The following is a 72,089-nucleotide window of genomic DNA, read 5'->3' on the forward strand; positions in this document are numbered from 1 at the left end:
CAGCACACTACCCCCAATCCCATGTGCTTTAACTTTGCACATTAATCTCCTGTGTGGGACCTTGTCGAAAGCCTTCTGAAAGTCCAAATATACCACATCAACTGGTTCTCCTTTGTCCACTTTACTGGAAACATCCTCAAAAAATTCCAGAAGATTTGTCAAGCATGATCTCCCTTTCACAAATCCATACTGACTTGGACCTATCATGTCACCATTTTCCAAATGCGCTGCTATGACATCCTTAATAATAGATTCCATCATTTTACCCACTACTGAGGTCAGGCTGACCGGTCTATAATTCCCTGCTTTCTTTCTCCCTCCTTTTTTAAAAAGTGGGGTTACATTGGCTACCCTCCACTCGATAGGAACTGATCCAGAGTCAATGGAATGTTGGAAAATGACTGTCAATGCATCCGCTATTTCCAAGGCCACCTCCTTAAGTACCCTGGGATGCAGTCCATCAGGCCCTGGGGAATTATCGGCCTTCAATCCCATCAATTTCCCCAACACAATTTCCCGACTAATAAAGATTTCCCTCAGTTCCTCCTCCTTACTAGACCCTCTGACTCCTTTTATAACCGGAAGGTTGTTTGTGTCCTCCTTAGTGAATACTGAACCAAAGTACTTGTTCAATTGGTCTGCCATTTCTTTGTTCCCTGTTATGACTTCCCCTGATTCTGACTGCAGGGGACCTACGTTTGTCTTTACTAACCTTTTTCTCTTTACATACCGATAGAAACTTTTGCAATCCGCCTTAATGTTCCCTGCAAGCTTCTTCTCGTACTCCATTTTCCCTGCCCTAATCAAACCCTTTGTCCTCCTCTGCTGAGTTCTAAATTTCTCCCAGTCCCCAGGTTCGCTGCTATTTCTGGCCAATTTGTATGCCACTTCCTTGGCTTTAATACTATCCATGATTTCCCTAGATAGCCACGGTTGAGCCATGAAATTTCTTCTTATGCCATATGTTAGAATTTTCCTAGCATGTCTCTTGAGGCACCTTATCAAATGCCTTCTGATCATTCATATACACTACATATACTGCAAAGTGGGTGTGAATATAAGCACAAAGAACACCATGTTATATTCCTGAGTAATCTTTTTAACTAAAATTAGTAAATGAAGGAAAATCTATCCTTAAAACTTCTGTGAAATTTCTCAACGGATTGGTGCTTCAGATCAGACTCCAGTATTGGAAGTATTTTTTATATATGGCCTCGAGTCATCCATAGCATTTTTTTTACTCGGCACAGTGTTATGATCTGGAATGCACTGCCTGAAAGGGTGGTGCAAGTATATTCAATAGTAACTTTCAAAGAGGAATTGGATAAATACTTGAAAAGGAAACATTTGCAGGGCTATGGGGAAAGAGTAGGGGAGTGGGACTAATTGGATAGCTCTTTCAAAGAACTGGCAAAGGCACGATGGGCCAAATGGTCTCCTTCTGTGCTGTAAGATTCTATGATTCTGTATTTAATACACCAGATATTTCCTTCACTGAGTTATCACCTCAAAAAATCGCTGCAGATGTTTGAGAAACCTGGTGCCCCTGAAACTATGCTGACTTCCACTTCCCCTTATGCCTTTCTTCTCTTTAGATAAACATTGATTCCATTCCTTGAAATGCTGTTAAGCATCCTATGAGTTGCTTGAATGACATTCCCATGGCCTTGTCAATCAAATTTAGTGAACTATGTACCATTAATGGAGGGACAATAATCCTGAATCTCCACTTATCTGTTCTTCTTTCCACTTTATAGATACTCCCACCCGCCTCTCCTTTCCCCTGCACACCAATTTACCGAGTACATGATCAAAATGTCCAAGTCTTTTTAGAACAACCATGATTCTGGATGTTGAACCCAACTGTACCCATTCTCGCAGAAAAAGGCTATTTAGCATTTCTATGCTCTAGGCTTTCCTTATCAACATCACACGGAAGTTGACAGTGACCAGCTCGTATAGGTCCTGGACAATGTAAATGACTAGGTATTTATTTTGTGGAACATTTTGGTAGGAAGAATGAGAAGAGACAGTATGAAACATAGAAACATAGAAAATAGGTGCAGGAGTAGGCCATTTGGCCCTTCGAGCCTGCACCGCCATTCAATGCGTTCATGGCTGAACATGCAACTTCAGTACCCCATTCCTGCTTTCTCGCCATACCCCTTGATCCCCCTAGTAGTAAGGACTATATCTAACTCCTTTTTGAATATATTTAGTGAATTGGCCTCAATAACTTCCTGTGGTAGAGAATTCCACAGGTTCACTACTCTCTGGGTGAAGAAGTTTCTCCTCATCTCGGTCCGAAATGGCTTACCCCTTATCCTTAGGCTGTGACCCCTGGTTCTGGACTTCCCCAACATTGGGAACATTCTTCCTGCATCTAACCTGTCTAAACCCGTCAGAATTTTAAACGTTTCTATGAGATCCCCTCTCATTCTTCTGCCTCCAGTGAATACAAGCCCAGGTAATCCAGTCTTTCTTGATATGTCAGTCCCGCCATCCCGGGAATCAGTCTGGTGAACCTTCGCTGCACTCCCTCAATAGCAAGAATGTCCTTCCTCAAGTTAGGAGACCAAAACTGTACACAATACTCCAGGTGTGGCCTCACCAAGGCCCTGTACAACTGTAGTAACACCTCCCTGCCCCTGTACTCAAATCCCCTCGCTATGAAGGCCAACATGCCATTTGCTTTCTTAACCGCCTGCTGTACCTGCATGCCAACCTTCAATGGTATAATCTTAAAGGGGGTGCAGGAACAGAGAAACCTGGGGGTATATGTACACAAATCTTTGAAGATGGCAGGAAAAGTTGAGAAAGCGGTTCGAAAAACCTATGTAATTCTTAGCTTTATTAATAGAGAAATAGGATATAAATATAAGGAAGTTATGCTAAACCTTTATAAAATACTGGTTAGACCTCAGTTGGAGTATTGTGTACAATTCTGGGCACCACACTTTAGGAAGGATGTCAAGGTCTTGGAGAGGGTGCAGAAGATATTTACTGCCAAGTGGTACCAGGGATGAAGGACTTCAGTTAAGTGGAGAGACTGGAGGAGCTGGGGTTGTTCTCCTTAGAGCAGAAAAGTTTAGAAGGAGATTTGATAGAGGTGCTCAAAATCATGAACGGTTTTGATAGAGTAAATAAGGAGAAACTGTTTCCAGTGGCAGAAGGGTCGGTAATCAAAGATCACAGATTTAAGGTGATTGGCAAAACCAGAGGCGAGATAAAGAAACATTTATTTGCACAGCGAGTTATTGTGATTTGGAATGCAGTGCCTGAAAGGGTGGATGAAAGCAGGTTCAATAGTAACATTCTAAAGAGAATTGGATAAATACTTGGAGAGAAAAAATTTACTGGGCTACGGGGAAAGAGCAGGGGAGGGGAATAATTGGATAGCTCTACCAAAGAGCCAGCACAGGCACGATGGGCCAATGACCTCTTTCTGTGCTGTATCATTCTATTATTCTGTGATTATCTTCTTGAGGGATGTGGTGAGGGGAGCTCAAAATATTTTGATGTATTAACATACATGGCTAACTTGATGTAGTAATCTCTTATGTTCACTCCCAGGAGCGAATGTGGGACTTATTTTCTCATCCATTTTCTCTCTTCCCTTACCGTGGTTTACCCACTAACTGGCCATTATTCATGTGTGATTATCAACAGACCTTTGGTTATAGACGGATTCACAGACCAGCTCAATCCTGACATTACTAATCTTGCACATATGTCCAGTGGGACAATATTGTTCCTTCCCTAACCTAAAGGTACTGAGGCCAATTATAGAGCCCTGGCTGAAATCAGCTACCTTAGCACAGCTTCAGGATTGATCTAAAGACTTTTCCAGCATTCACTAAATTAACTTGCTGAGCCCTCCAGGGGAGCTTTGGATGAAAATTTAATGATAGTTATCAGAAGTTTCAGGCAAGTATAAATTTTCATTAAAATGACTGTATCACTGCTGTTTCCAATTGTCTGAAGATGCCGGCACCCATGATCTGGTTTTTGAGCCTCTTCATTAGTGAGATGTGACTTTTAAAGATGTGCAATGTCACATTTCAACCAAGGATTGGAAACAGGATTGTTGGCTTAGTATTTGGCTCTCCTTTCTTTAACATTAAATCAAAGATATACAATTAAAACAAACCATATACCACAAACTGGGCTCAAAATTGGCCCCTGTAGATTTTTGGTGCACTCACTGGAGTTGCGCCGCTTTTGTAGGATGAAAAGGGCACCGGAAAAAATGTCCTCCGATTCTGGCCATTGTGTTGGCTCTCCCAGGGCTTGGCGCAGTGTGGGCAGTCGATTCGGGGGCAGAGCTAGGGCCCCGCTCCAGAAACAGTGCCGGCAGCTCTCCACATGCACATTGGGGTGTGCTCCTCACCCCCCAGCGTCTCTGTGTGTGTCCCGCCCCTATCCCAGGCCGAGTGGCCTCTCTGTGTGCATCACGCCCCTATCCCAGGTCGAGACTGGGACGAGACGTTCCGAGTGACTCCAGGATCTCCAAAGGGAACAAATCTCGGTTTGATTGTTGGAATTGTGATTGCTGCCGTCGCCCTGATTGCTCTGGTCATCGATGGCATTATGTGGAAGAAGAGAGGAGGAGAGAAGACATCTGGTTACAGACCAGCAAACCCAACTGAAAAAGGAGAATCATCCTTGAACTCATCAGCCCAGGCCTGAGGCTGATCCCGAAGTGAAGATCCCTGGGACTGGAATCTGGACTTGCTGCATCGTTGGGAGGATTCATTCAGAAGCAATCCCCATTCTGGATCTTCATTTGGTTTGATTGATTGTCACTGGCTGCTGTCAGTGTTTATAGTAATCTGTAATATTCCTGGGCTGAAGATGAGCCTGTCCGTGAGGTTGATTCCTGCAGCCAGCCAGCCAGCCTGTGTGTGTTTCGCTGTAAGTGGGCAGTTCCCTGTGCTCTTCCGGTTGTCCCGCACCTATCCCCGACCGAGTGGCCTTCCGCACCGGCTGGCCCGCTGACTTCCCAGGCCGAGTTTTGTTATGAAGGTAGGACTTAGTTTTATTTTTTATTTCTTCTTGAATGTTTTTATGTCTTCTTGACTGCTTACTACTTGTGCTTTGTTTAGTATTTTGCAAGGTCCTCTCCGCTTTCCTTCCTGCCCCTATCTCTGGCCGAATGATCTCCGATGTATCTACCTGCGCTGATTTCCTAACTCTCCGCAAGGGTTTTCACAAGAGGCCACAAGTGGCCACATATACTGGCCTAAGTTAGTTTGGAGTAACTATTAGCTGTCCAAAGTGCCTAAATGGCCAAAACGGGCATAGATGGCTGGTAACGCCCCTTTTAAAAAAAAAACTAAACTAAAAAAATCCTAACTAACTCACTTACACTGGCGCAAATTAAATGTGCAAAATGGGGATTTTTAAGATATTCCAGAAAAATCAAGTTGCTCCAAAAAAAATGGAACAACTCCTGGCCAATTTTGAGCCCACTGTGAGGCCAAAATTGCCCCTCCTGATAAGGCCTCTGGCTGCCTGAAAGCGGCAGCCATGGGTGCGGCGCAGAATGGCCGCCGACTTGCGGCGGACTGGCCGACGTTCGCGGAATTGCCCTCTTTGCTGCAGTATGAAGATCTGTCCCGCTCCCTCCACTTCTGCCCCGCTCATGTAGATGCATCCTTAATGACGTCATTCGAGCGCGCACCACCAGCAGACTTTAAAGGCATATTGCGTGTAGCACCATTCTTTTTGCTGAGAATTTTTCGGACTTTTCACAAGTTGCCCTTTTCAGAGCAGGATTGAGTGCTAATGGGCTAGGGTCCTCAATCTGTACAACACAGAGGCATCATTGTGGGGGTTCTGCTTGCGGAGGCAATGGGCTTAGTGCTGGCAACGGATCACCTCCTGCACATTATGCGTGGCAGGGAAGCACACAGGAGAAGGCGGCGCCATCTCCAACGGCTCCAGAGGCAGCGGGCAAGGGATGCAGCAGACATGGATGCCCAACATGCAGAAAGCCATGGAGATGGCGACAGACCTCAACCCAGAGAGGTGGCCCAGGAAGGATTTGCCGTCAGGAGGAGTGTCAGATACGCTGACCCCCCGCACTAGATAGTGGGCAAAATCGAGAGAAGGCAGGATGCACAGGAGGCAGATGCTTGCCAGCAGCAGAATGCAGAGGGCAAGGAGCAGCATGAGCATGAGGGAAAAGGCAATGAGGCAGCTGCCGTAGGAAAACCCGACCATATCGTGCAAAGGTCTCCGGCCAGCAGTTTTCGTACATGGATCTTACAATGTCTCCGTAGACTTCGATTCCGGAAGGACATCATCCGGGAGCTGTACAATCTACTGCAGCCAGACCTCCAGCCTCAGACAAAACTGAGGACAGCTCTGACTGTTGCAACCAAAGTGACCATAGCACTCAATTTCTATGCCACTGGATCTTACCAAGCTGCTACAACGGAGATATTGACAATTTTGCAGTTTGCCGCGCATAGCTCCATCCGTCAAGTGATAGATGCTCTCTATCAAAGAAGAAAGCCTCCTTGATAAAGTGCAACATCCCCGCCGACTTCTGAGAGTCCCTGGCCCACGACTGCCCAAAGTGGAGGAAGAGCATCCGAGAGGGGCACTGAGCACCTTGAGTCCCATCGCTGAGAACAAGCAGAAACCAAACGTAGACAGCGGAAGGAGCATGCGCCAACCCAGGCTCCCCGCCCACCCTTTCCTTCAACTACTGTCTGCTCCATCTGTGACAGAGACTGTAGGTCCCACATTGGACTCCTCAGTCACCTAAGAACTCACTTTTACAGTGGAAGCAAATCATCCTTGCCTCCGAAGAACTGCCTATGATGATGATGAAAAGAAGGAGGGACTACATTTTTTTCCTGATGAGCAGGGAGAAGCGGTTTGAGCGGCAGACCAATTTCGTGCCAATTGCAGGCTTCCCCAGGGTTCAGGGTATCATAGACTGCACCCACATCACATTGAGGGCGCCACAGAACAATCCCGAGATACCGCAAGAGATTCCAGTCCCTCAACGTGCAGCTAGTGGGTGACCACCACCACAAAATCATGATAGTTGATGCCCAGTATCCTGGCAGCAGCCACGATGCTTTCATCCTGCACCAGACTGGTGTGTCCAGTGTGCTTGCTGGCCCAAACCAAGATTGTGGCTGGCTCCTTGGAGACAAGGGCTACCCAATGTGCTCTTGGCTGCTGACTCCCCTTCGCAACCCCAAGACTGCTGCGCTGCAAGGACACTGATGCTCATTCAGCCACCAGTTGCTTAATTGAATAGTGCATCGAGATCCTTAAGCAGAGGTTCCGTTGCCTGGTGGAATGTTGCAGTACTCGCCTGAGCAGGTCTCCCTATTCATGGTCATCTGCTGCATGCTTCACAACCTGGCAATCATGCGGGCACAACCATTGGAGGACGAGCCACCAGTATCACTTGAGGAGGAGGACCAGGAGATTCAGGAGCATGATGCGCAGGAGGAGGATGAGGAGGGGCGGAGGCGGACCTGGATGTTGGTCACCAGCCACGCAGGAGGCGGCTTCGCCATCTAAACTCTGCAGGGGAAGTGTAGAACCGTCTCATTGCTGCTCATTTCAGATGAGTTATTGCCCACTTCACACTTCATCTTTGCATCTCCATGGCCATCCAATGAGCCCTTTCACACATCATTGCCCACAGTGAAATGAGAGACAGATATTGGAACACAAAATAAAGATTTATTGCACAAGAAATAAAGGTGCAAAAAACATACACATAATCATTTCTCATCCTTCTGCATCTCCTTATATCCACATTTCACCAGAGTGATACAGCGATCCAGAGCAATCCAGCAAGCCTATTATGGAACTACGCCACAGTATCTCTCCTGTGGCTTCATCATGAGTCTGGGAAGGCTGCTGTATTTCAGGTGTTGAAACGACAGATGTCCTTCAATGACGCCCTCGACCAGCTCTGGCCCTGGAAGGGCCGGCTGCAAAGTGTGCAGCACCCTCCTCGGTGCGTTCAGTCGGACTTGGCTGGGGTGAGTTCATGCTTGTCGGCAATGGCAGAGTGACAGGTCTGTGATCCTGAGAGAGCACATCATCATCCTGGTCCGAGGAGCCTGTGCCACTCCCCCGGGGCAGCATCTCACCATCGCCACTACTCTGCTGGAGCACAAGTCGGTGGTGTGGCGCGACACTGGAAGATTCCCCGTGGACCATAATGGACTCAGCCACGATGGCAACAGTCAGATCTCGCATGGCATCCAGCTGAGACTGCATGAGAGCAGACACAGTCTCGATGCCACCATAGATGATAACAGTAAGGCGCTCTGTGGCCTGTTGCCCAGAGAGCATAAGAGCATTCTAAGCGTCCAGGACAGCGGCCATCCTCTCCAAAGCAGCACTGAGAAAGAAACATAGAAACATAGAAAATAGGTGCAGGAGTAGGCCATTCAACCCTTCAAGCCTGCACAACCATTCAATAAAATCATGGCTGAACATTCACCTCAGTACCCCTTTCCTGCTTTCCTGCGTTCTCTCCATACCCCTTGATCCCTTTAGCCGTAAGGACTATATTTAACTCCCTCTTGAATATGTCCAATGAACTGGCATCAACAACTCTCTGTGGTAGGGAATTCGGGATGCTCATTCCCTTGTGCCTGTGCTGTGATGGCAGCTGCCACATTGCCAACGAGATGCAGCATCACAGCTGGATTCGCACGGTCACTCTGGGAGGCCACCATCGTTTGCACACTGGCAATGATGGGCTCCATGCTATGCGCAGAGCTGTCCACAATGCGGGAGGTGGACTCCACCACTCTCCTAACCACTTGTGACAGGCTTTCCGGCACCCTTGCCACCGCACCCAACATCTGCGAATGCTTTTTCATAAGCCCCAACATCGATGGGCTTGTCTGAGCCCTCTTCAATAGAACTCGCATGCGTCCTCACCACCCCCCCCACCCCCCCGGAGAGATGGCATCCGAGGTTGACTTGACCCTTCATCATGTTGCAGCCTGCTAGGCTCTGGTGCATCACCCAGTGCAGACCTCTCTGCTGTCTAATATTCCGGACTGTGCATTCCCAGTATCTGAGCTGGTGCGTGCGAGTATAGGAAACAGTGACCCACTTGTGCCAGCAGTGTCCCCTCTTCCTCGGCCTCATCGGACATGGCGCCAATAGATGGAGTGGCCTCTAGGGTGTTGACATGACTTTGGCTCCCAATGGCATCTCGGGTGTTGTTCTGGCTATGGCTGCCAGTGCCCTCAATGCTGCCATCTTGGCTTTGGCTCACTCTTGGGGTCTCATCTGATATCATAAATAGCACCAGGACTGCCGTGAGGGTGAGGTAGGGCATTGCACCATGCAGCCTGTAACTTTCACACAATCATAAGCAAACGTGTGGTAGGCACTGGCACTTTCAGGGAGAGATGGCATTAAAAGAAGGCCTTCATTTACCCATGCTGCCCCCAGCGGGATTCACACAACCGGCGGCCACAGGGAAGGCAACATTTGGGCCCACTAGCCTCTGCGCCCTTTTTTCCAGATGAGCGAACCTGGGGACTGGGAGAAATTTAGAACTCAGCAGAGGAGGACAAAGGGTTTGATTAGGGCAGGGAAAATGGAGTATGAGAAGAAGCTTGCAGGGAACATTAAGACGGATTGCAAAAGTTTCTATAGATATGTAAAGAGAAAAAGGTTAGTAAAGACAAACGTAGGTCCCCTGCAGTCAGAATCAGGGGAAGTCATAACGGGGAACAAAGAAATGGCGGACCAATTGAACAAGTACTTTGGTTCGGTATTCACGAAGGAGGACACGAACAACCTTCCGGTTATAAAAGGGGTCGGGGGGTCTAGTAAGTAGAGGAACTGAGGGAAATCCTTATTAGCCGGGAAATTGTGTTGGGGAAATTGATGGGATTGAAGGCCGATAAATCCCCAGGGCCTGATGGACTGCATCCCAGAGTACTTAAGGAAGTGGCCTTGGAAATAGTGGATGCGTTGACAGTCATTTTCCAACATTCCATTGACTCTGGATCAGTTCCTATGGAGTGGAGGGTAGCCAATGTAACCCCACTTTTTAAAAAAGGAGGGAGAGAGAAAACAGGGAATTATAGACCGGTCAGCCTGACATCGGTAGTGGGTAAAATGATGGAATCAATTATTAAGGATGTCATAGCAGTGCATTTGGAAAGAGGTGACATGATAGGTCCAAGTCAGCATGGATTTGTGAAAGGGAAATCATGCTTGACAAATCTTCTGGAATTTTTTGAGGATGTTTCCAGTAGAGTGGATAAGGGAGAACCAGTTGATGTGGTATATTTGGACTTTCAGAAGGCATTCGACAAGGTCCCACACAAGAGATTGATGTGCAAAGTTAGAGCACATGGGATTGGGGGTAGTGTACTGACATGAATTGAGAACTGGTTGTCAGACAGGAAGCAAAGAGTAGGAGTAAATGGGTACTTTTCAGAATGGCAGGCAGTGACTAGTGGGGTACCGCAAGGTTCTGTGCTGGGGCCCCAGCTGTTTACACTGTACATTAATGATTTAGATGAGGGGATTAAATGTAGTATCTCCAAATTTGCGGATGACACTAAGTTGGGTGGCAGTGTGAGCTGCGAGGAGGATGCTGTGAGGCTGCAGAGCGACTTGGATAGGTTAGGTGAGTGGGCAAATGCATGGCAGATGAAGTATAATGTGGATAAATGTGAGGTTATCCACTTTGGTGGTAAAAACAGAGAGACAGACTATTATCTGAATGGTGACAGATTAGGAAAAGGGGAGGTGCAAAGAGACCTGGGTGTCATGGTACATCAGTCATTGAAGGTTGGCATGCAGGTGCAGCAGGCGGTTAAGAAAGCAAATGGAATGTTGGCCTTCATAGCAAGAGGATTTGAGTACAGGGGCAGGGAGGTGTTGCTACAGTTGTACAGGGCATTGGTGAGGCCACACCTGGAGTATTGTGTACAGTTTTGGTCTCCTAACCTGAGGAAGGACATTCTTGCTATTGAGGGAGTGCAGCGAAGGTTCACCAGACTGATTCCCGGGATGGCGGGACTGACCTATCAAGAAAGACTGGATCAACTGGGCTTGTATTCACTGGAGTTCAGAAGAATGAGAGGGGACCTCATAGAAACGTTTAAAATTCTGACGGGGTTAGACAGGTTAGATGCAGGAAGAATGTTCCCAATGTTGGGGAAGTCCAGAACCAGAGGTCACAGTCGAAGGATAAGGGGTAAGCCATTTAGGACCGAGATGCGGAGGAACTTCTTCACCCAGAGAGTGGTGAACCTGTGGAATTCTCTACCACAGAAAGTTGTTGAGGCCAATTCACTAAATATATTCAAAAAGGAGTTAGATGAGGTCCTTACTACTAGGGGGATCAAGGGGTATGGCGAGAAAGCAGGAATGGGGTACTGAAGTTGAATGTTCAGCCATGAACTCATTGAATGGCGGTGCAGGCTAGAAGGGCCGAATGGCCTACTCCTGCACCTATTTTCTATGTTTCTATGTTTCTATGATATCTGGCTTGCCACCACCAATCCACTGTTACTCGATAGGGTTGTGAGAAACCTTCGCCTGAAAAGCAAATAAGGCTGACTGAGTAGCAGTGTCATGAGGCCTTGGCAATGAGTGCAAGTGTGGGTCCATTACGTACAGGTGTGACTCCGACATGAAAGGGAGCCTCCATTGCAAGAACGCATACATATATATACAGGCCTCAGCAATCAAATGTTGCTTCAGTGACTGTTAGAAATAAGAGAAGTTGAAGGAGAGGCTCACAGATGGAAGGTGAGGAGTTGGGGGAACATGTTCTCACTTTCATCAGGCAAATTATGTCATTGAGCCTTTTGCAGTCATGAATGGAGGTCCCCGAGACCTGCACAGCGCTCTCGCTCCAGGTATTAACAAACACAGCGCGAGTTGGTCAGCCTGTGTCAGGGTAAAGAACACGCCTCCTTCCTTCCACAGGCTCGATGAGGGTCTCAAGTTCCCCATCCGAAAATCTACTGGCCCTCCTTGCTCCTGCTGGATTCGCCAATGCCTTCGAATCGAACTGATTCCCTTCTCAGGGCCGAGCTGGAAACTCTGGCCTTTCAGAAGGTCAGGGAGCAGCTGGCTCGTTATCAGCAAATCGGCACCAGCTGAATTTTGTGGCCCAATTGGCCACTCCATACCCACACCGCTGCCAACAGCCCATTCCCTCCACCAATATCGCTCCGCTCCTTTTTTCAGCAAAAATGCTGAATTTCCATCTTATGGAGGTAATCAACGGCACAAAGTGGTAGGTGCACCCCATTTCGGGTGAATGTGAATTTCTACCCCTATAAGTTCGAAAGTAATACTTACACCGATTGTGGCAGGCAATTACATTATTTTGATCAACAAAAGCAAAATTTCTACAGATCTTGTGCCTGTTGTATTAAAGTATAAATTCATAGCTCATCATTTATAACAGAGTCCTAAAGCCAACAGAGTTAAGAGAGAGTGATGGTACAGTTTAGGATTATGTGATCCTGTGTTCAATCAGTATATACTAGATATCCTCTATGTATGTAACTAAGTCATGTTCCATCAGGCAAAAACAGCTTTTAAAAAGACTATAGTCAACAAAGTTAGCTCTGAAGCACTCTTCTCACACTGGTAATTATTGCTTTGTGGCTAAAAATGTAAAATGAATAAATGTGCACTTGAGTTGATGTAAACCACGGAGGGTTAGACTGGATGGGTGGCAGAGACTCTATTTCTGATTTTTGTCATTTACATTGTAATGTATGGGCCCCAGAAATGCTGGGGTTTTAATTCAGTTTGTATGTCAATGCTAAAAGCCGAGTGCAACCAATTTTCTCTTTTTGATTAGAATCTTTTTCCTGGCAAGATCGAAGATTTGTTAGCTAATTTCCTCAAACCCAGGAGATAACCCTTTTAATTTTGGTCTGCTACTTGAGCCTTCATTTTCTCAAGTGAATTGAAACAATTGTTACAATATACATTGATGAACAATAAAAGATAATATATTTAAAGTGGAGGGGAAAGGTATCCAATAAATTAATTTAACTTAAATTGGACAATAACATTGCTTTCAGAATAATTTAAAAACATAATGGATATTTTTTTTAAACAGCTTGCTCTTCAAATAATATGTGTAACAAAATGAATGCATCTATAAATGGAAGAAGTTAGCAAACATATCACAGCAACTTATTTAGCTAGCATTGCAGTAAAGGCCAGTTGATCTACTGCAAGCATGCTCGGTTTTTAAAAATCATTCATGGGATGTGTGCATCGCTGGCAAGGCCAGCATCCCTAATTGCCCTTGAGAAAGTGATGGTGAGTTGCTTTCTTGCATGCAACTGAGTGGCTTGCCTGGCCATTTCAGAGAGCAGTTAAGAGTCAACCACATTGCTGTGGGTCTGGAGTCACATATAGGCCAGACCACTAAGGATGACAGATTTCCTTCCCTAAAGAGCATTAGTGAACCAGATTGGGTTTTACAACAAACTGGTAGTTTCATGGGCACCATTAGTGATAGCTTTTTATTTCAGATTTGTTTAATTAATTGAATTTAAATTCCTTCAGCTGTTGTGATGGGATTTGAACTCATGTCTCTGGATCATTAGTCCAGGCTTCTGGATTACTAGCCCAGTGTGCTACTGTACCCCTCAACTTGCCTTTCCCTGACTATTTTCAAAATACAGCTGTGCTTTACCACCTTTACATACACTCCCTAGAGATATTTCCATGCATTTATATTACAGAACTATTTCAGGTCATAATAATGCAATACAGCCTCTTATATTTATCATTACAGAAACTTCCCCATTTATAGAAACTGCAGTAGTTTCTAGAGCACCGCCTCAACTTTAAGTAGCTACACAATGAGCAGTTGTTTTCAAGTTGATGTTCATGGGCTAGAATTTGCACTGTATCACTGTAAAGTCCTGTCCCCTCAGTACAGATTCACACGAGGCATGTAGTGAAGTCAAGGTCACTCTGGACCTGCACCTTTATTTCACAGCTCTGGAATGCTGCACTTGCCTGAGACCTGTGCTTATATACCTGTCTCTTGCAAGTGCACCCCTGGTGGTAAGGTATGCTGGTGGCGACAGGTCATATCTTATTACAGTCATGTATAGCATGTTGGGATACAGTTATATATAATAATGTAAGATACATGACATCACCCTCCCCCAAGGTCTTATTGTCTTTATAAGTTCAGCCTCTCAGGTGGTCTATGCTCTCGCGTGGAGCATCTGAGTTGTGGTTCAGTTGTTTGCCTTGGTGTCTGTTTTTCTTTGGGTGTGGTTGCTGGTATCTCGCCTGGGCTGTCTGTTTCGATTGGTGTGATTGTTGTTGACTCGCCTGGGCTGTCCCCCAGGTGTGGTGTGAGTTCCACATTGTAGTCTGCCTCTGGTTCCGCAGTGTTGTTGGTAAATCTGCTTTTGACTTGGTCTACATGTCTCCGGCAGGTTTTGCCATTGTCCATTTGTACTACCAGTAGCCTGTTTCCTTCCTTGTCCGTTACTGTCGCTGCAAGCCATTTGGGACCCTTGCCATAGTTTAGTACAAACACTTTGTCCCCTATCTCATTCCATCTCCCCCTCGAATTTCTGTCATGGTACTCAGTCAGCTTACGGCGCTTTGCCTCAATGATTTCATGCATGTCTGGGAGGATTAATGAGAGCCTTGTTTTTAAAGTCCTTTTCATCAACAGTTGCGCGGGGGGGATCCCAGTCAGTGAGTGCGGACGAGATCTGTATGCCAGCAGCAGTCGCGACAGGCGACCCTGCAGCGTGGGACCTTGGATTTTTAGCATGCCTTGTTTAATGATTTGCACTGCTCTCTCCGCCTGGCCGTTGGAGGCCGGCTTGAACAGTGCCGTCTTGACGTGATTTATGCTGTGGTCAATTATAAAGTCTTGAAATTTTGTGCTGGTGAAGCACGGACCATTGTCACTGACCAATGTGTCAGGGATTCCGTGCGTTGCAAACATGGATGCGAGGCTCTCCACAGTGGTGGAGGTTGTGCTCGAGTTAAAAATGGTGCATTCGATCCACTTTGAAAATGCATCTACAACTACAAGGAACATTTTGCCCATGAATGGGCCCACATAGTCTACGTGCACTCGCGACCACGGTTTGGTAGGCCAGGGCCAGGGGCTCAGTGGAGCCTCCCTGGGGGCATTGCTGAGTTGGGCACAAATTGTGCACCTTCGGACGCAGAGCTCCAAGTCAGCGTCAATACCAGGCCACCAGACGTGGGATCTGGCTATGGCCTTCATGAGAATGATCCCCGGGTGCTCGCGGTGGAGCTCCCAGACAAATGCCTCTCTGTCTCGCAGAGGCATGACTACTCGGCTGCCCCACATCAGGCAGTCTGCTTGTAGTGATAGCTCATGCATGTGACTGTGAAAGGGTTTTAATTCCTCGGGGCAGGCATCGCGAGCCTTTGCCCAGTCACCGGTTAGGACACATCTTTTTACTAAGGATAACGTGGGGTCGCTGGCCGTCCAGGCTCTGATTTGGCGAGCCGTCATGGGCGAACCTGTGGACTCAAAGGCATTGATTGCCATGACTATCTCACAGTCCTGTTCGTCAGACCCTTCCGTGGTCGCCAGGGGTAGCCTGCTGAGTGCGTCGGCACAGTTGTCTGTGCCTGGTCTGTGCCTTATTGTGTAGTCCTAGGATGCCAGCATGAGTGCCCACCATTGAATTCGCGCCAAGGCGTTGGCGTTTATTGCCTTGCTCTCGGATAGGAGGGATGTGAGGGGCTTGTGGTCGGTTTTTAACGCGAACTTGCCCCAGAAAAGGTATTGGTGCATCTTTTTGACACCGTACACGCACGCGAGCGCCTGCTTCTCTAACATTCCGTACCCGTGCTCCGCCTGCGAAAGTGACCTGGAGGCATAAGCTATGGGTTGTAATTTGCCCGCACTATTGACATGTTGCAACACGCACCCGACCCCATACGCTGATGCATCGCATGTGAGAACTAGCTTTTTACCTGGGTCAAAGAAAGTCAAAACACTGTTGGAACACAGAAGGTTGTGTGCCTTATTGAAGGCGCGTTCCTGGGCGTCCCCCCAAAACCAATCGCACCCCTTCCTGAGTAGCATGTGGAGAGGCTCCAGCAGCGTGCTTAAGTTCTGAATAAAGTTCCCAAAGTAATTGAGTAGCCCGAGAAAGACGCGCAGTTCTGAGAGATCCCGGGGCCTGGGTGCCAGGCGAATTGCTTCTGTTTTGGACTCTGTTGGGCGGATTCCATCAGCGGCAATCCTTCTGCCCAAAAATTCAACCTCGGGTGCAAGAAACAGGCACTTGGATTTCTTGACTCGTAGGCCTACCCGATCCAACCGCTTTAGTACTTCCTCCAAATTACGGAGATGGGAGTCGGTGTCCCTGCCCGTGATAAGTATATCATCTTGAAATACAACCGTCCCCAGGATGGACTTGAGCAGACTCTCCATGTTGCACTGGAATATGGCAGCTGCCAACCTGATGCCGAATGGGCATCGATTGTACATGAAAAGGCCTTGATGTGTGTTGATGGTGGTGAGTAGCTTGGATTCCTCGGTCAATTCTTGCGTCACTTACGCAGATGTGAGGTCTAATTTTGAGAAAAGTTTACCTCCAGCCAATGTGGTAAATAAGTCCTCCGCTCTGGGCAGCAGGTACTGGTCCTATAGGGAGACTCTGTTTATAGTAGATTTGTAGTCTCCACAGATTCGTACGGATCCATCAGGCTTCATGACTGGGACGATGGGACTTGCCCAGTCGAAAATTCCACAGGTGATATAATGCCTTCCCGCAGAAGCCTGTCTAGTTCGTGTTCAATCTTTTCCCTCATCACATAGGGTACAGCTCTGGCCTTGTGATGGACCAGTCTAGCATCCTGTGTGATGTAGATTTTGACTTTGGCTCCTTTGAAAGTGCCCACACCTTGCTGAAAGAGATGTTCAAATCGCTTTATAACTGTTGAGCAGGAGGTCCATTCCTCTAATGAATGGCATGGACATCATCCCATTTCCAGTTTAGTTTTGCCAGTCAGCTTATCCCCAGCAGTGCTAGGGGATCTCCGGGGACAATCCACAGGGGAGGTCGGTTCACTGTCCCTTTGTGTGTGACAGAGAGCATGGCACTGCCGAGGACTGGTACGATTTCTTTGGTATAGGTCCTTAGTTTGGTGTCGACCCTTGTGAGTTTTGGTCTGTCTCTTTTATGCGGCCACAGTTGTTCAAATTGTTGAGCACCCATGAGAGATTGACTCACTCCCTTATCCAGCTCCATGTTGACAGGTATCCCGTTGAGTCGGACCCTCATCTTTTAGGAGGTGTCCTGTTGTAGGAGCAGTGGCCATTGATCGTGTTGATCTGCTGTACATCGGTGTCCCGGGTACTGTCCCCACCATCTTATGGTCCGCTTTCCGACCCATCCGATTCGTATACCAGCTGAGCTGCCGTTTTTTTGCACATGCAGGCCAAATGCCCTGTATATTCACAATTTCTGCAAACAGCCTGCTGAAATCGACATCCTCTTGACGAGTGCCCACCCCCACACCTCCAGCACAGACCTGTTCTATTGTTTAAAGTGTTCCCAAAGAATGAGCTGCGTCTGGCTGATCTCTCTTGAGCTTCTCTCAGTTTGTAGTTGATTGCTCGCATTGTGGGTTGATGAGGTGTGAATGGCCGTTCCTGTGGCCCTTGATGGCTTCTGCCTGCTGTCGAGAACCTGTTCTCCCGGTTTTGTCTGTGTGTAGGGGTAGCAGCTTGTTTAGTGCTGTGAACTTCTAGTTCCAATATTTCGTTAGTTGTCATACCTGCATTGTAAATCAACCTCGTTTCTTCTTCCCCTACCAAGAATGTCTGTGCAACCAGTGCTGCTGCCTCTAAGGTCAGGTTCTTGGTCTCTATGAACTTTCGGAATATGCCTGCGTGGCCTATTCCTTCAATGATAAAGTCTCTCAGCATTTCTCTCCTCAGTTCATCGGAGAACTCACATAAACTTGCCAACCTCTGAAGTTCCGCCACAAAGTCGGGTATGCTCTGACCCACACAGTGTCTGTAGTTGTAGAACCTGTGTCTGGCCATGTGTAGGCTACTCGCTGGCTTCAGGTGGTCTCTTACCAGTGTGCCCAATTCTTCAAACGACTTGCTTGCTGGTTTCTCGGGTGCCAACAGATCCTTCATTAAAGCGAATGTTTTCGAGCCACAGCTGGTCAAGAGATGGGCTCTTCTCTTGTCTGCCTTATCGTCGCCTAACCAGTCTTTGGTTACAAAGCTTTGCTGGAGCCTTTCTATACAGTCCTCCCAATTGTCTCCCGCATTGTACTTTTCATCTGATCCGTTGTTCGCCATTCTGTGGATTCTGTAATCCCGTAACCCGTCACCACTGTAAAGTCCTGTCCCCTCAGTACAGATTCACACGAAGCATGTAGTGAAGTCAAGGTCACTCTGGACCTGCACCTTTATTTCACAGCTCTGGAATGCTGCACTTGCCTGAGACCTGTGCTTATATACCTGTCTCTTGCAAGTGCACCCCTGGTGGTAAGGTATGCTGATGGTTACAGGTCATATCTTATTACAGTCATGTATAGCATGTTCGGACACAGTTATATATAATAATGTAAGATACATGACAATCACCACCCGGTTTATCGGCGGGTATTGGCCGTTTTGGGCGAGAACCGGGTTGCCGAAAAATTCCCCAGCTGAGGCACGCCGGCGGTTTCGAAATCCTGTTGGGGAGCGGACCGCCGATGTGTAATGTCCACAGATCGTCCTGGCACGATTTATGGCTGAGCTGGGACCCGTAGGTCAGTATGCCATTTTTTTTGTAAAACCGCCCTCGAGGATCAGCGGATATAACGAGCATGGTGGATAGAGGTGTACCGATGGATGTGGTGTATTTAGATTTCCAAAAGGCATTCGATAAGGTGCCTCACAAAAGGTTACTGCAGAAGATAAAGGTACGCGGAGTCAGAGGAAATGTATTAGCATGGTTCGAGAATTGGCTGGCTAACAGAAAGCAGAGAGTCAGATAAATGGGTCCTTTTCCGGTTGGAAATCGGTGGTTAGTGGTGTGCCACAAGAATCGGTGCTGGGACCACAACTGTTTACAATATACATAGATGACCTGGAAGAGGGGACAGAGTGTAGTGTAATAAAATTTGCAGATGACACAAAGATTAGTGGGAAAGCAGGTTGTGTGGAGGACACAGAGAGGCTGCAAAGAGATTTAGATAGGTTAAGCGAATGGGCTAAGGTTTGGCAGATGGAATACAATGTCGGAAAATGTGAGGTCATCCACCTTGGAAAAAAAAACAGTAAAAGGGAATATTATTTGAATGGGGAGAAATTACAACATGCTGCGGTGCAGAGGGACCTGGGGGTCCTTGTGCATGAATCCCAAAAAGTTAGTTTGCAGGTGCAGCAGGTAATCAGGAAGGCGAATGGAATGTTAGCCTTCATTGCGAGAGGGATGGAGTACAAAAGCATGGAGGTTCTGCTGCAACTGTACAGGGTATTGGTGAGGCCGCACCTGGAGTACTGCGTGCAGTTTTGTTCACCTTTCTTAAGGAAGGATATACTAGCTTTGGAGAGGGTACAGAGACGATTCACTAGGCTGATTCCGAAGATGAGGGGGTTACCTTATGGTGATAGATTGAGTAGACTGGGTCTTTACTCGTTGGAGTTCAGAAGGATGAGTGGTGATCTTATAGGAACATTTAAAATAATGAAAGGGATAGACAAGATAGAGGCAGAGAGGTTGTCTCCACTGGTCGGGGAGACTAGAACTAGGGGGCACAGCCTCAAAATACGGGGGAGCCAATTTAAAACCTAGTTGAGAAGGAATTTCTTCTCCCAGAGGGTCGTGAATCTGTGGAATTCTCTGCCCAGGGAAGCAGTTGAGGCTAGCTCATTGAATGTATACAAATCACAGATAGATAGATTTTTAACCAATAAGGAAATTAAGGGTTATGGGGAGCGGGCGGGTAAGTGGAGCTGAGTCCACGGCCAGATCAGCCATGATCTTGTTGAATGGTGGAGCAGGCTCGAGGGGCTAGATGGCCTACTCCTGTTTCTAATTCTTATGTTCTTATGAGCTGGGCGGTAGGTAAGTAGGTCTGCAAGGAAAAGGTAAGTGATTGGTTTTTTAATATTTATTTTCAAAATTTGTTGGGGTGATTTCATTTACAAGTGTCTTGGGAATGTTTTGGGGATTTTTTAGTTAGGTTTTTGGATACAATATTATTTTTTTTTTGGTGTTCGGCCCAGCCTGCAGCCTCGGGGTAAATTTTGATAGATTTTTTAATTTTTCGCCCATTTACTTTAGGCACCGCCCAATCTAGCCGAAATTGCACTTTTCCGCCCAGATTGGGGGTGCAAGGCCCATATTTTTCGCTGGGCAGATTTTAAAAAAATTTTCGGGAAGTTTTCGCCAGCGATAATCTTCCCAGCCTTGGCGTTTTTTTAGGCAGCAATCTGGCACTGGCGGGCTTTGGGGAAATTCTACCCATGACTCTTGAGAGGAGTCTTATCATCCCAATGCTCGATAAAAAGGCCCACAAGTCCAGTGATCTATAAACTTCTTCACTGGCATGTACAAGGTAGGCAGGAGTGCATGTGTTCATATTGCTCACAGGGGCAGTAATTCTAACAGAGCAACATACAAACACAATTTCTTCTGGCAGCAACAGCGCCAGTTTATTTGTAAACTTGGTTTTAGAAAACTAGCAATGTTAATTCAACACTGGAAACTCCATGGTACATATCTATGCATGACGTATTTACTAAGCATGGTCATATAACTGAAATGATGTACACCATATTCATTGGCATCCAACTTTTTGTGGTGTACATTATATTTGAGTTGCACAAGGGCTGCATGTAGCCCTAGGACTATAGAATGGACATCCTGGTTTAGAATGTGAGTTATCTGCAATAATCAAAATGAATAACTTAAAAATAAGTGGTAGAAACATTGAAGGCACCGAAAGAGGCTAGATGGCCTGCACACAAGGGTACTGACAACATTCATCACATTCTGGCATGGATCTTTAGGGAATCGTTAGAATCAGGAGTTGTACCAAAGGATTGGAGGGAAGGGAACATAGCTTCTATCTTTAGATGAGGACAAAAGGACTGCCCTGGAAGTTGAAGACTGATGTGTCTGCATTGTGTTGTTGATAAAATATTAGCGGCTCTCCTGAATAAGGGGATTGTGAGATACAACAGAAGTATGAAGTCATTGGGCAGTTACAGTTGTTTGATGAGGAAAAGATCATGCTTAACCAACCAGTTAGAATTATTTGAAGAATTATGGGAGCTTGTGGATAAATAGAACTTGGTGAATATTGTTTATCTTGACTTTAACAAGATTTTTGATACATTACTGCATAGGATGTTGGTCTAGGAGGTAGAAACACATGGAACAGGTTGGTCAATTATTGAAGTGGATTGACAACTGGCTGTATCAAAGGAAACATCAGCGACAGGTCTGGGCCTTAAAAGGAGTGCGGTGGAGGCGGCATGCCACTGCAAGGTATAGCGCGAGCCGGTTCAGGAGGGCGACGACTTGGAAGAGGGCGACTGGATTGAACATCACCATAATCCAGATAGCTGATTGGACCATGGGCAGGTACAGCAGGAGAGGCAGCAAGAAGCAAAGGAGCGGCGAAGTCGGGGCGAAGGAGCAGCAAGAGATTGTAGAGCGATGTGATCAGGGCCCGGGAGAGGCGAGGGCCCAGGGGCAGCACGGGCCAGCCCACACTGCAATATGTGTGTGCACTAGGTCCGTGCAGCAGAGCTGGTCTCCAGTCGTTTTGATTAATCCTTGCCACTGGACCAAGACCTAGCTCTGTCAAGCCCTATGGTGGCTGGAATGCAATGGCCACCACACATTAAAAAAATCCATGCACAGGCATCTTCCACCCTTCAACATATAGTTCGGGAGCTGGAATATCAGGTTCCTCATTGTAACACCTGTGAACTCATCCCCTTTTTGTTGTGGAAGCAAGTCATCCTTGTTTCGAAGGACAGCCTAAGAAGAAGAAGAAGTATCAAAGGACACGGTAGGCTATCATGCATGGAGCTGTATTGCAGTAGTCAGAAGTGACTAGTGGGTTGCCCTAAGGGTTAGTGCTGGGGCCTTTACTATTCACTGTGAATATAAATGATTTGGAAGTGTGAATAAAGTTAAACTCTCAAAATTTTCTGATGCCATTAAAGTGGTGGGGGCGGGATGTAGGTGATGGTGCAAACAATGAATTGCTGAATGATGAGGGACAAATCAATCCAGATAGATTGCTAAGAAATGGAATTCCATGCCATTAGTGAAAAGTGATGAGACTATGGAAGGAAAATAAACTTTGGAACTATAATTGGCAAATTAATTTCAACACAGGTAAGTGTGAAGTATTACCTTTTGGTCAGAAAAATAAGGAGGTCACATATTATTTGGAAAATAAGAATCTAAATGCTGTAGAAGAGCAAAGGGATCTGGGAGTACAAATATACAAATCACTAAAAGTAGTGACGCAGGTTTAAAAATGCAAACCAAACACAAGTATGGCCCCAAGTTTCCACATGATTTGCTCCTGATTTTTAGGAGCAACGGTGTAGAACGGAGTATCTTAGAAATCGGAATTCTCGTCATTTAGTTTGCTCCAGTTCGAGTCAGTTAGAACAGTTTCACTTTGGAACAGAATTTTTTTTTCAAAAGGGGGCGTGTCCGGCCACTTACACCTGATTTCAAAGTTTCGTGAGTGAAAACTTACTCCAAACTAACTTAGAATGGAGCAAGTGAAGATTTTTGTACGCTTGAAAAAACCTTGTCTACACTTTAGAAAATCAGGCGTAGGTTACAAATCAGGCGTCGGGAATGGTGGGGGGGGCGGTTTAAAGGGAAGTTTACAAACATTAAACACTTCAGTTTTACAAATAAAGAGCCATCATCAATAATAAATGATAAATCAATAAATCAACCAATAAATCAATCAAAAAAAATTAATAAGAAATATTTTTTTTTAAATCAAAAAATAAAACATTTTCTACTTACCGACTGCAGCACCGGGAGCCCTCCAACAGCATGCTGGGATGCCCCCCTCAGTGTGTCTCTCATTCTCTGTCAGTGTCTGTGTTTCTGACAGCGAAGGGAGGGGGAGGAAGGGAGTAGAGGGAGAGAGGGGGGGGAGCAGAGGGAGGGAAGGGGAGGGAAGGGGGAGAAGGGGGAGAAGGGGAGGGATTGGGGAGAAGGGGGAGGGATGGGGGAGAAGGGGGAGAAGGGGAGAAGGGGAGAAGGGGGAGGGATGGGGAGAAGGGGGAGGGGGGAGAAGGGGGGAGGGGGAGGGGGGGGAGAAGGGGATAAAGCGGAGAAGGGGGGAAAGGAGATGGGGGAAAGGAGATGGGGAGAGAAGGAGATTGGGAGGGGGAGAAGGAGATTGGGGGGGAGGAAAGGAGATTGTGGGGGGAAGGAGATTGGGGAGGGAAGGAGATTGAGGGGGGTAAGGAGATTGGGGGGGGGGAGGAGATTGGGGGGGGGAGGAGATTGGGGGGGGTGGGGGGGAAGGAGAAGGGGGAGGGAGGCTGAATGGGCCGGGCCCGAGACTTCAGGCAGGGCCCGTCCCCGGCACCAGATTTACAGGTAGGTGGCGTTGGGTCGGGTCGGCGGGGTGATGGGAGGGAGGTCGGTTCGGTTCGGTTCGGGTCGGGGGGTGGGGAGGGAGGGAGGAAGGGAGGTCAGGTCGTGGGGAAGGAGGTCAGGTCGGATCCAGTCCGGAGGCGGGGGGGGGGAGCGGATGTCGGGTCCGGTCCGAGGGCGGGATGGGGGGGGGGGGAGCGGGTATCGGGTCCGGTCCGGGGGCGGGGGGGTGGTGGAGAGCAGGTGTCGGGTCCGGTCCAGGGGCGGGGGGGGGGGTGGGGAGCGGGTGTCGGGTCCGGTCCGAGGGCGGGGGCGGGGGGCGGAAGCGGGAGTCGAGTCGGATCGGGAGGAAGCAGGAGCTGGCCGTGGGAGGAGCCTTATTCACGCAGCCCCAGTGAGGCCATTTGGCCAGGGCTAGGGGCTGCGTGCTTCGGGCCCCTCCCACACAGTTTCGGGCGCCTGGAGCTACTGCACTTGCGTGCCCACTGTAGCGCGCATGTGCAGAGGTCCCGGCACTGTTTTCAGCGCCGGGACCTGGCTCCGCCCCCTACAGCTCCTGCTGCGCTGCGCCAAGGGCCAGAGGACCTGCAGGGAGGTGGAGAATATGGAGGGTTTTTTTAGGCGCACTTTGTGGCGTGAGAAACGGGCGTCCAGGTCGGGACTGTGCCGTTCTAGGCGCGGCTCGAAACTTGGGCCCTATATTCCTAGGAAGGTAGAATTGAAAAGTAGGGAAGTTATGCTAAACTTGTATCAACCCTTGATTAGACCACACTTAGAGTACTGCGTACAGTTCTGGTCACCACATTAAAGAAAGGGTATAGAGGCACTGGAGAGGGTGCAAAGAAGATTTACAAGGATGACACCAGAACTGTGGGGTTATATATCTATCAGGAAAGAATGAGCAGGCTGGGACTCTTTTCTCTTGAAAAGTGAAGGCTGAGAGGTGATCTAATATAGGTTTTTAAAATTATGATAGGCTTTGATAGAGTAGACACAAAAAAGGGTTAGAACCTCCACTTTTTTTGCATGCTTAACGACCACTTAACGCCCATTCTACCGCTGAAATTATGTAGTATGCCCATATATCGCCCACTTTGGCACAAAATGGAAAGTGACGGGCATTTTTAGGAGACTTTTCGCCGAGCGTTATTTTCCCAATGGGCTTAACGGTGAGGAAAAATATTACCACCAGCCCACTTTTATTGGGTTGATTCTGCAGAATGGGCGATTTCAACGCCCATATTATCGCCCAGCATTATTTTCCTCACTGAATTAACGCTGAGATTCAATATTAACGCCCGCCGACTGTTTTTTGCAGTAAAGAGCATATTTACCCAAACTAGCGGCCATGGAGATCGCCCACCGTCAATTTCACCACCTCGCACACATATCGCCCAGAATATCGCCCACGCAAAAAAACGCCCACAAAAAGTAGAACTAACCAGAACGGACGCCAATGGTGTGGCTGATATCGGAAAGATTTGTCTGAAAGAGCGCTGATGTGAGTGACAACGCTGGCACACTGCTGCTTGTGTGCAGCTCAGACATCAATGGTGCCCATCAGCTTGGTGCCAGTTAAATTTACATTGATTGATGCTAAGTTGTATTTAACCCTTTCATGGTAAGGAATCACCAGTATGATTATTATGATTATTAACGTTCTTTACCTAAAGACGTACACCGTGACCGCAGGCTTTGAGTAAAACATCCCGGTAAAAGTGCAAGACCTCACATCTGATGATAGTCACTCATGACTGTTACAAATCAAATGATTTAAATACATAAGTACATGTAAATCAATGTAATACTTACTCTTGCGGATCCCACAAGGTCGTTCTATCGTTTGCGGCATTGGTTGCCCTCACGCACCTTGTTGGTCGCCGATGAGACCACCTCTGCTATCTCGGTACATATCCTCTGGTAGGCTTTGGGTTGGGTTTCCCACGCCCTCCCTGTGTCAAATCACCCCAGCATGACTCGACCTCCTGCAGGAGGGAGTCATTTGCCTCATCCGAGAACCTCCTGGCTCTTTTGTGGCCTCTAGTGTGCTCCTTTCCCACCTCACTGCTCTCTCCAGCATCAGTCTCCACAGTGTGCTGTGATGCCGCCTCCTCTCCCTCCATTATAGGGCAAATTCTGTCAAATATATGGCTGGTTGCAGCTAATTTTTGTTTGCCTACTTGCTGTGAAGCTCTAAAGTCTCCCTCCTTCCTCCCAAAGCAGCCACACCACATCCAGACACGCCTTCAGGCCCTCTGAGCTCCCTCGCTCTCTGTCTTCTCTTCTGCGCATGTCATGGTGACGCTTAACCTCCAGAATCGCGGGAATCGAGCATTGCCATGCCGTTGCTAAAGGCGGCCACACTTTACGGCAGAAGGTTAGAAAAATTTAATGCTACTGCCCTTTTGACATCGCTCGCTGTAACGTCCATTTTCAAAAATGCAAACTAAGTGTTTTGAGAATGGGCTAGAAGCCGGCGATCTGAAAACTCTTTTTTACCACCCACGCCAGAAATATCGCCCATTTTAACCACAAAAGTGGGGGTTCTTACCCAAAGAAAGTGTTTCCATTTGTGGGGAAAAGCAAAACTAGAGTCCATCAATATAAAATAATGACCAAGAGTAGGGAATTCAAAAGAAACTTCTTTGCCCAGGGAGTGGTGAGAATGTGGAACTTGCTACCACAGAGAGTGGTTGAGGCAAATATGCATTTAAGGAGAGGCTAGATAAGCATATGAGAGAGAAGGGAATAGAGGGTTATGTTGATAGATTTAGATGAGGAAAGAGGGGAGGAGGCTCGAGTAGAATATAAACGCGTCATGGACTGGTTGGGTCGAAAGGCCTGTTTCTATGCTGTATATTCTATGTAATCCTATGCACTTCTTTATAAACTAAATGGTGTCATTCACACCACAAGGAAAGGATATTGGGGTATCAGTGGACAAATCGTTGAAGCCGTCTGCACATTTTGCGACAGTGATAAATAACGCAAATAGGCAGGTACTGCATGAATTATCAGGGCCAGAGTCATGTCCTGGACTAGTTTTGATCGCCGTGGGGTGGGGGCGGGAAGGGTGAGTTCAGAGACGAATTTCTCAGATTTCTTTTTCACAAATTAGCCTGAGTTTGTACCTGTTTTTTCACCTCTGAAGCTATCACATGGTTTCAGGTGGGGTGAAGAGTGTATATATTGTGATGCACAAGGTATCACAAATGTGTGGAACAGTTTGGATGGACCAGAGGGTCTTTTCCTGTCTGTTATTGTTCATGTGTTCATAAATAGGATCTTGAGTTGTATAATGCATGGAACAGAACACATCACAAGATGTCATCCTGAAGCTAGACAGGACATTGGTTTATCCTCAGCATCAAAGGGTGCTGGCTGAGCATTTGGCGTGAAAAGCAGTTGAGGTAGTGAACTGTATATTCTGGTTTTGATCTCTGGGGCTGGCCAGATGGACTAAAATGGTCTTTTCTGGTCCTGTGCTTTCCTACGCTTCTAATCACAAAATATGAATCCAGTATCCAAATAACCCATGGGAACAGAACGTTGGCTATATTACACCTAATTATAAAGTACAATTTTTAGGATTTAGAACTATTAGGTGATTGAGTTGCAAAATGAATCAACTTTCTCCTTGTAACTTCAGAAGGTCTTTTCATCCATTTCACACAAGTATACAATTGGTGAAATGCTTCCATGGCAACGCAAGTTTATGGTGCCTCAAGAGCTGGCTGTTTAATTTGTGGCAGTGGATAATAGACAAAACAACAATAGCTGATGAGCCTGTGCATCAGAACATGTGATGCCTTGAACCATCTGCTTGGAGGGCTCACTATCATCTTGCTTCTGTGTAGACAATATTGAAACTATCTATTGATCAAGGCCATCAGTGGCATGATGACCATAATTTGCTTCTGATATCTGAATATTTCTTCCTTCCGGTTTCTCCACGCTCAAGGGTAGAATCAAGTCAGACTGCCAGCCCTGAGCTCCAACTAATCTTCCCTTTAGAGCCGCCTGCAATATTTTTTGTTTGCCTTCCTTGAAGCTAAAGTAGCGCTCAGTTCATGAGTTCACAGGTCATACAGCAGCTATTATGATGTTTGAATTCTCAGTGATTGTAGTGCAGGCAGTCTGAAATCCAAGAACACATGCAGATATTTGATCGACAGAATGTCTAAGCACAACAATACATAGCAAACATCCTGTTGATGCAATAATGCTCTTTATTTGAAGATTAATTTATCTCAATCTCATCTGTTCAAGTGGAATTATAATCAGCAAACATTTAAAGGGCTAAAAATTCGGGTGTGCCCCGTTTGGGGATGGTAGGAAGGACTTTTCACAGAATTAAAGGAAAGGACCCAAGCTGCACACTCTGCAGATTTTAAACAACCTACCTGGACCACCAGGGAGCGATCGCGGCATGGCCCCCGTGTCCAAAGCCGCAGCGGTAAGCAAAAAAAGCCAACACTTTTTTGACGAGCAGCCGGTTACCTCCCCTTTAACTTTCGTCCCACTGGCGGCCGGCTGCCTGGTACACATCCCCTGAAGCTGTCGCTGTCATCGCCCGGCGTAGTTACAGGGGCGATACCCAATTTAGGGTCCGGGACGCTGCACATGGTGAGGACGTCACGAGCTCCGGGCGCAGGAGATCGGGGTGCAACGATGTAGCGCTGCCGCTAAACTCTCGCCAAATTTAGCGGGAGTCATTAGTGGTGCCACGCCCAGTCACAAAGTCCTTTTGCGCCTCATTCTAACGGGAGGTGCAAATGACCCGAATTTCTCCCACTTAATGTGTTCCTGCTATATTCACGTGCACATGCCTGTTTATTTTAACATCCATCCAAAGGGTGTATTTGCCTTACATATGGAAAGTAATCTGATCATATTACTATAATCTGGAATCAACACAGTTTATATCCAGGTTACCAGGCTTGTCTGGTGATACAGCTCCAAAATCCGTCTGTTGATTTACATCACTTTAGCACCAAACATGATCTTCTAGTTTTACACCTACTCAAAATGGTGCTGTCAAAAATGAACTGTAGCTTCATTCAAAAATTGAAATGCATTTAAACTAAGCTTTGTACAATTTCCCAACTAGTTAGAATGGGAATGTTCTTGTTGCACATCAGGGAATGCAGCACGGATGATGGAACGCAGTGTCTGAGGCTTTTTAATCATTTTTTGAGTTATATGGTACTACTTTTAGTGCTACATTTTACTAATTTTATTGACATTTTTATGAACTTTAAAAACAACTTGCTTCAAACAGTGCATGATGTTTATATGGAACATAAAATAGCTAATTATCTGGTGTTTCACTGGAAAGGTGCCGATAATTGAAGCATTTATAAGGCATCAATAGAACAGGAAGAGTTGAAAAAATATGGGAGGCAAAAGCGCAGTTCTTGTAGTACAGGTACAACGTCCCGAATCCGGCAACCTCGGGACCGAGGCAGGACTGGTTTTCGTATTTTTCCGGATTTACATATGAAAAGGAATGTACTTAAAATGCAGTTAAAATATGAAAAGGAATGTACTCGTAGCATGAAATAGAATAAATAAAGGTTTTTATTTGGTAAACAGAGTACAGGTATGAAACAGACTAAATAAAGGAGAGCTTGGGGTAGAGGGCTCAGTTATTATAGTATGTCTGGGGTTGAAGATGGGCAGCAATAGGATTTTCAAGTGTGGAAATTATTGCTGTAGTTGAAGGCTGTCGGTCTTAGGCACTCTGCTGCGATATTCTCTGAAATATATCGACGAATTTTAATTATTTAAGTGAATCGGGCTTTTCTTTGATTAATTTTCCCCGAATTTTATACACCTGCATTATTTCCTCTTCACTTATGAAGTTTTGTTGCTCTAGGGCATTAATTAATTAATGACAAAGATTGGCAGCTTTGTCAATGGACACTTTTTTCACTTGATTATCAACATCAGCATCGTCATCCTCACTGCTTTCATCCTTTTCCTCTGGACACAAAACCATGGCCACAATCTCATCATCTGTCTCTGTATGCACAATGGGAGCATCATTGTCTATGTCCATTACTTCTGTGACATCGTCTTCATTCAATGCTAGCACAGCTTCACAAGTCAGCCCTTTTGCGTATTCTAAAAGTTCAGAAATAATTTTCTTCTCTTTGGGCACATGAAAACCTTCAAAGTCATCATCAGTTTCATCATCATCTTCACTAAACATAGTTTCTGGCCAGAGGTTATGCCAAGCATTGGCCAAGTTGTCTGTAGTTACCTCATTCCATGCATCCGCAGCTGCCCATATGGCGTCCTTCAAAGAAATCTTTGGAGAACATTGTTATCCCTATGTCTCTGTTCACAGCATTAAGTAAACGCCTCGTCAATTCATTTTTGTAGAGACACTTCATTGATCTCAAAATTCCTTGGTCCATTGGATCTACCAGTGATGTTATCTTGGGAGGTAAATAGATTCCACGGACATTAGCCTTTACTAGAAGTTCAGCATCAGGATGTGCTGAGCAATTGTCTCGCAGCAAGAATATTTTGCAGTTTTCGTCAAGGCCAGCTGCCATGCAATGAGCACGCACCTGGGGAACAAAATGCTTCCCAAACCAGTTCAGAAAAATTACCCTGGTTACCCATGCTTTCTTATTAGCATAATAATGTGCTGAGAATATTCTCACGCCCTTGAAACATCTTGGATGCTGGCTTTTCCCGATGACCATAAGCTTACACTTATGTGTCCCAGTCGCATTTGCACAAGCAAGCACAATCAGTCTATCGTTGATGTCTTTTACATCTGCTGGCTGCATTTCTTCTGCTGTTGCTAATATCTTTCTCGGTATACAGCACCAAAACAGTGCTGTCTTGTCGGCATTATAGAATTGCTCAGCCAAAAAGTTTTCATCAGCAATTAGTTTAACTAATTCATCTATATAACTTTCAGTTGCCTCATGACCTGCTGAGGCTTTTTCACCACATACTTTCAATTGCCTGATGCCATAATGCCTTTTAAATTTGGTTAACCAACCTGAAGAGTATTCGCATGGAGTTTCAATCTCCAGTCCTGCATGGAATATCTTGGCTTGTTGCATCACCATTGGGCCAGACAAAAGAATCTTTTCACTTCTCCTCTGTCGCCACCACTCCATCATTACTCGATCTAACTCATCAATTTTAGGCTTATGCATAGTTTTTCTTTTATTCATTTCGTTCTGAACGTCACTTTCTGCATAAAACTTCATGATCTGTTCTTTCTGATTTTTTACATCATAAATGGTGGAGATTCCAACACCAAACTCCTCACTCACTCTTCTCACTGAAGCACCTCTGTCTAATCTCTGCAGTAACTCCACTTTCTTGGCAATTGACAATGAATTATGCTTCCTCTTTGCACTACCTATATCACCCATTGGGGTATCTGTTGGCCTTTTTGACATGGTTGCAATGACAAACAACACAACTTCACAATACCTGTAATCAGCAAAAAACATCACAGCGCTTGAGTCATAAGAACATAAGAACATAAGAAATAGGAACAGGAGTAGGCCATACAACCCTTCAAGCCTGCTCCGCCATTCAATAAGATCATGGCTGATCTGATCATGGACTCAGGTCCACTTCCCCGCCCGCTCCCATAACCCCTTATCGTTTAAGAAACTGTCTATTTCTGTCTTAAATTTATTCAATGTCCCAGCTTCCACAGCTCTCTGAGGCAGTGAATTCCACAGATTTACAACCTTCTGAGAGAAGAAATTTCTCCTCATCACAGTCTTAAAATGGGCGGCCCCTTATTCTAAGATCATGCCCTCTAGTTCTCGTCTCCCCCACCAGTGGAAACATTCTCTCTGCATCCACCTTGTCAAGCCCCCTCATAATCTTATACATTTCGATAAAATTACCTCTCAGTCTTTTGAATTCCAATGAATAGAGGCCCAACTTACTCAACTTTTCCTCATAAGTCAACCCCCTCATCCCCGGAATCAATCTAGTGAACCTTCTCTGAACTGCCTCCAAAGCAAGTATATCCTTTTGTAAAAATCTTTATCAATTTCACAAAGCATCAACAGAAGTTGACTTGGTGACAGTTGATTGTACATTATTCCAAAATATTATACAAATAAATACTATCATGTACCAGAAAAATTGTATTTCGATTTTCTTTTCCAAATACAGTAACAACTTACTTTAACTACAGGATGACTAATGTGAAGATTTCAATCACAAGATTCTGTCAGCAAGTTTGCAGCAGCAAGTTAACCTCAATTTTAAGTGGCTTTTAACAGGAAACAACTCCAAAAGTAGCGGAGGTGCAACATAACTAGTTGTCTGCTGTGCCGGCCACACGCTTGTGGTGTGCATAATCTGTCTTAGGTCTTAGTCGTGCTGCTGCTGGAGGAGATGATATGCAGTCAGGTCGGGTCGGGCCTGGTTGAGGGGAGTACGTGGGTTAGGTCAGGTTGGCTCGGGTCGCAGGTCTGTAATGAGCTGTTTTAAAATAATGTCCGGTTTTCGGACAATAATTCCGGATGACTCCATCTGCGATGTGCAAAATGTCCGGTTTTCGGAATTCCGGATTCGGGATGTTGTACCTTTACAAACTTTCACGGACATCTGGTAGCGACAAGTCTAAGTGAAGACTCCTGTCGTAGTTGGCAAGTCAAGTTAAAATTAATGATGGGACTTGGCCCTGAAGTGCCTCAGGTGCAGTATTCTAATAGGAACATAGGAACAGGAGTAGGTCATTTAGCCTTGCGAGCCTGCCCCACCATTCAATTAGATCATGGCTGATCTGCGACCTAACTCCATATACTGCTTTTGCCCCATATCCCTTAATACCTTTGATTAACAAAAAGTTATCAATCTCTGATTTAAAGTTAACAATTGATCTAGCATCAATTGCCATTTGCAGAAGAGAGTTCCAAATATCTACCACCCTTTGTGTGTAGAGGTGTTTCCTGATTTCACTCCTGAAAGATCTGGCTCTAATTTTTCAGCTAAGGCCCCCTTGTGCTAGATTCCCCAACCAGCAGAAATAGTTGTGTTCTATCTACCCTATCTGTTCCCCTTAATATCTTGAAAACTTCGATCAAATCATCCCTTTAGCTATTAAACTCAAGCGAATACAACCCTAGTTTGTGTAATCTCTCCTTGGAATTACTGCTGTGGTTCACGATGAAAGGAAATAAACCAAGGAGATAAGCAAGCACAAGAGACCAACGGCACACATCACCTCCCCATTATATCACCAACCATAGCTACAGGTCCTGGCATACCTGTGTGGCAATGACTGAGGGAAAGTGGCTGCATGATGCCTGGAGGCAGTATAATATCTATGCCTTCTGCTGCTAAGACAACAACAGCCAGCATACATCAGAGGGATGGTACTGGCAGTGGCAGTTAAGGTCATTTCTCCCTCAACTTTTTTGCCTCCTCCCAGGCTAGCATAGGGATCATGTTGCATTATCAACCAATATGCTGCTCGAACAAGATTAAAGAGGTGACTGATATATTGCCCAGGATGGCCAACATCTTCATCTTCTTTCCCACTGCATTGCACCAGTAGCACCCCCAGGCTGCTCAATGAAAACAAGAATCACAGTGATAATATAAACAGAAGCTGCATTTCCTAAAATAGAGAGACTTTTGATGATACCTAACTTGCCATCTTGCATCCCATCCCACATGGCAATAAATGACCTCGTATCATGTAGGTTGGTTACATTACAATGATATTAAATATAAAACCCTTTGAAGATATAATTGTTCCAAGGGTATCTGTTGTAAAATGCAGCTTGATTCTGTGCCTTGCTGAAGTATGGGCATATATAAGCAATGAAAGAGCTAGATGGTTATGAAAGAGACTGCCACTAGCCTGCAGTTTGACAGGCAACACATTGTGGCACTGACCACACTCGACCAGCTCCATTGGGCAGGCCACATTGTCCGCATGCCCGACACGAGACTCCCTAAACAAGTGCGCTACTCAGAACTCCTACACAGCAAGCGATCCCCAGGTGGGCAGAGGAAATGTTTCAAGGACACCCTCAAAGCCTCCTTGATAAAGTGCAACATCTCCACCGGCATCTGGGAACCCCTGTCCCAAGACCGCCCAAAGTGGAGGAAGAGTATCCGGGAGGGTGCTGAGCACCTCGAGTCTCGTCGTCGACAGCATGCAGAAACCAAGCACAGGCAGCGGAAGAAGCGTACGGTAAACCAGACTCCCCACCCACCCTTTCCTTCAACCACTGTCTGCCCCACCTGTGACAGAGACTGTAATTCCCGCATTGGACTGTACAGCCACCTGAGAACTCGCTTTTAGATTGGAAGCAAGTCTTCCGCGATTTCGAGGGACTGCCTATGGTGATGATGTGGCACACAGGCTGGTTGATGGTACTGTTGACAGCTACACTAAGATATGCCATGTTCTTCTGTTTCTGTTCCCAGTTTGTGTGGGTATTGTGCACAGCACTGACTCTGACCATCACCACCTGGGGAGTATGTAGCACTGCTGTTCTTTGGCAAGAATGCCTGAGAATGCAAATTCCTTCATGCAGGAGCACCTCTACTTTGCTAGCCCTCAAACAGGGAATTTGCATGCTTCACTGCTTTGTCATTTGCCAAACTCTGCCACCACATTTATTTCCAAATCTCTTGGGTTTTGTCCCATAAAGTATTTAGAAAGGCTATTATCAGTTTTCTCCCTCCTCAGAACGTTCCATCCTTAAAGATAATTGGCTGCTCTTCTTTAAAATGTAACTGTAGCCATTCAACAGTGTTGTGTATGGAGAAAGAGTCAGACTGAACACTGTGAGCTCAAAGTAAAGTGTGACCTTAGTCTTTTATTGCAGGTCTCCAGAGTGCCTCTCCAACCTGTGAGGCCTCCTTAACTACCTGTGCTCTCAAGGGATTATGGGATCCCTTGGGACTCCAGGGGATGAGCCCTCTGGTGGCTGTACAGAGAATATACAAGTTTACCCCCAAAGTCAAGAGTGTAACTATTTACAATGTGAGTCGATCTGGGGCCCTTTTTTGTGAAAGCTGGTATTGTTGAATCAATTGTTGGGCCCTCGCTGGGCTGCTGTGCAGCTGGCCTTGCTGGGCTGCGTGGTGTGGTGGGTCCTGCTGGGCTGCTGTGGATGATGGGTTCTGCTTCATGGTCAACCGTGGTGCCAGTTGCCATTGGTATATATGTTGGGGGGTCAAAGAAGGTAGGGTCCAAGGTGGGTTGCTCAGGATTGTCCGTGAATCTGAGTTTGATTTGGTCCAAGTGTTTCTGATGAATGAGTCCATTTGAAAGTTTGACCCGAAACACCCTGCTCCCCTCTTTGGCCACAACAGTGTCGGGAAGCCACTTGGGACCTTGTCCATAATTCAATACAAATACAGGAACATTGATTTCAATCTCGCTTGACACATTTGCACTATCATGGTATGTACTTTGTTGAATCCGCCTTCTCTCTACCTGTTCATGTAGATCAGGGTGAACTAGCGAGAGCCTTGTCTTAAGTGGTCTTTTCATGAGCAGTTCAACGGGTGGGATTTCAGTGAACGAGTGGGGTCTCATGTGGTAGCTAAGCAGGACTCGGCATAGGCGAGTCTGCAGTGAGACTTCAGTTACCCTCTTCAAGCCCTGCTTGATGGTTTGCACTGCTGTCTTTGCCTGACCATTGGACGCTGGTTTAAACGGGACAGATGTGACATGTTTGATCCCATTGCGGGTCATGAATTCTTTGAACTCAGCACTGGTAAAACATGGCCTGTTCTCGGTCACCAGGACATCGGGAATGCCCTGTGTGGCAAACATGGCCCGCAGGCTTTCAATAGTGGCAGCGGATGTGCGAGCTGACATTATCTCACATTCAATCCACTTGGAGTACGCATCTACAACCACAAGGAACATTTTACCCAAGAACGGGCCTGCATAGTCGACGTGTACCCTGGATCACGGTTTGGAGGGCCAAGACCATAAACTTAGCGGCACATCCCTGGGTACATTGCTTAACTGCGAGTATGTATTACATCTGTGAACGCAGGACTCTAAGTCCGCATCGATACCGGGCCATTATACGTGGGATCTGGCTATCGCTTTCATCATTACGACGCTTGGGTGGGTACTGTGGAGGTCATTGATGAAGGTGTCTCTGCCCTTCTTGTGAACCACTACTCGATTGCCCCACAGAAAGCAGTCTGCCTGTATAGACATTTCAGCTTTGCACCACTGGAACAGCTTTATCTCTTCCTGCATTTCCATTGGGATACTAGACAAGCTCCCGTGAAGCACACAGTTTTTGACCATGGACAATAAGGTGTCGTGGCTCGTCCAGGTTTTGATCTGCCGGGCAGTGATGGGTGATTGCTCACTCTCAAATGCTTCCATATCCATGGCTAAATCTGCGGGCTGGGCCATTTCCACCCCCGAGGTGGGCAAAGGCAGCCTACTGAGAGCATCGATGCAGTTTTCTGTGCCTGGCCTTTGGCGGATGGTGTAGTTGTATGCGGACAATGTGAGCGCCCATCTCGGGATGCGGGCCGATGCATTGGTATTTATCCCTTTACTCTCGGACAACAGGGATATGAGTGGCTTATGGTCAGTTTCCAATTAGAATTTTAGCCCAAACATATATTGATGCATTTTTTTTACCCCACAGACACACGCTAATGCTTCTTTTTCAATCATGCTATTGGCTCTCTCAGTCTTAGGCAGACTCCTGGGTGTGTAAGCAACTGGTTGAAATCTCCCAAAATCATTAGCTTGTTGAAATACACACCCGACGCCATATAACGACGCATCACATGCTAGTAGCAAATGCTTACATGGATCATACAACACAAACAACTTGTTTGAGCATAACAATTTTCTAGCTTTTACAAAGACATTTTCTTGGCTTTTTCCCCAAACCCATTCATCCCCTTTACGCAGTAAGACATGCAGTAGTTCTAACGGTGTGCTGAAACCCGGTAAGAAGTTGCCAAAGTAGTTCAGGAGCCCTAGAAACGACCGTAGCTCCGTCACGTTCTGTGGCCTTGGTATGTTCTCGATTGCCTCCGTCTTCGAATCGGTGGGCCTGATGCCGTTCATAGAAACATAGAAACATAGAAAATAGGTGCAGGAGTAGGCCATTCGGCCCTTCTAGCCTGCACCGCCATTCAATGAGTTCATGGCTGAACATTCAACTTCAGTACCCCATTCCTGCTTTCTCGCCATACCCCTTGATCCCCCTAGTAGTAAGGACCTCATCTAACTCCTTTTTGAATATATTTAGTGAATTGGCCTCAACAACTTTCTGTGGTAGAGAATTCCACAGGTTCTCCACTCTCTGGGAAAAGAAGGTCCTCCGCATCTCGGTCCTAAATGGCTTACCCCTTATCCTTAGACTGTGACCTCTGGTTCTGGACTTCCCCAACATTGGGAACATTCTTCCTGCATCTAACCTGTCTAACCCCGTCAGAATTTTATATGTTTCTATGAGGTCCCCTCTCATTCTTCTGAACTCCAGTGAATACAAGCCCAGTTGATCCAGTCTTTCTTGATAGGTCAGTCCCGCCATCCCGGGAATCAGCCTGGTGAACCTTCGCTGCACTCCCTCAATAGCAAGAATGTCCTTCCTCAGGTTAGGAGACCAAAACTGTACACAATACTCCAGGTGTGGCCTCACCAATGCCCTGTACAACTGTAGCAACACCTCCCTGACCCTGTACTCAAATCCCCTTGCTATGAAGGCCAACATGCCATTTGCTTTCTTAACCGCCTGCTGCACCTGCATGCCAACCTTCAATGACTGATGTACCATGACACCCAGGTCTCTTTGCACCTCCCCTTTTCCTAATCTGTCACCATTCAGATAATAGTCTGTCTCTCTGTTTTTACCACCAAAGTGGATAACCTCACATTTATTCACATTATACTTCAACTGCCATGAATTTGCCCACTCACCTAACCTATCCAAGTTCGCTGCAATCCTCCTCCTCAAGGACTCAACTTCAGGCACCAGGAAAACGCACTTCGAGCATTTTAACCTGAGCCCCACGCAGTTGAGTCGACTAAGAACCTCCTCCAGGTTCTGCAGATGCTCGACTGTGTCCTGACCTGTGACCAAGATGTCGTCCTGGAAGACCACGGTGTGTGGGACCGCGTTCAGAAGCTTTCCATGTTTCTCTGGAATATCGCCGCCGCTGATCGAATTCCAAACAGGCACCTTTTATAAATGTTTGACTGGGGCGGTACACCTGTCACACTGTAACGCAGGTGTCCTAAGGGAAGACAGAAACCTCCTGTGGAACACAAGGATACTGATAAAAGTTCAACTAAAACTTTAAAAAGGGATGGGGAGACCTTTGCACGTGTTGATGCAGGTGAGGCCCTTCAATGATTCATCCAGTTCCTACGTCATTTAGGCTGAAGTCAAATCCAGATTCGTGAACGTCTTTCCTACTGCCAGCGTTGCAAAGAGGTCATCGGTCATTGGTAGTGGGTATTGGTCCTGCAGGGAGAAACGATTGATAGTTACTTTGTAATCGCCACAGATTCTGACGGTGCCGTCTCCCTTGAAGACAGGAATGATTGGACTGGCCCACTCGTTGAACACAATCGGTGAAATGATGACTTCTCGTTGCAGCCGGTCCAGCTCGATCTCTACCCTTTCTCTCATCATGTACGGTACTGCACTCGCCTTGTGATAGATGGGTCACACCCCCGGAATTAGGTCGATCTGCACTTTTGCTCCTTCGAATTTCCCGATGCCTGGTTCGAACAGCGAAGGGAACTTGTTTAAGACCTGGGCACACGAAGTGTCGTCAGCGGGCAATAGCACTCGGACAACGTCCCAGTTCCAGTGTATCTTTCCCAGCCAGCTCCTGTCGAGCTGAGACCATCGCCCGGTACCACTTAGAAGTGGTAGCTTGTGCACCGCTTCAACGTAGGAGATCTTTACGGTAGCACAGCCAATTACGGGAATCAGTTCTTTTGTGTAAGTTCTTAGTTTCATACGAACTGGAGTTAAGACTGGCCTTGAGGCCTTACTGCACCACAATCTTTTGAAAGTCTTTTTGCCCATGATGGACGGGCTCATGCCCGTGTCCAGCTCCATTGACACGGGGAGTCCATTTAGTTCAACATTCAGCATTAGCGGGGGACAATTCGTAGTGAATGTGTGCACCCCATATAACTCTACCTCTTTGGTCTGAGGCTCTGGTTTGTCGTGATCCTCCGTGGATCTGTTCTCCTCTGCAACGTGGTGGTTTGCAGGATTAACAGGACTTGCAGCTCGCCTGCACATAGGTTGGAGGTGTCCCATTATTCCACAGCCCTTGCAAACGTAAGCTTTGAAGCGGCATGAATGAAAATGATGATCACCCCTGCAGCGCCAACAAGGTGTTAATGGCCTTGCATTCATCACCCTTGATGGTGGACTCTGAGACATCTATGGACATGTAGCTGCAGGCATGTTTGACCTGCCCTGTACGTTGCGATTTGAAAACAACATCACTTTGTTCACAGTACTTGTAGCAGCACTTGTGTGTTGAGAGATATGCTGAGTATTGTCACTGGTGGCAATGAACGCCTGGGCTATCGCTATGGCCTTACTCAAGGTTGGAGTCTCTACAGTCAAAAGTTTGCGAAGTATGGTTTCATGGCCAATGCCAAATCTCTTAGCATGTGCTCCAAATGTACTTCAAAGTCCCGTAATGTGCTGCAAGGCATCTTAGCTCGGCGACATAACTCGCCACTTCCTGGCCTTCAGACCTTTTGTAGGTGTAGAACCGGTACCTCGCCATCAGAATGCTTTCCTTCAGGTTCAAATGCTCTCGGACCAATGTGCACAAATCATTGTACGATTTCTCCGTGGGTTTCGCTGGAGTGAGCAGATTCTTCAGGAGGCCATACGTTGGTGCCCCACAGATGGTGAGGAGGATCGCCCCTCGTTTGGCAGCGCTCTCTTCCCCATCTAACTCGTTGGCCATGAAGTATTGGTTGAGTCGCTCCACAAAAGTTTCCCAATCATCTCCCTCTGAGAATTTCTCCAGAATGCCCACTGTTCTCTGCATCTTTGGGTTTGCTATCTGTATCTCATTGCCAGTTGTTATGTGTGGAGAAAGAGTCAGACTGAACACTGGGAGCTCAAAGTAAAGTGTGACCTTAGTCTTTTATTGCAGGTCTCCAGAGTGCCTCTCCAACCTGTGAGGCCTCCTTAAATATCCGTGCTCCCAAGGGATTATGGGATCCCTTGGATCGCCATGGGATGAGCCCTCTGGTGGCTGTACAGAGTACATACAAGTTTATATATATAACAAACAGCAACAACAACAACTTGTATTTATATAGTACCTCTAACGTAGTAAAACATCCCAAGGCGCTTCACAGGAATGTCATCAAACAAATTTTTGACATCAAGCCATATAGGAGATAATTGGGCAGATGACCAAAAGCTTAGATCACACAGATAGGTATAAAGGTGCCTTTTAGAGAAGGAAAGAGAAGGAGAGCGGCGGGGACATTTAGGGAGGGAATCCCAGAGCTTAGGGTCTAGACAGCTGAAAACACAGCCACCAATGGTGGATCGATTAAAATCGGGGATACACAAGAGTCCAGAATTGGAGGAACAAAGAGATCTCGGAGAGGTGTGGGGCTGGATGAGGTTTGAAGGATAGAGTAGGGGAGGCCATGGAGGGAATTTTAAAACAAGAATGAGAATTTTAAATTCAAGGTGTTACTTAACCCAGAGCCAGTGTAGATCAGCGAGCACAGGGCTGATGAGTGAACAGGAATTGGTGCGAGTCAGGACACGGGCAGCAGACTCTTGGATGACCTCAAGTTTACGGAGTGTGGAAGATGGGAAGTCGGCCAGGAGAGCATTGGAATAGTCAAGTCTAGAGGTAACAAAGGCATGGACTAGGAGTTCGCCAGTGATTGAGCTGAGGCAGAGGAGGAGGCGGGCGATTTTGGGGAGGTGGAAATAGGTGATCTTAGTGATGGAATGGATATGTGGATGATAGCTCACTTCAGGGTCAAATACAATACCAAGGTTGAGAACAGTCTGGTTCATCCTCAAACAGTTGCCAGGGACTACTCACACATTCAGTTTCCTCCTCCTGGCTTATGGTGATGTCCAAGCACTAGATCCACTATGGACGCTGCATACATAAATAATTAGGATTGAATGTGTTTTAAGAGATTGTCCCAGTGCAATATTGTCACTTATTGAAAAATGTGCCCTTGTTAGAACTGATAAACCTGATAAACCGCGGAAGATTGAGCTCAGCTTTGTGAGAGACCACCATATATTTCACTGCTCTTGTACTCAATGAGAGATGATCACTGGAAGCATCTTATCCTATTTATGCCTTAAATTTCCTCTATCTTGACCTGTGAAATAAAATGTAGAGGAAACAAGGGCCGCAGTAATATTAAACAGCAGCTGGTGACTGGGAAATAAGGACACAAACTGTACTCAAATAACCTCTTCAAATTTAAATGTTCAGTTCCTTTTTGCACATAGCAATGGGACACAAATGTTTATACCTGAGAAGTGTCAGCCATTCTAAGAGGAAAAATTATAAAATTCGTATTTTTTAAAGTCTTAAATTATATCTGATAAAAGTTCAATCATTTTGCCAAGGGTCCTATAAATACAGCTGGTTGAAGTTCTAGATTAAAAACATTGTGGATCTTTATGTTTCTTGGGTCTTGTCATTTCTCCAAAACCTTTCTCCCCACTCTACACAAGCTGCAACTTGTTCAAAACTCTGCTGACCACATCCTTTTCCACACTAAGTCCCACTCATCCAGCACGCTCAGCCTTGTTGGCCTCTATTTGCTCACCATTCTCCAACACATATGGGGGTGAAATTCGATAGCATCCTGTTTGGGGTACTTACTTTCAATGTTTAGAAAATTTAGCGCCCAGCGAAATGGCTTGCAAAAGTGTGGGAAATTGGGCGTTAACGCCCTAGGCGTGAAGGGGGTTGGTAAATGAGGCACTAATGGCCTTAGTGGTGCGCTGCAGGGGCACTATTGACAGAGATTTACCACTATCCAGGGCCCTAAATACTCCTTCCAGGTGAAACAGCGATTTACTTGTACTTCTTTCAATTTAGTATACAGGTACTGTATTCACTGCTCAAGATGTGGTCTCCTCTAAATTGGGGAGGCCAAGCGTAGATTGAGTGACCGCTTTGCTGAAGACCTCCTTTTAGTCTGTAGGTGTGACGCTGAGCTTCCGGTCACCTGTCACTTTAATTCTCCACTCCACTCCAACTCTGATATCTCCATCCTCAGATTCCTCCACTGTTCCAATGAAGCTCAACGCAAGTTCAAGGACCAGCACTTCATCTTTCATTTAGACACTTTACAACCTTCTGGACTCAACATCGAGTTCAACAATTTCAGAGCATAACCTCTGGCCATCTTTGGCTCCCTTTCCCACCCCACCATCTGATGTTTTTTTTCTTCTTTCTTTTCTCTTTGTCTATAAAACAGCTGGTCATTACTATGCCATTCACACCCTATCCAGATTAAACTTTTTTAACCTCTATCATTAACATTTCAATTCGACCCATTGTCCCTTTTATCTCTCTAATCTCGCCTACCTTCCAAACAAACTGGTAGCAAAATGGTGGAGGAGGATTTCCTGGAATGTATAAGGGATGGTTTTCTAGACCAATATGTCGAGGAACCAACTAGAGAGCTGGCCATCCTAGACTGGGTGTTGTGTAATGAGAGAGGATTAATTAGCAATCTTGTTGTGCGAGGCCCCTTGTGGAAGAGTGACCATAATATGGTAGAATTCTTCATTAAGATGGAGAGTGACACAGTTAATTCAGAGACTAGAGTCCTGAACTTAAAGAAAGGTAACTTCGATGGTATGAGACGTGAAATGGCTATGATAGACTGGCGAATGATAGGCAATGGCAGACATTTAAAGATCACATGGATGAACTTCAACAATTGTACATCCCTATCTGACATAAAAATAAAACGGGGAAGGGTGGCTCAACCGTGGCTTACAAGGGAAATTAGAAATAGTGTTAAATCCAAGGAAGAGGCATATAAATTGGCCAAAAAAAAAGCAGCAAACCTGAGGACTGGGAGAAATTTAGAATTCAGCAGAAGAGGACAGAGGGTTTAATTAGGAGGGGGGAAATAGAATATGAGAGTAAGCTTGCAGGGAACATAAAAACTGACTGCAAAAGCTTCAACAGATATGCGAAGAGAAAAAGATTAGTGAAGACAAATGTAGGTCCCTTGCAGTCAGAATCAGGTGAATTTATAATGGGGAACAAAGAAATGGCAGACAAATTGAACAAATACTTTGGTTCTGTCTTCACGAAAGAAGACACGAATAATCTTCCGGAAATACTAGGGGACCGAGGGTCTAGCGAGAAGGAGGAACTAAAGGAAATCCTTATTAGTCAGCGAATTGTGTAAGGAAAACTGATGGGATTGCAGGCCGATAAATCCCCAGGGCCTGATAATCTGCATCCCAGAGTACTTAAGGAAATGGCCCTAGAAATAGTGGATGCATTGGAAGTCATTTTCCAACATTCTATAGAATCTGGATCAGTTCCTATGGACTGGGAGGGTAGCTAAAGTAACACCACTTTTTAAAAAAGGAGGGAGAGAGAATTATAGACCAGTCAGCCTGACATCGGTAGTGGGGAAAATGTTGGAATTAATTATTAAAGATATAATAACAGCACATTTGGAAAGCAGTGACAGGATCGGTCCAAGACAGCATGGATTTATGAAAGGGAAATCATGCTTGACAAATCTTCTAGAATTTTTTGAGGCTGTAACTAGTAGAGTGGACAAGGGAGAACCAGTGGATGTGGTGTATTTGGACTTTCAAAAGGCTTCTGACAAGGTCCCACACAAGAGATTAGTGTGCAAAATTAAAGCACATGGTATTGGGTGTAATGCATTGACATGGATAGAGAACTGGTTGGCAGATAGGAAGCAAAGAGTAGGAATAAGCGGGTCCTTTTCAGAATGGCAGGCAGTGACTAGTGGGGTACCGAAGGTTCAGTGCTGGGACCCCAGCTATTTACAATATGCATTAATGATTTAGACGAAGGAATTGAATGTACTATCTCCAAGTTTGCAGATGACATTAAGCTGGGTGGCAGTATGAGCTGTGAGGAGGATGCTAAGAGGCTGCTGGGTGACTTGGACAGGTGAGGTGCGTGAGCAAATACATGGCAGATGCGGTATAATGTAGATAAATGTGAGGTTATCCACTTTGGTTGTAAATACAGGAAGGCCGATTATTATCTGAATGGTGACAGATTAGTAAAAGGGGAGGTGCAACGAAACCTGGGTGTCATGGCACATCAGTCATTGAAAGTTGGCATACAGGTACAGCAGGTGGTGAAGAAGACGAATGGCATGATGGCCTTCATAGCGAGAGGATTTGAATATAGGAGCAGGGAGGTCTTACAACAGTTGTACAGGGCCTTGGTGAGGCCACACCTTGAATATTGTGTACAGTTTTGGTCTCCTAATCTGAGGAAGGACATTCTTGCTATTGAGGGAGTGCAGCGAAGGTTCACCAGACTGATACCCCGGATGACTGGACTGTCATATGACGAAAGACTGGATTGATTAGGCTTATATTCAATGGAATTTAGAAGAATGAGAGGAGATCTCATAGAAACAAATAACATTCTGATGGGTTTGGACAGGTTAGATGCAGGAAGAATGTTCCCGATGTTAGGGAAGTCCATAACCAGGGGTCACAGTCTAAGGATAAGGGGTAAGCCATTTAGGACCGAGATGAGGAGAAACTTCTTTACTCAGAGAGTTGTGAGCATGTGGAATTCTCTACCACAGAAAGTTGTTGAAGCCAGTTCGTTAGATATATTCAAAAGGGAGTTAGATGTGGCCCTTATGGCTAAAGGGATCAAGGTGTATGGAGAGGAAGCAGGAATGGGGTACTGAAGTGCATGATCAGCCATGATCATATTGAAAGGTGCTGCAGGCTCGAAGGGCCGAATGGCCTACTCCTGCACCTATTTTCTATGTTTCTTGTTTCCACCCTATCACAGACCTTCCTTTTTGTTCTTTCTTCCCCTCCCCCTTTCAGTGCTCAAGAATGTGCTCTTTTCGAACATTCAACAGTTCTGACGAAGAGTCATCGACCTGAAACATTAACTCTGTTTTTCTCTCCACAGTGCTGCCTGACCCGTTGAGATTTCCAGCATTCTCTGTTTTATTATTATTGACAGAGAGTTACCCATTTGCAGCTGACTTGCATTCAGCAATCAGCCTTCAATCCTTGACTCCAGCTCAATTGAGCTCTTAAAGGGGAGGTCATTTCAAACTGCTGCTGCTCATTTTCAGCATTGCTGCACTTGAGTCAGACCTCTCAGCAATTGAGAAACCTTTGGACGATGGCTGGTGCAAATCCGCCTTCGAGGGAGAGGGCCACATGGTTTAATAATGTGGCACTGGAGACATTAGTGAGGGCAGTGGAGAGAAGGAAGGAGTCACTGTTCCTGTTATATATGTAAACTTGTTTGTACTCTGTACAGCCACCAGAGGGCTCATCCCCTGGAGTCCCAAGGGATCCCATAATCCCTTGGGAACACAGGTATTTAAGGAGGCCTCACAGGTTGGAGAGGCACTCTGGAGACCTGCAATAAAAGACTAAGGTCACACTTTACTTTGAGCTCACAGTATTCAGTCTGACTCTTTCTCCATACATAGCCGTTCCCTCCCTCTGGAATGAGGCCATTATTGTCTTAAAACAAACTTTTGTCTGTTCATTTGAGTAGTAATGAATTCCCCCATCTGCTTATGATCATTTTATTCTTTAACTTCAACACAAAAAGCAACTTACAACAAAGTATATTCACAGATGGAGCATTGCTACCTTGGTATCTCCGTGCTCTTAAACAAAGGAAAAAGTTTACCTTTATGCACTATTTTCTTATCAAACTGGAGCAGGCATTATATAGTAATCTCTGGCTACTGCATAGTCCAGAAACACAAGTCTACATAAACAACACACACAAAACATTGTGGCTTTGCTGTGTAAGCATAAACCACTAGTCTCTAGCGTTTTCTTATCCTAACATAACATTTCTAATCTAGAAGAACATTCTATTGTGAATTTCGAAGGCTGATTAGTCACAAACACCAGCTGTTATTAAGTGAAATCTATGTCTCTCTCTCTCTAATGATACCAACCATGTTTTTCCCCAATATCGAATGAACTAAACATGAACAGCTTTCAGAAGCTAAATTGACAGAGTTCCATATGCCAACAGCCATCTCCATTGATATCCAGGGCCATGTGGTGAGAAGTGGTTGAGGAGGTGTCGGCCAGCACTGTGGTCGACACAGTGCCAAAAGAAATTCAACGACCTCAGTTGGGTGGTGAAGATCAGTACAAGCTTCCAGACCTCGTACATACCAGCCTCTGAACCTTTGTCTGCGCACAATGCACAAACCAGCACTCCCCCACCACTCAACCACCAAGCATCTGCAGATACTCGCACTCATATCCTCATCTCACATCTTGCCTACATTCACAGCTATTCAACCATTGCAGGCATACCTTCCACAGATATAACTGAACTCTTACTCACACAAGTTCCTTTCTTTTGCAGGCTAAGATGGCACATAACGGACGGGAGCAACAGCAGACTGGAGGAGGGGAACCTGAACTGCGCGAGCTCAGTGACCTGGAGGAGCGAGTGCTGCAGCTCATTGGCCCGCAGGTGATGGGCGCCGAGGCCAGCGGCGACATCGACCCCACTGGGGGCAACAATGGTACCTTTATCCCCTCTCCTTTTCTCATCCCACTTCCCCATCAAACTAGAAGGCTTTATCACTTTCCAGCTCCTGATACTGACTGCATTCCTTGCTCCATTACTGCCGCCCTGTCCTAACACTAATGTGAGAATCGGTCGACTAGGCCTATATTCACTAGAGTTTAGAAGAATGAGAGGGGATCTCATTGAAACAAATAAAATTCTGACTGGGTTGGACAGACTGGATGCGGGGAGGATGTTTCCGCTGGCTGGGAAGTCTAGAACAAGGGGTCACAGTCTCAGGATACGGGGTAGGAAATTTAGAGCCGAGATGAGGAGAAATGTTTTCACTCAGAGGGTGGTGAACCTGTGGAATTCTCTACCACAGAAGGCTGTGGAGGCCAAGTCACTGAATATATTTAAGAGGGAGATAGATAGATTTCTAGAAACAAAAGGCAGCAAGGGATATGGGAAAGAAGTTGGAATATGGTGTTGAGGTAGAGGATAAGCCATGATCATATTGAATGGCAGTGCAGACTCAAAGGGCTGAATGGCCTATTACTGCTCCTATTTTCTATGTTTCCATGTTTATGTTTTCAGATAACCAGACAGCAGACGAGCAGCCTGTGCCTGAGCTCCGCAACATAGTCAGGAGGGAGAGGAAGAGGAGGTGGAGGATGAGGATCCAAGCACTGCATCATTACATCTCTCTCCTGCCACCAGCTCAGATACTGGCACTACGCATTCATTAGATTTAGGTTAGTAGAGGGGTCTGCACGGGGAGATGCACCGAAGCCTAGTGGGCTGCAGCAAGGCCAAAGGTAAAGGAAACTTTGGGAGCCATCTCCCCGGAGGACGAGTTTGCGCACAAGTTCTGCTGCACAGGACTCAGATGAGGACCTCGATGGGGAGGCGTTCAAACAACGGGTGAGGGCCATGCACTCCGACATGATAGGTACAATGGCAAGGGTAGCCTCTCTGCAGTGGTAAGGAGTGTGGAGAAGTCCGCCTCCAACATTGCACAGATCTCTGAGCACAGCATGGAGCCCTCCATTGCCAGTCTGCAGATGATGGTGGACTCCCAGTGAGACCGTGCAGATCCAGACCTCAGGACGCACGTCATGTGCGATGCAGCCAACTTGGTCAGGAACAGAAAGGAAAGAAAAAAAAAGGAAAAAATCCCAGAGTGACATCACAGGATAGCTGGTAACTGATTGGTTGAGCAACAGAATCTGAAAGCGAAAGCAGCAATACCAGCGGAGGCCCGAGAGCGGAAAGTGCACAGCGAGAGCGGCGTGGGTATAAGGAGCAGCGGTGGGCCGAGATCAGCGAGAGCGGCGCAGGTATAAGGAGCTGCCAAGGCCCGAGAGCACAGTGCGAGCGAGTAAAAATACAAAACAAATCAAGGAGGGATGTTACAGGACAGCAGGTAGGTGATTGGTTGGTGAGTAGCACTGTTGTCTTTTCTTCTTTCTTAGTTAGGGCAGAGGGGTACATTAAAAACTTTAGTTAATAAATAGAGGCATGACAGGGCAGCTTAGTCTCATGGAATGCACATCCTGTGGCGTATGGGAAGTCCTGGACGCTTCTCATGGCCTGGATGACCATGTGTGCAGGAAGTGTTACCAGATAGAGCAGCTCAAGCTCCGGGCTGCGGAATTTGAGCGATGTCTGGCGTCACTGCAGTGCATCTGCGAGGCTGATAACTTCGTGGATAGCATGTTTCGGGAAGGTGGTCACCCCGCAACTTAAGCGTGTGCAGGCAGAGAGGGAATGGGTGACCGCCAGAGAGACAAGGAGGACCAGGCAGGTAGGGCAGGAGTCTGTTCTGGATACTGGTGAAGGTGATGGCGCCTCTGGGAAGTGCAACCAGAGCTAAGTTCACACCACCATGGGTGGCTCAGCTGCACAGTGGGGGAGGAAGAAGAGTGGAAGAGCAATAATGGTAGGGGATTCAATAGTCAGGCGAACAGCCAGGCCTTTCTGCAGCCCTAGACGTGTCTCCAGGATGGTATGTTGCCTCCCTGGTGCCGGGGCAAGGATCTCACTGAATGGCAGCAGGACGTTCTGAGGGGAGAGGGTGAACAGACAGAGGTTGTGGTCCATATCGGTACCAATGACATAGGTAGAAACAGGGATTAGTTCCTGCAGGCAGATTTTAGGGAGCTAGGAAAGAGATTAAAAAGCAGGACCTCAAAGGTAGTAATCCCCAGATTACTCCCAGTGCCATGTGCTGGTGAGTACAGAAATCGGAGGATAGAGCAGATGAATGCATGGCTGGAGAGATGGTGCAGGAGGGAGGGCTTTAGATTCCTGAGGCATTGGGACCATTTCTGGAAGAGGTGGGACCTGTACAAGCCGAATGGGTTGCACCTCAACAGAGCTGGGGCCAATATCCTCGCGGTGGGGGAGGGGGTTGCTGGTGCTATTAGGAAGGATTTAAACTAGCTTGGCAAAGGGATGGGAACCTGAGAATAGATTCAGAAGGGAGAGAAGCAGAGCTGGAAATGGAAGGCAGAAAATTAGTAAGCGAGTTTGGAAAGCAGAGGAAACAAAGGCTAGAAAATAGACAACAAGGGAGTTTGGCAATGCTAAATGGTATGTACTTCAACTGAAAGAGTCTAGGGAATAAGGCAGATAAGCTGAGAGCACAGATAGACACGTGGGAGTATGCTCTTATAGCTATTGCAGAGATATGGCAGAAAGAAGGGCAACTGTGACAGCTCAACATTCCAGGTTACAGGGTTTACAGACGAGATAGAGAGAGGAAAGGAGGGGGGTGTTGCAGTATTGATTAAAGAATCAATTACAGCTGTGAGGAGGGATGATATGTTAGAAGGATCATTAAATGAGGCTATATGGGTTGAACTGAAGAACAAAAAAGGGGCAAACACATTGCTGGGAGTGTACTGTAGACCCCTAAACAGTCCGAGGGAGATAGAAGAACAAATATGTAGGCAAATTTCTAAGAAGTGCAAAAACAATAGGGCAGTAATAGTAGGGGATTTCATCTACCCAGACATTAACTGGGATAGAATGAGTGTGAAAGGTATAGAGGCAGCAGAATTCTTAAAATGCATTCAGGAGAATTTATTTAGTCAGTACGTAGCAAGCCCAACAAGAGGAGGGGCGGTTCTGGACTTAGTTTTAGGGAATGAAGTTGGCCGGTGGAAGGAGTATCAGTGGTACAGCATTTTGATGGTAGTGATCATAATTCAGTTAGATTTAGGGTAGTTATGGACAAGGATAATGATAGACCAGGAATAAAAGTTCTCAAATTAGGGAAAAAACAATTTTACTAAGCTGAGATGTGTTTTAGCCAAAGTGGACTGGAAAAAGCTACTTGAAGGTCAGAGCATGGGAGACATTCAAGGAGGAGCTAGTAATGGTTCAGAGCAAGTATACTTCCTTAAAGAAAAAGGGTGGGACTAACAAATCTAGAACTCCTTGGATGTCAAGGAGCATAAAGGGTAAGATAAAGAAAAAAAGGGAAGCTTATGACAGATACAGAGGGCTCAATACTGCAGAAACCCTAGAGGAGTAGAAGGCTCAAATTTCCCCAGGAGTTGCCCTGTTTTTTTTTGAGTAAGTAACTTTTTTTGGAGTAACTTAAAGATTGCAAATTTCTCCATTTAACTTGCTCCAGTGTAAGTCAGTTAGTTAGGTTTTTTCTAGTTTTGTTTTTTTCTCTCCAAAAGGGGGCGCGACCAGCCGCTTACGCCTCTTTTGGCCACAGAAGCAAATTTGGCCAGCTGAATGTTACTCCAAACTAACTTAGGCCAGTGTCTGTGGCCACTTTTGTAGGCACAGAAAAACCTTACCTACATTTAAGAAATCAGCGCAGGTAGCCAGTGATGGGGGGGGGGGAGGGGGGGAGGGGGGGGGCACAGGGGAGGTGAGTTAAAGGATTCTAAAGCACTAAACATCTTCACATCAGTACAACATCACAACATCTTCAGCACAACAGCTGCACAACATCATCGAAAATAAATGAAAGATAAATCAGCTACTGAAAATAGAGCAGTCCCACCTTGCCGACTGCAGGACGCACTGGCTAGCCCACCCGTCAGGGCTAGGGGCGGCAGGCATGCATGACTGTAGGGGTGAGGGATTTTTACTTTTTACAGTTGTTCCTAAATGTTGTGTGGTCCTAATGGAGCAAGATTCAGTCTTAAAGCAAAATATCTTTTATTGGATATTTTACAATGCACTTCAACGACAACAACAACAACAACAACAGCAACAACAGCAAAAAAAGCTGCCCATCCCTCACCCACATCTTGGGGAAAGTGCACTTCCTCATAGGGTCGGTGATGGTGAGGGGGTGGTGGGGGGGTGGTTGGGGGCTCGGCTTGGGTTTTACTGGTGGCTGTTGCATGGATTGAAGTGGGAGTGGCATTCGAGTATCCGGCCTTTGTGCCCTTATTGCAGAAGCTAGCTCCCTCATGGCATCTGCCATCGTTTGCATACCCTCTGAAATGCCCACCCTCAGTTCCCGTCTCAGTGCTGATATTTCTCCCGACAGTGTCGCGACCTCATCACGCACCCTAGTGATGGTCGCCACGAGTGATCTTGTGAGGGCATTGGTCTCCTCACCCAGTGACAGAACCTGATTAACATCTGCTGAAGGCTGCATCTCAGGAGAGACTGGTCAGCTTCTCTTTCCCCTTGCCATGAGTCTGCCAAGTGGCACCCCTCCAGTGCGAGGCACAGGCTGGGATGGTAGGGCACTGGGTGTCCCAATATGCATTTCACCACCGTCACTGGGACCTGCAACCTCGGAAGGTGTGAAACCATGGAATGTCGCCGAGGAGCTCATGGAGGTTTCTGGCAGTGTGGTGCCCTATACTATGGACTGATCCATATCACGATCAGCATTCTCCCGTGAACATATTTCCATGGACCCCTCCTCCCCCCCACCCCTCCTTGGTCTGGACCGCACGCATCTGGATCTTCTGGTGGCACTTCAGGATGTTGAGGAGTGTCTTCTTCTTCTGCAAAATACAACAGAGCAGTCAAATGGTTAGCAGCACAGGAGGGGGCAGGATAGGTGGCCTGAGTAGTCTGACAAGTAGCAGGCCATTCAGCAGGTTGACTTGAAGGGCGACGATGCATTTTAATGACTCACCCTCACCCTCGCGTGTGGATCCGGCTGGTGCAGAGCTGATTCTTTTTCTGCCAGTGTGACTCAGCAAGGCAGCAACTCTCTGTTCCAGGGGTAATAGTTGGTGCAGATTTGGCAGCCCTCCTCCGGTTCTAAGTCTTTCCCTTTTGTTGTGGGTCAATTTCTTCTGCAAAGATGAAAATATAACTTTTCACACATGGTGCTCTTCTGATGGGTGGGACACATACAGATGGTCACATTTTCAATTGCAATTCTATTTAAAAATGAAGATATTACTTACACTCACTACTTGACCAACGTCCTGCCATTTCTTTTTGCACTGGCTTCTAGACCTCGCGGTATTCACCCCTGCAGAGTATTCTTCTACAACTAGATTCCATCTTCTTTTCATTTCCTTGGGTGAAACTTTTGTGGGACCACTCTTACTGATATCCAGCTCCAAACATTTCTCCTCAAATGACAGTGAATAGTCTCTCCACTTCCTCATGGAGGAAATTCTTTGTTCTTGTTGCCTACTCTTGCGTCATTCATGTATTGGACTTACACTCAAGTAATGTTCAAAAATCACAGTTCTCACCTTTCTTCCACCTATCCAACGCTCTTATCCACACCCTCAGCCACCCAAAAATCAATATTCACACCTTACCTTTATATATGGTCTATTGCTAATGCTGCTGAGGCACTGAGGACGTGCTCCCTTTAAATGGCCGATTGCCAAGCTTCCTGCTCCACTGCACATGTGCTCACGCTCAAACGCGCATTGTGCATGCGCGCACGCTCAAACGGACATGTGTCCCCTTGCCGGCACTCCACGAAACGCTGGGCGCAAGCCCCGCCCCCCGCCAGTTGTGCTGAGCAAGGATGGCCGGAGCTCCGCCCCCCCCCACAGGCTCTGCAGCGCCACGCCACTGGAAACGGACGACGAGGGAGCGGCCACAGTGGAAAGTACATTTTCAGCGCTTTTTTTGGCTCGCAAAGTCAGCATGCCACCCCTAACTACACCACTCTCGGCAGCTGGGGAAATTTGGGCCCATAGAAAGTGCAGGGGTGAAATTAAAAAGGAAATTAGGAAAACAAAGAGAGGGCACGAAAAAATATTGGCAAGTAAAATCAAGCAAAACCCAAAGAAAGATTAGGGCCTATTAGAGACCATAAAGGTAACCTGTGTATGGAGGCAGAAGACCTGGGTATGGTTCTTAATGAACACTTTGTGTCTGTTTTCACAAAAGAGAGGGACGATGCAGACATTGCAAACAGGGAGGAGGAGTGTGAAATATTAGATGAAATAAACATAGTTTGAAAGTGGATAAATCCCCAGGGCCGGATGAAATGTACCCCAGGCTATTTAAGAGAGGCAAGAGAGGAAATAGCAGAGGCTCTGACAATGATTTTCCAATCCTCTCTGTCTACTGGTGTGGTGCCAGAAGACTGGAGGACTGCGAATGTTGTAGCATTGTTATAAAGGGAGAAAAGGATTGACTGAGTAATTACAGGTCAGTCAGCCTAAACTCGGTGGTGGGAAAATTATATGAAAAAATTCTGAGGGACAGACTACATCTTCATTTCGAAAGACACAGATTAATCAAGGACAGCCAGCATGGATTTGTTAAGTGAAGGTCGTGTCTGACTAACTCGATTGAATTGTTTGAGGAAGTAACAATGGAGGTCGATGAGGGTTGTGCATTTGATGTAGTGTATATGGATTTTAGCAAGGCTTTTGATAAGGTCCCATGTGGCAGACTGGTCACGAAAGTAAATCCCATGGGATCCAGGGCAAAGTAGCAAGTTGGATCAAAAATTGGCTCAGTGGCAGGAAGCAAAGGGTAATGATAGTAGTTTTTGTGACTGGAAGGCTTTTTCCAGTGGGGTTCTGCAGGGCTCAGAACTAGATCCCTTGCTTTTTGTGGTATATATCAATGATTTGGACTTGAATGTAGCGGATATGATTAAGAAATTTGCAGATGATACAAAAAATGGCTGTGTGGTTGATAATGAAAAAGAAAGTTGTAGACTGCAGGAAGATGTCATTGAACGGGTCAGGTGGGCAGAACAGTGGCAAATGGAATTCAATCTGGAGAAGTGTGAGGTAATGCATTTGGGGAGGGCAAGGAAATACACAATAAATGGTAGGACATTGAGAAGTGTAGAGGAGCAGATGGACCTTAGAGTGCATGTCCACAGATCCCTGAAGGTAGCAGGACAGGTAGATAAGGTAGTTAAGAAGGGATACTTGCCTTTGTTAGCCGAGGCATAGAATTTAAGAGCAGGGAGGTTATGCTTGAACTTTATGAAACACAAATTAGGCCACAGCTGGAGTACTGTGTGCAGTTCTGGTCACCACATTATAGGAAAGATATGATTGCACCAGAGAGAGTACAGAGGAGATTTACAAGGATGTTGCCTGGACTGAAGAATTTTAGCTATGAGGAATAATTGGATAGGCTGGAGGTGTTTTCTTTAGTACAGAGGAGGCTGAGTGGAGATCTAATTGAGGTGTATAAAATTATGAGGGGCTTAAATATAGTAGATAGGAAATATCTATTTCTCATAGCAGAGGAGTCAATAACCAGGGAGCATAAATTTAAAGTAAGTGGTAGAAGGTTTAGAGGTGTTTTGAGGAGAATTGTTTTCACCCAGAGGGTGGTGGGGGTTTGGAACTCACTGCCTGAAAGGGTGGTAGAGGCAAAAACCCTCATAGCATTTAAAAAGTACTTGGATATGCACTTAAAGTGCCATAACCTACAAGGCTATGGACCAAGAGCCGGAAAGTGGGATTAGGCTGGATAGCCCTTTGTCAGCCAGCACGGACATGATGGGCCAAATGGCTTCCTTCTGTACTGTAAGTTACTATGATTCATGGGCGGTTGACAGCTTTCATTGCAGCACAGGCGGTAGCAACGCAACATCTTGGTGCTGTAATGCAGACAATGGCTGGCAGCACGGAAGCTCAGACTGCTCTCATGCAGTCCTAGCTTGCTACCAAGCAGGGTCTGACTGCTGTCATGCAGTCAATGACTGCTGGCATCCAATCTCAGATAGCTCTCATGCAGTCTCAGCTCGATGCCACACGAGCTCTAACTGCTGCCATCGCTGCTGGGTATACCACAATTCACCGAGCATCTCATGGTGTCATAACAGTTCACCAAAAGGTGCTCCAGCAGATTGGTGGGGATGCTGAGGGGCTGCCCCAGTGGAGTGGCAGTGGGTCAGTGCAGCAGGAATTTTCTGTCCTCTCTTATGATGACAGCATTTCTGATCCCACCACTGCCACTCCCCCATTTCACTTGTCGCTGCCTGTCACCCAGCCAGCCCAGACTGCCGCCGCCCAGCCTGAGGTGGTGCAGTCACCAGCCGGGCCTTCCAGGCCCAGAGCTGGTTGAGGGTGTCCTGCAAGGCCATCTGTAGCCCCTGGCCCTGACACACAGCAGCCTTCCATCAGCCATGCTGCAACCACAGGGGACACACTGCAGAGGAGCATTAGAATAGTTAAAGCAAAGAGGGGATATAAGGAAGTGCACAAGGGTGATTCTTAAATGCATTATGATGCAGTTAATTGTATTTATATCAATTTTTATTAGAATGTTTCATCTTTGCTATTGTCTCTCATTTCTATTTTGGAGTTTCATTATGGAAGAGCAAATTGATGTCAGAAAATGCTGAAAATACTCAGCGGGTCAGGCATCTGTGGAGAGAGAAACAGAGTTAACGTTTCAGGTCGATGACCCTTCGTCAGAACTGGAAAAAGTTAGAGATGTAACAGATTTTAAGCAAATGTATGTTCAGGGAAAGGGAGGAGGGGAGGAAAGAACAAAAGGGATGGTTTCTGATAGGGTGGAAGGCAGAAGAGATTAAGAGACAAAAGGGATGATGGTGCAAGGCAAAAGGAGATGGTAATGGGACAAGTTAAGAAACAAAAGATGAGTCTAGACAGGGTGTAATGGAGATGACAAAATCATCAACAGCTGCCATGGGAAAGAGAAAAAAACAAAATCAAGTAAAGAAAATAGGGGCAGAGGTTATGGTTTAAAATTGTTGAACTCGATGTTGAGTCCAGAAGGCTGTAAAATGCCTAAACGAAAGATGAGATGCTGTTCCTCGAGCTTACATTGAGCTTCATTTGAACAGTGTAGGAGGCCGGGGTCAGAAAGATCAGAATGGGAATGGAGCGGAGAATTAAAGTGACAGGCGACCGGAAGCTCAGGGTCACATTTACAGACTGAACAGAGGTGTTCTGCAAAGTGGTCACCCAATCTGCGTTTGGTCTCCCCAATGATGTGCTGATGGGAAGTGGGCTGGAATTCACTGGAATTGAAGTCTGATGAGACGGTCGCGGACTGCCCTTGCAGAATCGTGATTGACTGGCTGCCTCCTTCGTCGCTGGTGTTACTGCTCCTGCTCCTCCTCATCCTCCTCCTCCTCTTATTCATCTGCCTGCTCCTCCTCCTCCTCGTGCCCCTCCTCCCCCTAAGGTGGTGTGGCTATGTATGGTGGCAATGGCTGTGCCTCATGATGGCCAGGTTATGTAGCATGTAGCAGACGATGACAAATAGGCAAATAGGGACCTGCTTAGGGGAGTACTGCAGTACTCATCCTGAGCGGTCAAGGCAGTGGAACATTTGCTTTAGCACTCCGATGGTCTGCCCAATGATCCTGGTGGCAGAATGCCTCTCATTGAACGAGAGCTGGGCAGGAGTGTTGGGGTTGTGGAGGGGAGTCATGAGCTAGATGGAGAGCAGCTGTTTCCAAGCAGCTGCTGCCAGGATAGCAGACATTGACGGTAAGGATTCAGTGAGTGGTAGCCTTTGCGATTATGGAATACCTCAGGATTGTTATGCGGTGCCCGCAAAGTGAAGTGGGTGCAGTTAATGACACCCTGCACCACGGGAAAGCTCACTATCCTGACAAAGCCACATGCACACTCGTGCTGCTTCTCTCTGGTCACGGGGAAGGAAATGCAATCCCTTCTGTTCTGCTTCTGTATGGAGCATCTGTGACCTCGCAAATGGAGCGATGGACGGCAAACTGGGAGATGTTGTAGATGTCTCCTGTTGCACCCTGGAAGGAATCATTGGCATAGAAATTGAGCAGGAAGGTGACCTTGACTGCCACTGAGAGAGCCGTCCTCACCCTGGTCTGAGGCTCGAGATCTGGTTGCAGCAGACTGCAGAGCTCTGTGACCAAGCCCTTGCTGAATCACAGCCTTTGAACACACTGCTCCTCAGTGAAATTGATGCAAGAGAACTGCTGCTGGAATACCCTGGGAGGGTAAGGTCTCCTGTTACCAGCTCTGTTGGGCCTTCTCCCTTTGGTGACATTTTGCTGCCTTTCTCCCTGCCTTTCTCCTTATCATTCTCCCTGTCCTGCCCCCTGTCATGCCCCTTGTCTTGCTCCCTATATTTCTCTCTGCATTTATCTCTGCCTTTGTATCCGCTTAAGTAGCCTCCGATGGTGACATCAGAGCAGGAAATCGAGTGCCAACAGAGCCTCCTTAAAACGATATTACTGTTGTTGTTTCAAATCTGTCCTCAATGAAACAAATGAATAGTTAAGAGGCTGAACAGCCCTTGAAGTGAAAATGGCTCAAATCTGTCACTCTGCCTCTGTGTTTGCAAGTTGCAAAGAGTAATGGCCAACAAAAATTGTTTGTTTAGATGGTGCTTTTAAATAATGCTCCTGCCAGCTGGGTGGGCTCAAATCGCTCCCTTGGCTGGGTCTCAGGGCCTTTGCCATTGCCAAGCAATGGGCAGAGCCACAGGAATGTGTGGCCTCCCTGTCCTACCCTGCTGCCCTTCAGCGGTAGTGGGAGCCTGGTCATCCCAGGTCCCATCGGGACGGCTGGAGGCTACTGGCCTCTTGCTCCCGGTGCTGGCCCTGGTAGCCAGAGGGGGAGGGCCGATCTGGGGCAGGGTGCCAGTAGTGGTGCCTGTGCCATCCGCTGATCACTGGCCCTGCAGTGGGTAAGCTCCCACTGTGTGCAGCCACACTCCCTGGGGCATCCACTTGGTCCCGGAGGCGCAGGGCTACATGATTGGCTAGCCCGCTGGACCTGAGTGCTTCAAACGGGAAATTGCCCTTGGTTTTGTCGGCGTGCATCTTGAACCCGGCATCATACATTATTCCATCGCTTACATGCATGATACATTGACTCTGATCGCACTCAGGTACTAGTTCACATTTCTCCATTACATCTCTTCCCTCAATTACATATTTTTCCTGTATATTACCGGCATCACTCTACAATGTTACATTTAGATACTTGTGTTCATCAATTACATCTTTTCCACATATCCTACTGGCATCGTGTTCAACGGTACATTAAATACTTGCATTTGTTAATTACATGTCTCACATTAGTATCACCGGCATCGCTGTACAAAAAGTGAAACTGTCCCTTTAATTGTTCTGGGTTGCTATTGTCCTTTAAGAGGACCTTGCAATCTTTACCCCAATCCGGTTCGCTGTCCGACATCACATGTTGCTCCCTCAACGCTGCCCCTCGTGGTCTGGTTGTGGCCATCTTGATTTCAGGCACTTCGCCTCGTGGTGCGGGCGCCATCTTTTCCTTCCCCTCGAGGTAGGCTGCGGTGATCCTTCTCTCCCCAGGTTCTGCCACTGAAGCCGGGATTTACCTTCTGCGCCGATCTTCTCCCTTCGGAGTCCTGCCACGGCCCGGAAGGTGAGTTCTGGTCATTCGGGTTGGATCATCTCGCCATTGGGTAGTGCGGTCTGTGTCGTCGCCGCGCAGTCGAGTTAGACGGTAGGATCTTCAGGTGCTGCGATGGATCCAAATTTGGGGCTGCATAGGACGTCGATTGCTGGGCTTGGAGGCTTTCCCAGCTCCAACAGATTTGGATTTGCTTCATCCAACTTCTTCCTAGCAGCATTGGATATTCACCAGCAACGATCCGCAAATGGTTGGCCCCTTGCGGCGGACTCAGGGTCGCAGTGCTCGGGGTCACAGTCTTGCCTCTGAAAGGCACCATTCGGTTCATTGTACCTGCCGTGTTGGAGTCCTGGCGTTGAGTCATCATCCTTCTGGAATCGCAGGCCGAGGCCATGAACGCTTGGCTCACGTTGATTGCCTTCTGCAGGGTGACGGTGATGTCTGCAGAGAGCAGCCTGTGGAGGAGGCCTTCGTGGCCGATTCCAATAAAAAAGACGTCCCTCAGTACTTCGGTGAGGTGGTCGCCAAAATCACACGGTGCAGCCAATCGTCTGAGGTCTGCAGCATATTTTACGATTTCTTGGCCTTCGGGCCGCCGGTGTGTGTAGAACCAGTGTCTGGCTGTTAGGATGCTTTTTTTTGGCTTAAGCAGTTCTTGTATCAGTGTTACGAGCTCCGCGAACGTTTTTGTTGTCGTCTTCTCTGGGGCTAGCAAGTCCCTGACAAGGCCATAAATGGTGGACCCACAACTGCTGAGCAGGATGGCTCGGCGCTTATCAACCAGCAAAATCCGTGTGTTTCCAGCCAGGTCATTCGCGATGAAGTAGTGTTCTAGCTTTTCCACAAAGGCATCCCAATCTTTCCCATCAGCGAATTGTTGAAAGTTGCCAAAGTTAGCCATTTTTCACGTGGAATTCGTAATCTCGTCGCCAATTGTAGTGTCTGTAAACATTCTAGTAATGACTCCATGAGGTAAGGTATTGCACTTGAACTGTTGTGACCTTAGTCCATTTATTGCAGCTCCTGAATGAGGTTACAGCAAGGTGGGCTCTCTTTTATACCTGGCAACCTGCGGTGTACAGGTGACTTCTAGGTCTCCACCAGTTGCACCCTCTGGTGGCACAGACATATTGTATACAGTGTAAAGATACATTCATTAGTCTTATGTAACTGTACATTGAGTGTACAGGGTATATACATACACAACAGTGAGGAGCCTTGAGACATTTACAATATTATAGGAGGTATGAAATGTAAATTGTTGCAGCATTCGTTTTTTTATTAATGTTCTGAGTTCCACTTTCTAACATAATAAAAGCAGATATACTCAATATTTTGGAAGATAGCAAACATTCATTTGAGATGCCATTGTCTTTGGTCCCTGCCACAAACTCCATTCACTAGTCACTTACTCCATTCCTCTACCTGGCCACTCGCAGTTCTATTTGAACCTGAGCTGATCATCTCCATGACCAAAACTACCTACTTCCAGTATGTAACATTGCCTATCTCTGCCTCTGCCTAGCTCACCTGGAACTGATACCCTCAGCCATGCCTTTCTTCTCTCTAACGCGACTATTTCAATACTCTACTGGCTGGCCTCCCATCTTGCACTATCCGTACACTGGAGCTCATCCAAAACTCTGCTCCTGTATCCTAACTATACTAACCCCCATCATCATCATTATCATCATAGATAGTCCCTCGAAATGAGGATGACTTGCTTCCACGCCAAAAAAAGGATGAGTTCACAGGTGTTTCACATGAAGAACCCGACCTACATCCTCAAGGGTGGAAGATGCCTGTGCGTAGATTTTTTTAACGTGAGGTGGCCGTTACACACCAGCCACCACATAGGCTTGACAGAGCTAGATCTTTGTCCAGTGGCAAGGATTACGCAAGACAACTGGAGACCTGCTCTGCTGCACGGACCTAGTGCGCACATATCACAGTGTGGGCTGGCCCGTGCTGCCCCTGGGCTCCTGGCCCCGAATTCACGCCTCCCTTGGGCCCCAATCACATCCCTCCACAGTCTCTCACTGCTCCTTCATCCCTCTCGCCACTCCTGCTGTATCTGCCCACACTCCAGTCACCGACCTGGACCTTAGTGATGTCACTTTTCGTTGCCGTTGCCCTCCTGCACCAGCTCGTGTTGTACCTTGTAGTGGCATGCCTTCACGCTGCTCCCTGGGCCGCACGCCGCTCATTTTATGGCTCCGACCTGCCGCTGATGGTTTCCCCATCATCCCTATGCTCGCTGACCTACATTGGCTCCCAGTCTGGCAATCTCTCCATTTAAAAATTCTCATCCTTGTTTGCAAAAGCCTCCATGGTCTGTGTTGTGTATGGAGAAAGAGTCAGACTGAACATTGTGAGCTCAAAGTAATGTGTGACCTTAGTCATTTATTGCAGGTCTCCAGAGTGCCTCTCCAACCTGTGAAGCCTCCTTAAATACCTGTGCTCCCAATGGATGAGTTCTCTGGTGGCTGTACAGAGTAAATAAAATTCCACATATATAACAACACTCCCCCCACAAAGTCAATAGTGTAACGATTTACAACGTGAGTCGATCTGGGGCCCTTCTTGCCCTGGTTGATCGTCATGGTGTGAAAGCTGGTATTGTTGAATCATTTGTTGGGCCCTCGCTGGGCTGCTGTGCAGCTGGCCTTGCTGGACTGCCTGGTGTGTTGGGCCCTTCAGGGCTGCTGTGGATGATGGGTTCTGCTTTGTGGTCAACCGTGGTGCCGGTTGCCACTGATGTGTATGTTGGGGATCAAAAAAGCTAGGGTCCAAGGTGGGTTGCTCAGGGTAGTCTGTGAATCTGAGTTTGATTTGGTCCAAGTGTTTCCGGTGAATGAGTCCATTTGAAAGTTTGACCAGAAACACCCTGCTCCCCTTTTTGGCCACGATAGTACCGGGAAGCCACTTGGGACCTTGTCCATAATTTAATATAAATACAGGATCATTGATTTCAATCTCACGTGACACATTTGCGCTATCATCGTATGCACTTTGTTGAAGCTGCCTGCTCTCTACCTGTTCATGTAGATCAGGGTGAACTAACGAGAGCCTTGTCTTAAGTGCTCTTTCCATGAGCAGTTCAGCAGGTAGGATCCCAGTGAGTGAGTGGGGTCTCGTGCAGTAGCTAAGCAGGTCTCAGGATAGGCGAGTCTGCAATGAGCCTTCAGTTACCCTCTTCAAGCCTTGCTTGATGGTTTGCACTGCTCTCTCTGCCTGACCATTGGACGCTGGTTTAAACGGGACAGATGTGACATGTTTGATCCTGTTACGGGTCATGAATTCTTTGAACTCAGCACTGGTAAAACATGGCCCGTTGTCGCTCACCAGGACATCGGGTAAGCCGTGAGTTGCAAACATGGCCCGCAGGCTTTCAGTAGTGGCAGCGGATGTGCTAGCCAACATTATCTCACATTCAATCCACTTGGAGTACGCGTCTACAACCACAAGGAACATTTTATCCAAGAGCAGGCCTGCATAGTCGATGAGTACCCGAGACCACAGTTTGGAGGGCCAAGACCATAAACATAGCGGCGCCTCCCTGGGTACATTGCTTTACTGCAAGCATGTATTATATCTGTGAAAGCAGGACTCAAAGTCCGCATCGATACCGGGCCACCACACGTGGGATCTGGCTATCGCTTTCATCATTACAATGCCTGGGTGGGTACTGTGGAGGTTATTGATGAAGGTGTCTCTGCCCTTCTAGGGGACCACTACTCGATTGCCCCACAGAAGGCAGTCTGCCTGTATAGACATTTCATCTTTGCGTCACTGGAAGGCCTTTATCTCTTCCTGCCTTTCCACTGGGCCACTGGACCAGCCCCCGTGAAGCACACAGCTTTTGACTCGAGATAATAAGGGGTCCTGGCTTGTCCAGGTTTTGATCTGCTAGGCAGTGGAGGGTGATTGCTCACTCTCAAATGTTTCCATAACCATGGCTAGATCTGCGGGCTGCGCCATTTCTTCCCCCGTGGTGGTCAATAGCAGCCTACTGAGAGCATTGGCGCAGTTTTCTGTGCCTGGCCTGTGGCAGATGGTGTAGTTGTATACGGCAAATGTGAGCACCCATCTCTGGATGCGGGCTGATGCGTTGGTATTTTTCCCTATCCATAGAAACATAGAAACATAGAAAATAGGTGCAGGAGTAGGCCATTCGGCCCTTCGAACCTGCACCACCATCCGATAAGATCATGGCTGATCATTCCCTCAGTACTCCTTTCCTGCTTTCTCTCCATACCCTTTGATCCCTTTAGCTGTAAGGGCCATATCTAACTCCCTCTTGAATATATCCAATGAACTGGCATAAACAACTCTCTGCGGCAGGGAATTCCACAGGTTAACAACTCTCTGAGTGAAGAAGTTTCTCCTCATCTCAGTCCTAAATGGCCTACCCCTTATCCTAAGATTATGTCCCCTGGTTCTGGACTTCCTCAACATCAGGAACAATCTATTTGCATCTAACCTGTCCCGTCCCGTCAGAATCTTGTATGTTTCTATGAGATCCCCTCTCATCCTTCTAATCTCCAATGTATAAAGGCCCAGTTGATCCAGTCTCTCCTCGTATGTCAGTCCGGCCATCCCAGGAATCAGTCTGGTGAACCTTCACTGCACTCCCTCAATAGCAAGAATGTCCTTCCTCAGATTAGCAGACCAAAATTGAACACAATATTCCAGGTGAGGCCTCACCAAGGCCCTGTACAACTGATGTAAGACCTCCCTGCTCCTATCCTGAAATCCACTTGCTATGAAGGCCAACATACCATTTGCCTTCTTTACCACCTGCTGTGCCTGTATGCCAACTTTCAATGACTGATGAATCATGACACCCAGGTCTCGTTGCACCTCCCCTTTTCCTAATCTGCCACCATTCAGATAATATTCTGTCTTCGCGTTTTTGCCCCCAAAGTGGATAACCTCACATTTGTCCACATTATACTGCATCTGCCATGCATTTGCCCACTCACCTAATCTGTCTAATTCACCCTGCAGCCTCTTAGTTTCCTCCTCACAGCTCACACCACTACCCAGTTTAGTGTCATCTGCAAACTTGGAGATATTACACTCAATTCCTTCATCTAAATCATAGATGTATATTGTAAAGAACTGGGTTCCCAGCACTGAGCCATGCAGCACTCCACTAGTCACTGCCTGCCATTCTGAAAAGGACCCATTTATCCTGACTCTCTGCCTCCTGTCTGCCAACCAGTTCTCTATCCATGTCAGTATATTACCCCCAATACCATGTGCTTTGATTTTGCACACCAATCTCTCGTGTGGGACCTTGTCAAAAGCCTTTTGAAAGTCCAAATACACCACATCCACTGGTTCTCCCCTGTCCACTCTACTAGTTACATCCCCAAAAAATTCCAGAAGATTTGTCAAGCATGATTTCCCCTTCATAAATCCATGCTGACTTGGATCGATCCTGTCAATGCTTTCCAAATGCGCTGCTATTTCATCCTTAATAATTGATTCCAACATTTTCCCCACCACCGATGTCAGGCTAACCGGTCTATAATTATCCGCTTTCTCTCTCCCTCCCTTTTTAACAAGTGGTGTTACATTAGCTGCTCTCCAGTCCATAGGAACTGATTCCGAGTCGATAGACTGTTGGAAAATTATCACCAATGCATCCACTATTTCTAGGGCCACTTACCTCATTACTCTGGGATGCAGACTATCAGGCCCCGGGGATTTATCGGCCTTCAATCCCATCAATTTCCCTTGCACGATTTCCCGCCTAATAAGGATATCCTTCAGTTCCTCCTTCTCACTCGACCCTCGGTCCCCTAGTACTTCCGGAAGGTTATTTGTGTCTTCCTTCGTGAAGACAGAACCAAGGTATTTGTTCAATTGGTCTGCCACTTCTTTGTTCCCCATTATAAGTTCACCTGAATCCGACTGCAAGGGACCTATGTTTATCTTCACTAATTTTTTTCTCTTCACATATCTATAGAAGCTTTTGCAGTCAGTTTTTATGTTCCCAGCAAGCTTCTTCTCTTACTCTATTTTTCCCCTTTTAATTAATTCCTTTGTCCTCCTCTGCTGAATTCTAAATTTCTCCCAGTCCTCAGGTTTGCTGCTTTTTCTGGCCAGTTTCTATGCCGCTTCCTTGGATTTAACAATATCCTTAATTTCCCTTGTTATCCACGGTTGAGCCACCTTCCCCGTTTTATTTTTAATCCAGACAGGAATGTACAATTGCTGAAGTTCATCCATGTGATCTTTAAATGTTTGCCATTGCCTATCCACCGTCAACCCTTTAAGTATCATTTGCCAGTCTACTCTAGCCAATTCACGCCTCAAACCATCAAAGTTACCTTTCCTTAAGTTCAGGACCATAGTTTCTGAATTCACTGTGTCAATCTCCATCCCAATAAAGAATTCTACTATGTTATGGTCACTCTTCCCCAAGGGGTCTCGCACAACAAGATTGCTAATTAGTAATTTCTCATTACACATCACCCAGTCTAGGATGGCCAGCTCCCTGGTTGTTTCCTTGAATTATTAGTCGAGAAAACCATCGCTAATACACTCCAGGAAACCCTCCTCCACCACATTGCTACCAGTTTGGTTAGCCCAATCAATATGTAGATTAAAGTCACTCTCAGAAAACAGGGATATAAGTGGCTTATGGTCAGTTTGCAATTCGAATTTTAGCCCAAACATATATTGATGCATTTCCTTTACCCCATGGACACACCCTAACGCTTCTTTTTCAATCATGCTGTAGGCTCTCTCAGCCTTAGACAGACTCCTGGATGGATAAGCGACCGATTGCAGCTTCCCGAAATCATTATCTTGTTGCAATACACACCCGATGCCATATGACGACGCATCACATGCTAGTACCAAATATTTACATGGATCATACAACACAAGCAATTTGTTTGATTATAACAATTTTCAAGGCATTTTTACCTTGACAAAGGCATTTTCTTGCCTTTTGCCCCAAACCCAGTCGCCCCCTTTTCATAGTAAGACATGCAGTTGTTCTAGCAGTATGCTGAGACCCGGCAAGAAGTTACCAAAGTAGTTCAAGAGTCCCAGAAATGACCACAGCTCTGTCACGTTCTGTGGCCTCGGTGCATTCTCGATTATCTCTGTCTTCGTGTTGGTGGGCCTGATGCCATCCGCTGCAATCCTCCTTCTCAAAAACTCCACTTCAGGCACCAGAAAAACGCACTTCGAGCATTTTAACCTGAGCCCCACACGGCTCAGTCGACTAAGAACCGCCTCCAGGTTCTGCAAGTGCTCGAATGTGTTCCGACCTGTGACCAAGATGTCATCCTGGAAGACCACGGTGTGCGGGACCGATTTCAGTAAAGTTTCCATGGTTCTCTCGAATATCGCTGCCGCTGATCGGATTCCAAATGGGCGTCTGTTATAACAAAAAGACCTTTGTGCGTTTTGTTGCAGGTGAGTGCCTTCGATGATTCCTCCAGTTCCTGCGTCATGTAGGCTGAAGTCAGATCCAGCTTCGTGAATGTCTTTCCTCCCGCCAGCGTTGCAAAGAGGTTGTCGGCCTTTGGTCGTGGTTATTGGTCCTGCAGGGAGAAACGATTGATAGTTACTTTGTAATCTCCACAGATTCTGATGGTGCCGTCTCCCTTGAGGACTGGGACAATAGGACTGGCCCACTCGCTGAACTCAATCAGTGAAATGATGTCCTCTCTTTGCAGCCAGTCTAGTTCGATCTCTACCCTTTCTCTCATCCTGTATGGTACAGCTCTCGCCTTGTGATGGATGAGTCGCGCCCCCAGAATTAGGTGGATCTGCACTTTTGCTCCTTGGAATTTCCCGATGCCTGGTTCGAACAGCGAAGGAAATTTGTTTAAGAACTGGGCACATGAAGTGTCATCAGCAGGCGATAGCACTCGGACGTTGTCCCAGTTCCAGCATATCTTTCCCAGCCAGCTCCTGCCGAGCAGCTTGGGACCATCGCCTAGTACCACCGAGAGTTGTCGCTTGTGCACCACTCCATCGTAGAAGACCTTTATGGTAGCACTGCCGATTACAGGAATCAGTTCTTTAGTGTAAGTTCTTAGTTTCGTGCGAACTGGAATTAAGACTGGCCTTGAGGCCTTGTTGCACCACAACCTTTCAAAAGTCTTTTTGCCCATGATGGACTGGCTCGCGCCCGTGTCCAGCTTAATTGACACCGGGAGTCCATTTAGTTCAATATTCAGCATTATTGGGGGACAATTCATGGTGAATGTGTGCACCCCACGTACCTCTACCTCCTCGATCCGAGGCTCTGGTTCGTCGTGATCCTCCATGGATCTGCCTCCTCTATCATGGTGGTTTGCAGGTTTAACAGGCTTTGCAGCTCGCCTGCACACTCATTGGAGGTGTCCCATTGTTCTACAGCCTTGCAAACATACTCTTTGAATCGGCTTGAATGGAAATGATGATCACCCCCACAGCGCCAACAAGGTGTTAATGGCCTTGCATTCATTACCCTCGATGGTGGACTCTGAGTCATCTGCGGACGTGCAGCTGCAGGTATGTGTGACCTGCCCTGTATGTTACGATTCGAAAACAACATCACTTTGTTCACAGTACTTGTAGCAGCACTTGAGAGATTTGCTTCGTATTGTCACTGGTGGCAATGAACGCCTGGGCTATCGCTACGGCCTTACTCAAGGTTGGGGTCTCTACAGTCAAAAGTTTGCGAAGTATGGTTTCGTGGCCAATGCCAAGTACGAAAAAGTCTCTGAACATGTGCTCCAAATGTCCTTCAAATTCGCAATGTCCTACAAGGTGTCTTAGCTCGGCGACATAACTCGCCACTTCCTGGCCTTCTGGCCTTTTGTAGGTGTAGAACCGGTACCTTGCCATCAGAACGCTTTCCTTCGGGTTCAAGTGCTCTCTGACCAGTGTGCACAAATCAGCATATGATTTCTCCGTGGGTTTCACTGGAGTGACCAGATTCTTCCTGAGGCCATACATTGGTGCCCCACAGACAGTGAGGAGGATCATCCTTCATTTGGCAGCGGTCTCTTCCTCATCTAGCTCATTGGCCACGAAGTATTGGTCGAGTTGCTCCACAAAAGTTTCCCAATCATCTCCCACCGAAAATTTCTCCAGGGTGCCCACTGTTCTCTGCATCTTTGTGTCCGCTATCTGTATCTCGTCACCAGTTGTTGTGTGTGGAGAAAGAGTCAGACTGAACAGTGTGAGCTCAAAGTAAAGTGTGACCTTAGTCTTTTATTGCAGGTCTCCAGAGTGTCTCTCCAACCTGTGAAACCTTTTTAAATACCTGTGCTCCCAAGGAATTATGGGATCCCTTGGGACTCCAGGGGATGAGCCCTCTGGTAGTTGTACAGAGTAAATACAAGTCCACATATATAACAGTCAGGACCCTCTCTTTCTCTGTAACCTCCTCTAGCCCTGTAAACAATTTACCCTGTAAGCTGTGCAGTTGCACAGTGCTCCAGGCATCCCACGCAGTTGGCTTGCTGGCTTTTCAGTGAGAAAAACTGTGCATGCATGATATTTTGAATGACCCACGCAGTCCCTTAAAGTTGCCGTGTGGCGCCAACCAAAATTAAAGGGAACATTGCCTATAACCTCCGTGATCTCTGCACTTCTCCAGTTCTGGCCTCTTGCACATCACCGATTTTCATCGCTCCACCATTGGCGGCTGTGCCTTCAACTGCCTAGGCGCTGAGCTCTGGACTTCCTTACATAAACATCTCTGCCTCTCTATCTCTTTCTCCTTTTAGATGCTCCTTAAGACCTACCTCTTTGACCAAGCTTTTGGTCACCTTTCTTAGGGGCCGAATTTGATGGCCTTACCACCGACTGCCGCCCACTGCCGCCGACATTCCTCTGGTCGAACCACCCAGTGCCACTTTCGACATGGCCTGGAGCGGGCGGGAGGGAAGAGCCGCCGGGAAGCGCCTGCCGATGTCACGTAACTGAGCTCCCGCCCGCCGAGATGCGATATTCATGCGGGCGGGAGTTGGCGGGACTCGGCGGCAGAATGGGGATGGACTGCTGGCTGGAGGCTGGCCTGTCTCCAATGGTAGGTAGGAAGATGCTGAAAAAAAGATTCGTGAAATTTTGTAATTTATTTCTTTACGGGGACTTAACTGGAAGGGGTCCCCTGAAGGTCTTCAGATGGCTTTTTTCTTGATGCCTTTTTTTTTACAGCTCGTCGACTCTCCATGGGCCTGACTCCATCCTCAGTGGCACTTGGACAGCAAGCGCCTTTACCGTCGTGGTTGGGAGCTCCTGCCGGCTGCTGCCCAGATTGGTGGCATAAGTCGCTCATTTGATGCCCGCCGACCTTCGAAGGACCTTCTTCATGAATATCCCGTCTAAAGAACCGCCAGGGACCTCGGCAGCCATCGGCAGTTCTTTGAGCGGCACTTGGGCAGGCGGAGGACTTTATCAATATCTCATGTGCCTTGATGTTAAATTTTGTCTGATAACGCCCCTGTGAAGCGCCTTGTGATGTTTTACATTCAAGTTGCTTTATAAATGCAAGTTGTTTTTTAGACATCACCGAACTGGTGTTGAAATTTAGTGTTGATTTTGTACATACTGACTGTTTTACTGGCTATTGATTTATATGTAATTAAAGTGGTTGTATCTATAAATGCCTTTCAGGTCCTGTGGGGTTGGCCTTTATTAAGAAAATTTTAATAAGATTCTTTACCCAAGTGACAGATTGTTTTAACTATTCTATCCAGTACTTGAATGGATAGGACTTTTTTTTTTAAACATAAGGCTTCAAACCTCCTAGTTAATTTTGTAGTTTAAAATATATAAGATTTAATTTTGAAAATGCAGCTTTACAAATGAAATGAGATCAAATGCTAATTGCACTAAACTCGATGATAATCATGGTAATTGCAAAAAAGCTAATTGAAATTCTGGGCATGTTTTCATCTTATATTTGTGATAATTGTTACCTTGGCTGAAGGATCCAATTTATTTACAACATTGGCTGAATTTTTCAGCTTCTGCAATGAGATTGAGGGGCAACTTTTATTAACTTAACCTTGTGTTGGCACAAACTGGCAGTGCAACACTGAGGGAAGGGGTTGCTGGTTTATGTCAATATTGCAGGTTGGGGGAAGGAATATTGTATGCTGATCTCCAGACTTTCTGTTGATATCAGGGAGGGCTTGAATAAACATTGTATTTTAGGTACCCAAAGTAGTTTGTTAAAAAGGTATATCTCTCTTCAACCAAATTGTGGGATTAGTAAGGAAACTTGGTGCGTGGCCAGGATGGGTGGGTTAATGTGGAAGTGAGATTAATAGTACTTACATGTACATGTTATATGGAGGAATTTAGAACTAGGGGGCATAGTCTCAGAATAAGGGGTCACCCATTTAGAACTGAAATGAGGAGGAATTTCTTTTCTCAGAGGGTCGTAAATCTGTGGAATTATCTGCCCCAGAGAGCTGTGGAGGCAGGGTCGTTGAATATATTAAAGATGGAAATAGACTGATTTTTGAAGGGAGTGAAGGGTTATGGGGAGCAGGCTGGGAGGTGGAGCTGAGCCCAAGATCAGATCAGCCATTATCTTATTAAATGGTGGAGCAGGCTCGAGGGGCCAAATGGCCTACTCCTACTCCTATTTCTTATGTTCTTATGTTCATTATCAGTGCCGAGTCCCCCATCATCAACATCTTGGGGTCACCATTAACCTGAAACTGAACTGGACCAGTCACATAAATGCCGTGGCTACTGGAGCTGGTCAGAGGCTAGGTATTCTGGATCAAGTGTCTCACCTCCAGACTTCCCCAAAGCCCTTTCCACCACCTACAAGACAAAAGTCAGGACTGTGATGGAATACTCTCTAATTTCCTGGATGGGTGCTGCTGCAACATCACTTGAGAGGCTCAGTGTAATCCAGGACAAAGCAGCCTGCTGAATCAGTACTTCACCTATGAGCCTAAACATCCACTCCCTCCACCATCGGCATGCCATGGCTGCAATGTGTACTATCTACAAGATGTACTGTAGCAGCACCTCCCAAACCTATGACCTCCACCACCAAGGAAGACAACGTCATTGCATGCAAGAGAACACCATCACCTACAAGTTCCGCTCCAAGTCGCACACCATCCTGACTTGGACATATATCGGCATTGCTTCATTGTCTCTGACTCAAAACCCTTGAACTCCCCATCTAACAGCATTGTGGGAGTCCCATGGGCTACATTTGTTGAAGAAGAAGGTTCACCACCCCCTTCTCATGGGTAGCTAGGGATGGGCAGTAAATGCCAACCTGGCCAGTGATGCGCACATCCCAAGAAATATATATTTTTAAATTACAAGCCAGAATATGTTCATCATGAGGTGGTTTATCATAGTTTATTTACCAATTATAATGATAAAGTAATTTTGTACAGCGTGAAGGTATGCAGTGTAAATGGTACAAGAAATTGAAAGAACATTTTAGCTCAGCATCCATATACTGACGTGTTACATTACATTAATGCAGAAAACCCATCTATCTGAATTAGTTGCTTATAAATCTCCAAGTGTCTGGGTAGAAAGTTACATTTCTTTATTTAGCTCTTGTAGCAAGTGTTTGGAATTTTCATTTAAAAAAATCACTTAAAGTGATGAATGATAGTCAGTGAAGTGGTAAGAAATCAGGAGAACTATAGTTGTCGGAGTGTTTTTTTATGTTGACAGAGCACGATCAAGGAGGCACGGATTTGATAATGGCCAACATTTGTTTCTGTGATGGGTCTTTGGCCTCTTATTTTGACTCTGTTAACCTGTGGATTGTGATAAATGGTTTGAATTACTTCCCTGATGCAAGCAGTGCTGGAATGAATAGTCTCTGATGCATTGAATTAAGAATGATATACCAATAGCACTCAAACAATTGGCAAGGGTGGGTCTGGTGGACTGTTAATTTCTTCCGGCACAGACTGTACTATTCCTTTTTCTCCAGGTCTCTCAAATACTAATAGCAAATGGATTTGACATCACACACATGCATTAACTGAAAGGGGCCTCCATTGCAGAGAGCAAAACATTACTCATTGCATTAGGGGTTGATTTAGTTGTTTACCTGGCAATAACTCAGCCTAAAAATGTCTTAAATAAACATTCATTGCAACAATACTTTTCAACATGTGGTAAAATTAATTGCATCTTTACATGACATCTGTTTCCAGCATTTCCCATCACCCCTCTCAAATTTTATTGGTTATTTTCCCACTCTTTTAAGGCTCCCCAGGGTCTTGCATCATTTTTCACTGAGAGGGTTAAGAAATCAACCTGCTCCCAGGCCTCTGCTTTCATTGCACTCCATTGAACTGCTAACATCAATAACACACTTGAATATCTCGATAACCACAGTGTACGAAACAACTGAAGGCCATACCTCGGGGGAAGAGTATCTATCAGAAAAAACAAAAACACTGAAGTTTCTTGATGAGCTTGAAATCAAATTAAATGGCTGCAAGCGCAACATGCAAAAGACCTCAATTCATATTCAGTGCTGTCGAGTTGCATGCTCTATCTAAGCAGCTAATCATTAGGATTAATGCAGGGGTTTTTTCAACTGAAGAGGTCCTGCAATATTGGCTATTAAAGCGGAAATGCTTTGGCAGTTGGGGAACTGAGGCAGCCCAAAAGACCCATTTCAGAGTGCGGAGCAGATCCTCTCATCAGCTCACCAGTCTGAAACAAACTTCTAATTGTTCCATTCGCCACCTACAAAGAGCTGCCGGAAGGTTGTGGAATCTGTTGCCAAGCATTAGGTTGAGCTCCGCAATTACTCCTCTTCAATTGCCACCCTTGTTGGAGTTACTGAACCACTTCATCCAAATGGGAAATATGCTCCAGCCCTACCTCACCCTTTTCCATCATCCACAAGTCTGCTACTAAATTTCAAAGCACAGCAGCCGCTAATATTTTTTAAATCCCACCAGAA

General features: G+C 46.5%; 1 protein-coding gene across 1 annotated transcript; it reads right to left on the minus strand.

Moving 5' to 3' along the window:
- Positions 1-29,887: 29,887 nt before the first annotated feature.
- Positions 29,888-31,024, minus strand: LOC139266215 (jerky protein homolog). Its single transcript, XM_070884046.1, has one exon. The coding sequence runs from the start codon at positions 31,022-31,024 to the stop codon at positions 29,888-29,890; it is 1,137 nt and encodes a 378-aa protein (XP_070740147.1).
- Between the last annotated feature and the right edge of the window lie 41,065 nt (positions 31,025-72,089).

The sequence above is a fragment of the Pristiophorus japonicus genome, chromosome 6, assembly GCF_044704955.1.
Source record: "Pristiophorus japonicus isolate sPriJap1 chromosome 6, sPriJap1.hap1, whole genome shotgun sequence".
In the NCBI taxonomy this organism is placed as follows: domain Eukaryota; kingdom Metazoa; phylum Chordata; class Chondrichthyes; family Pristiophoridae; genus Pristiophorus; species Pristiophorus japonicus.

Coding starts and splice junctions, on each gene's coding strand:
- LOC139266215 (XM_070884046.1), bottom strand. CDS start 31,024: ATGGGTGATATAGGTAGTGCAAAGAGGAAGCATAATTCATTGTCAATT.